This window comes from Mirounga angustirostris, unplaced genomic scaffold (assembly GCF_029215605.1).
Source record: "Mirounga angustirostris isolate CCGP_5_RB_7025 unplaced genomic scaffold, mMirAng1.0.hap1 SCAF_3, whole genome shotgun sequence".
Taxonomy (NCBI): Eukaryota; Metazoa; Chordata; class Mammalia; order Carnivora; family Phocidae; genus Mirounga; species Mirounga angustirostris.
The window spans coordinates 168,117,294-168,189,382 of NW_026991711.1; the positions used below are offsets into that span (position 1 = coordinate 168,117,294).

Here is a 72,089-nt window from a genome sequence, read left to right on the forward strand (position 1 = left end):
CTGGGAAAGGCTTCTATCCCTTGCTATAATCTAAAAGGAGTGAGGAATTCCTGATGGAGGTAAGCAGGAAAGGAGCAGGTATATATTTCTAAGATAACTCTCAAGCTGTGTGAAGATGAGCTATAAAAGGTTAAAAAGGCACAAAGACAGCAGTTAGGAGGTGGGTGCCATGGTGCAGGTGACATACGTGAGTCCAAAGTATGACAAGAGCAGCGAAGTGGGAGGGAGAAGGTACTTAAGAGGTAGAAGGCAGGCAGAGGTACTAAAGAGCAAAACTGGTAACCCCAGAGGTGGGTGTGCTGAATTCAAGAGCTCTGTAAGTCAAGGTAGCCTGAGGGTGGGAGAAGAGAAGTCAGAGGAAATTCCTCTAATGCGGAGACATTACTCTCTGTCTCCCCTCCGTAACCCCCAACCGCAAAATCTACCTCCCTGCCTGCTGAGCAAGCATTTTCCAGAGTTCTGCTGGCTATACCACCAAGACTTTCCTAAGTATTATCTATCAGCTTCCAGCTCAAAGAAAAGAGCCATAGAGCATTCTGGGGGCATTCTGGCAAAGTAGCAACCAGCTATTAGAAGCTGTAGAAATATTCATGAACAACCAAAGGACTATTAAATAACATAGCCTCTGCACTCCTTTCTGTCTTCCTTATTCTGATCAGAAATAATAGAACTGTGTAAAGCTAAATAACATCCAAATAAAAGGGATAGGTTTGAATCAAGCTATGATTGATTCCAGTTAAGGGATTAGAAGAAAGATACTGTAGAAAGTATCTTGTGTTTGGATGCCCAGCATCTGCTCTCTTTCTTTCTAGTAATAAGACCCCAAGTTTCCTTTGGGAAACTACCCCTCCCTCATTCTCAGTCTTGTGATTTGGGTGGGATTGACTCCACTTGTAACTCCCAGATGGGACCTGTTAGGCTGCAATCAAGCAATTTATTTCTTCCCTCCAGCCAGTTTTTGGGTCGGTGATGAGGGTGTAACCAGGGAGAAATAGGTTGGGCTCCCAGGAAAAGGAAGCTCTCTCCCTTCCTGGCCTGATTGTTAAGATGTGTGCCTGAAGCAGAGTTTGACAACGAAGCCAGCGCCGAAGAGGCAAATAAAGCTGATGTGTGCATCCTGGTGATGTTGTTTCAGGTAGCAATTCCTTTACCTCATATGTAATCACTTAAATGATGAAACCAATCAGTTCCTTATTTATTTTTTTGCTAGTTGAGGTTTTTCTGCCATTTTCAACCCAGAGTTATGTTGATATAGAATGTCACATTTTATTTAGAAGTTTATTTTATTCATTCAGCAAATATTTATCATGTGCCAGGTTGTGTCCAAGGACTTAGGATTAAAGCAGTGAACAAGATAGGGTCTTTATTCTCAAGAAAATTGTGTTCTTTGGGAAAAGATAGCCCAGACTGTAAATAAATGAAGTCTTGCACAGACGAGATAATTCCAGATTGAGTTAGCTGTTAGGAAGAACATTAATAGGGTGATGCGATAGAGAGTGATATTGGGGGAGATGCTTAAGATACAGTAGTCAGAGAAGGCCTTTTTCTGAGGATGTAGCTTCTGAGTTGAGACAAAAAAGCTAGCTATGGAAATATGTTTGAGGCAGATGGCACATAGCAAGGGCAAAATTCTTTAGCAGGGAAGAGTTTTCAGTATTCTAAAAACATAGGGAAATCAGTATTATTTGAAGATAATGGGCAAGAAAGAGAGAAGATGTGACTGGAGAGGTGAGCTTGGTATACCCCTCTCATGAATAAATACTACCCCCTGTTTTTAACCCAGATGGATTTCCACTTCATTCATAAGTTATGCATTTGACTAATACTTATGCCTTTGAGGTACCGAGTTCTGTGATAGACACAACAAATAAAGGAATGAATAACTCAGAATTCCTATTTCAGAGGATTTCACAGTCTTTGAAAGTTCTTTTCGCCCAAAGCCTTTATAATCTCATGCACTTCGCTGTTCTGTATTAACAGCTCTGGGTTTGAAACTTGAGGTCTGTCTCCTCACATTCATCACCAGCTCTACCAAGCACTATACTTCCTGATCCACATCCCATTACATCTTCTGTGTGACCTTCTCAGACCTAAACCTTTTTCCTTGCAGTTGAGATCCCCACTTTCTGACTTGTAAACCATTTTCTAATGCAAAGATTCATGGGCTATCAGCACAAATAGCATCAAATATGGTGTATAATTTGTTGCTGGTGGTCTTAGCAATGCATACTTGTCAATGTAATGTTTTATATGTATATGCCTTACGTTTGTAACAATAAATTCAGAAATTCTGTAAAGAATCTAAAATTATTCTAATGGTATTAATGAAGATTATATAAGATTTTCTAGAAATTTTCTTAGGAAACTTACAGCTAGATTGACAGATTATGAAAAATAACTAGAGAAATTTGCATGCACACATAAATCTGCCATCTAAATGAGGAGACTCAGAAAAAAATAGCCTTACCTTTTTACCAGTCCACTAGAAAATGCTTTATATATTAATATCAGAAAGAATATCAGAAAAGCAATGATAAAGGCAAACAAGGTAACTTTTACTGGCAAACATTTATCAGTTGTTACTTTACATAAAGCAAGATTAATTGACAGGGGGCCATTCAATGGGCATAATTTTGTAATTTTGAAAATAACATTTGAAGGTGAACTGATGAAGAATCATGAGGCAGCACCAAACATTGGAAAGGTTTGAAGGCTCTGACATACTAAATTTCATTGCATGTCGTCATTCAGAATGCTGAGACAAGTCTGTCGCACCAATCTAGCCATTGTCCAAGTGGAAAAATGAATACGAATTTAATAACTTCACCTTACTTGCCCTCATTTATTATGTAACTTTCCTTAGGTTTCTAAAAAAATGTCATAAAGCAGCAGTATGCTGTTTGCATATAGCTATATAACTATGAATGTTATATTCATGTAGATAGATGTATTTAGTGAACAGGCCTGTTATCCAAATGCTACCTCCTTTATTCTTGATTCCAGTAGAAAGCATGAGAAAATGAAGGGCACATCATGAACATTACAATGAAAAATTGTGATGTTCAAAAGAAATAATAATATGTAACTTTCCAAAAAAGCAATTAAGCTTGAAATATAGTATATAAATTCAACCATGTAAACTGTGAAACACAAGCTGAAGTTTGATAGATACTGAGTTTGTGTAAACGTCAAAACTGTGTGTCAAGATAGAAAGAAAACACAAAGATAAACACGGATATGCCATCTCCTAGCAAGACCTGTCAACAGTGTGCCAGGTATGTGGACTGAGCGGCTACAATCATCTGCTTCTGCTTGTGCCTTGACTTGGTGGGGGTGCGGAGCTGCGCTGTCAGGATGAGGGAAGAAGGTGGTGATCTGGACCCCCTCCTGCACTACTAATGAGCTATTACAAACTACTTTTCCTTCTGATCAAATTGTTTCCTTCTGATCAAATTCTCACCATATGATACCATTGTGATTGTAACAACATTTATTTATTTATATATTTTTAAAAGATTTTATTTTTAAGTAATCTCTCCACCCAATGTGGGGCTCGAACTCAAAACCCGGAGATCAAGAGTCATGCGCTCCACCAACTGAGCCAGCCAGGTGCCCCTTAACAACATTTTATTTTAAAGCATCTGTCTGCGTCTGACTGTAAACAAAAGCAGACTTTTTGAAAATTCACATTTTTCATGCTGTTTCCCAGTGACTCAGTTTCCTTAAAAAGGACTTTACTGTGTTAACCTAGAATGAAATGTACCTCTTTAAGTATGCTGCGGAGTGAGTTTGGACAAAAGGGTGTATGCCTGTGAGCTAAAAACTACACTCAGGAGGATTTTCATCACCTGGTTTAATTTGTGGCCATTCCCAGTCAATACCCTGTCCCTTATGGGACCAGACAACCACTAATCTTTTGGTCACTACAGACTGGATTTGCCTCTCTGGTATTTTATGTACACGTAATCTCACACCAGGCTGATTTCTTTCATTCAGCACCATGCTTTTTGACATTCATGCATGTTGCTGAAGTATCAATAGCTTGTTCCATCTCTTGCTGAGTACTTTTCCATCATATGGATGTATAATACATTTTTTCATTAGTTCATCTGTTGATGGACATGATAGACATCCCAGTTCTTGGCTATTACCAATAAAGCTGCTATTTGCATATGTAAACAAGTCTTTGTGTGAACATGTGTTATTTCTCTTAGGTAAATACCTAGTAATGGAGTTCTAGTCATGTGTGAAGTATTTGTTTAAATTTATAAGAAACTATTAAATTGTGTTCCAAATTTCATTGTATTATTTTGTACTCACAGTAGCCATATATGAAAGACTTTAACTTGGGCCATTGTAATGGACACAGAGTAATATCTCACTGTAGTTTTCATTAGCATTTCCATGAAGATGAGTGATGCTGAATATGTTTTCTCATATTTATTGGCCATTTATATATCTTCTTTTATGAAGTAACTGTTCATATATTATTTCTCATTTTTATTAGGCTATTTGTCTTTGAATCATCAAGTTGTAAGAGTTCTTAATATATTCTGTATACAACTCATTTCTAGATAGAAGATTTGTGGTTTTGTGAATATTTTCTGTCAGTGTTTGCCTTTATATTTCCTAAATGACATCTTTTGAAGAGTAGAAGTTTTCCATTTTGATGAAATGCAATTTGTCAAAAATATATTTTTTTAATGATTCATGGGTTTTGTGGCCTTAAGAAATCTTTGCCTACTCCAAGGTCACAGGGATTTTTTCCTACTCTTTCTTCTAGAAGTGTTAGGGTTTATGATGAGAATTATGATCCATTCTGAGTGTATATTTGTGTATGAGGTGAGGAAACATCCAATGTTTATTTTTTCCCCATGTAGATAGCCAGCTGTTACAGCCCCATTTACTGAAAAACACAATCCTATTCCTGATTGAAGTTGCTTTGGCACCATTGTCTAAAATCAATTGACCAGGGATGCCTGGCTGGCTCAGTTGGTAGTACGTGTGACTCATGATCTCAGGGTAATGAGTTCAAGCACCATGTGGGGTATGGAGCACACTTTAAAATAAATGCAATTGACCATGTAGGTGTGGGCCTATTTCTGGACTCTGTATTCTGTTCAATCACTCTATAATCTATCTACTCTTGTGCCAATAATAAGTTTTTCTATGAGCTTTATAGTAAGTCTGAAAACCAGGGAATATTAGTCCTCCAATTTTATTCTTTTTCAAAATTGTTCCAGCTATTCTAATTCCTTTACGTTGCTGTATAAATTTTAGGATCAGCTTTCAATTAATATAAAAAATCCTGCTGAAATTTTGATTGGGATTAAATGTATACATGAATTTGAATAGCACCGACACCTTAACAATGTTGTCTTCTGATCCACCAATGTATTATATGCCTTCATTTATTTACATCATCTTTTAAAAAATTTATATCACCTTTGATTTTACTCAGTAATGTTTTATAGTTTTATATGTACGGTTCTTACATATATGTTGTTAAATTAATCCTTAAGTATTCATACTTTTGTTGTGATTGTAAATGGCTATTAAAAAATTTAAATTTCCAAATGTTCATTGGTAGACTTTTTGTAGAAATGGCTTCTATTCTGACTTTGGAATATTAACTTAGTATCCTGCAACCTTATTATACATGCTTAAGAGTTTATTTTTTCATAAACTCTTAAGGATTGTCTCTACACAATCACGTGAGCTGTGAATAGTGATAGTTTTACTTCATGTTTTTTAATATGTTTGCCTTTTATTTCCTTCCCCCCCCTTAATTGTAGTAGTAAGGACTTCATGAGCAATGTTGAATTGTGGTGAGAATTGGCATCCTTGCTTTGTTACCCATCTTAAAAGGAAAGTGATCATTCTTTCACCATTGAGCATGGTGTGAACTTTAGGTTTTTCAAAGATGCCCTTTGTCAGCATGAGAAAATTTCTTCTAGTTTGCTGAGGGTTTTTATTGTGAGAGGGTATGAAATTTTTTCAAATATTTTTTATATTTTGAGTGAGATGTATATCATTATTTTTCAATATGGTCAGTTACATTAATCGATTCCCTAATGTTAAACCAATATAGCATTCCTGGGAAAAACCCTTTTTGGTCATGCTATATTATTATTTTTATAGCTTACTCTTAAGGGTGTTTGCAACTAAATTCATGAGGACTATCGTCCTGTTTTATTTTCTTGTACTATTTTTGCCTAGTTTTGGAATCCGGTCAATATTGGTCTTACCCAAAATGAGTTAAGAAGTCTTCCTTCTTTCTCCATTTTTTGGAAATAATTTGTGTCGTTTGTGTAGGCTTGGCATTATTTCTTCCTTAAATGTCTGATAGAATTTACTAATGAAGCCTCTGCATGAGGATTTTTCTTTATGGAAATGTTTTAAATTATTAATTCAATTATTTTAAAATTTGATATGGGGAAATTTGGCTTTTCTACTTCTTTTTGATTCGATTTGATCATTTGTGTTTATTAAGGTGTTTATTACTTTAAGATGTCAAATTTGTTGGCATAACTTTATTCATAATATTTCCTTAATTATCCTCTTAATGTCTGTAGTTATGCAGTTTGTCCCCTCTTTCATTCCTTGTACTGCTAGTTTGCATTTTCTCCCCCAGCTAGATGTTTATAAAAAATTTCAAGCTTTTCAAAGAACCCGTTTTTAATTTCCTTGACTTTACTCTATCCTTTCACCATTTTTATTTCATTCAATTCTCTTATCTTCATTATTTTCTTCTATTTTGGGATTAATTTGTTCCTATTTTTGTAGCTTCCTAAAATAGAAACTTGCTCATTTTAGAACTTTCTCCTTTTCTAAATAAGCACTTAAGGTCACAGATTTCTTTTTAGGCACTGCTTATTAGCACTTCATATGTTTTAATATGTTGTTTTATTTTTTTAAGATTATTTATTTATTTGAGAGAGAGAGAATGAGAGAGCACATGAGAGGGGGGAGGGTCAGAGGGAGAAGCAGACTCCCTGCCGAGCAGGGAGCCCGATGCGGGACTCGATCCTGGGACTCCAGGATCATGACCTGAGCTGAAGGCAGTCGCTTAAACAACTGAGCCGCCCAGGCGCCCTATTTTTATTCTTTTTAAAAAAGAGTTTAATTTTGGGGCACCTGGGTGGCTCAGTCGTTAAGCGTCTGCCTTCGGCTCAGGTCATGATCCCAGGGTCCTGGGATCTAGCCCCGCATCGGGCTCCCTGCTCCGTGGGAAGCCTGCTTCTCCCTCTCCTACTCCCCCTGCTTGTGTTCCCTCTCTCGCTGTGTCTCTCTCTGTCAAATAAATAAATAAAATCTTAAAAAAACAAAAAAAGAGTTTAATTTTTAGAGTAATTTTAGGTTCACAGCAAAATTGAGAGGAAGATACAGAGAGAGATATCTTATATTTCCCCTGCCCCTACACATGCATAACCTCCCTCATTATCAACATCCCCCACCAGAGTGGTACATTTCTTACAACTGATGAACCTACACTGACATAACATCATCACCTAAAACTCATAGTTTACAGTAGGGTTCACTCTTGGTGTGTTATATATTCTATGGGTTTGGACATGTATAATGAAATGTTTCCACCCTCACAGTATGATACAAGTAGTTTCACTACCCTAAATATCCTCTGCTTCTGCATACCACCCTCCACTGCCCAGATTCTAGCAACCACTGATCTTTCTACTGTCTCCGTATTTTGCCATTTCCAGAATGTCCTATAGTTGGAATCATATAGTATGTAGCCTCTTCATATTGGCTTCTTTTACCTATTAATGTGCATTTAAGGTCTTCCATCTCTTTTCATGGTTCGATAGCTCATTACTTTTTAGCACTAAATAATATTTCATTGTCTGGATACAGTAGTTTATTTATCCATTTACCTACTGAAGGACATTTTGGTTGCTTCCAAGATTTGGCAGTTATGAATAAAGCTACTATAAACATCTCTGTGTAGGTTTTGTGTGGATTTAAGTTTTCAAATCCTTTGGGCAAATACCAAAGAGCACTATTGTTGCATTGCATGGCAAGGGGATGTTTAGTTTTGTAAGAAATCACCAAATCATTTTTCAAAGTGGCTATATTGTTTTGTATTCCTACTAGCATACTCACCAGCATTTGGTATTGACCCTGTTCTGGATTTTGGTCATTCTAATAGATGCATAGTGTTATTTTATTGTTGTTTTATTTTATTTTTTTCATTGTTTTAGTTTTCGTTTCCCTGATGACATGATGTGGAGCATCTTTCGATGTACTTATTTGCTATCTGGATGTCTTCTTTGGTGAAGTGTCTGTTAAGGTTTTTGATTCATTTTTGAAGTTGGATTACTTTCTTATTGTTGAGTTTTAAGAATTCATTGTGTATTTTGGATAACAGTTCTTTATCAGATATGTCTTTTGCAAATATTTACTCCCTGCCTATGGCTTGTCTTCTAATTCTCTTGACAGTGTCTTTCATAAACAGAAATTTTTAATTTTAGTCAAGTCCAGCATATCAATTATTTCTTTCATGGGCTATGCTTTTGCTGTTGTATCTAAAAAGTTATTGTCAAACCCAAGGTCATGTGGATTTTCTCCTATGTTGTCTTTCAGGAGTTTTATAGTTTTGCATTTTACATTTAAGTCTGTGACTCATTTTCAGTTAGATTTTATGTAGCATATAAGGCCTGTATTTAGATTTATTTCTTGTATGTGGATGTCAAGTTATTCCAACACCATTTGTTGAAAAGACTATCTCTGTTCCACGGTATTGCCTTCTCTCCTTTGTCAAAGATGAGTTGACTATATTTCTGGGATCTCTATTTTGTTCCATTGATCTATTCATCTCTTCTTTCTTCAGTACCACACTGTCTTATGATTACTGTCACCTTATAGTAAGTCTTAAAGTCAGGGAGTAACATCAGTCCTCCAACTTTTTTCTTCTCTTTCAATACTGTATTGGCTATTTTGGGTCTTTTGCTTCTTCCTATAAACTTTAGAATTAGTTTGGCAATCTCTACAAAATAACTTGCTGGGATTTTGATTGAGATTGGGTTGAAGTTGAAGATCAAGTTGGGAAGAACTGACATCTTGACATTATTGAGTCTTTCTATCCATGAACATAGAACATCTCTCCATTTATTTAGTTTGATTTCTTTTATAGTTTCATAGTTTTCCTTATATAGACTGCATACTTATTTTGTTAGAGTTATGCCCAAGTATTTCATTTTTGGGGGTGCTAATACAAATGACAATGTGTTTTCAATTTCAAATTTCACTTGTTTGTTGCTGAACATGGGAATGTGACTTTTGTATATTGACCATATATTCTACAAACTTGCTATAATTGCTTATTAGTTCAAGGGGTGTTTTTTGCTGATTCTTTCAGATTTTCTACATAGATACAGCCATGTTATCTGTGACCAAAGGCAGTTTTATGTTCTCTGTCCCAATCAGTTGTCCTATGGCATTAGCTAGGACTTCCAATATAATGTTGACATGGAGTGATGAGGACCTTGCCTTGTTCCTCATCTTAGTCGGAAATTTCCTAATTTCTCACCATTAAATATTTTAGTTGTAGGTTTTTTGTTATTATTTACAGGTGGAGGAAGTTCCCCTCTATTCCTAGTTTATTGAGAGTTTTTATCATAAATGAGTGTAGGATTTTGTCAAACCTGCATCTATTGATATGATCATGTGATTTTTCTTGTCTTTAGACTGTTGATGTGACAGATTACATCAATCAATTTTCCAAAGTTGAAACAGCTGTGAATATCTGAGGTTAATTCTACTTGGTTGTTGTATATAATTCTTTTTACACATTGTTGGATTCAATTTGCTAATTTTTTGTTGAAACTTTTTCACCTACATTCATGAGAGATACTGCTTTGTAGTGTTCTTTTCCCATGTTTTTGTCTGGTTTGGTATCAGGGTGTTGCTGGCCTCTTAGAATGAATTTATTCTTTTTTGACTTTTTTATTGTTATGTTAATCACCATACATTACATCATTAGTTTTTGATGTAGTGTTCCATGATTCATTGTTTGTGCAAACACCCAGTGCTCCATGCAGAGTGTGCCCTCTTCAATACCCATCACCAGGCTAACCCATCCTCCCACCCCTCTCCCCTCTAGAACCCTCAGTTTGCTTTTCAGAGTCCATCGTCTCTCATGGTTCGTCTCCCCCTCCGATTTCCCCCCCTTCATTCTTCCCCTCCTACTACCTTCTTCTTCTTTTTTTCTTAACATATATTGCATTATTTGTTTCAGAGGTACAGATCTGTGATTCAACAGTCTTGCACAATTCACAGCACTCACCATAGCACATACCCTCCCCAATGTCTATCACCCAGCACCCCCATTCCTCCCACCCCACCCCCTGAATTTATTCTTTTAAAAATATTTTCTAAACTGGACACTACATGCAAAAGAACAGAAGTGGACCACCTTCTTATACCATACACAAACATAAGCTCCAAATGGATTAAAGGCCTAAACGTAGGACCTAAAACCATAAAAATCCTTGAAGAGAGCAAAGGTAGTAATTTCTCTGACATTGGCTGTAGCAACATTTTTCTAGATATGTCTCCTGAGGCAGGGGAAATAAAAGCAAAAATAAACTATTGAGACTTCATCAAAATAAAAAGCTCTGCACAGCAAAGGAAACAATCAACAAAACTAAAAGGCAACCCACAGAATGGGAGAATATATTTACAAATGACATAACTGATAAAGTGTTAGATCCAAAATCTGTAAAGAACTTATCAAACTCAACACCCAAAAAACAAACAATCCAATTTAAAAATGGGCAGAAGACATGAACAAACATTTCTCCAAAGAGAGAAATCTCTGATAGATGGCCAACAGACACATGAAAAGATGCTCAACAACACTGATCATCAGGGAAATGCAAATCAAAACTACAATGAGGTATCACCTCACACCTGTCAGTGTGGCTAAAATAAAAAACACAAGAAACAACAAGTGTTGGCAGAGAAAGGGGAACCCTCTTGCACTGTTGGTGGGAGTGCAAACTGGTGCAGCCACTCTGGAAAACAGCATGGAAAGTCCTCAAAAAATTAAAAATAGAACTACCCTATGATTCAGTAATTGCACTACTGGGTATTTACCCCCAAAATACAAAAACACTCATTAAAAGGGATACATGCACCCCTATGTTTATTGCAATATTATTTACAATAGCTAAACTATGGAAGTAGCCTAAGTGTCCATTGATAGATGACTAGATAAAGAAGTGGTGTATATATATATATGTATATATAATGGAATATTATTATATGTTATATAATTATAATAATGGAATATTATTATAATTATATAATTATATAATATAATGGAATATAATATATATATAATAATCAGCCATAAAAAGAATGAAATTTTGCCATTTGCAGCAACATGCATAGAGCTAGAGAGTATAATACTAAACAAAATAAGTCAGAGAAAGACAAATTCCATATGGTCTCACTCATACGTGGAATTTAAGAAACAAAACAAAGAATCAAAGGAAAAAGAGAGAGAGATTGAGAGAGAGAGGGAGAGAGAGAGGGAAATCAAGAAACAGACTTTTAACTATAGAGAACAAAGTGATGGTTACCAGAGGGGAGGTGGGTGGGGGGATGGCTGAAATGGGTGATAGGGATTAAAGAGTATACTTCTCATGATGAAAAAAAAGAACAAAAAATATTTTCTAATTTCTTTTGTGATTTCTTGTTTGACTGATAGATTGCTATTTAATTTCCAAATATTTGGAAGACTTTTCAGACATATTTTTTATTTATTCCTAATTTAATTTCATATGTGGGACTACTTCCATTCTTTTAAATTTATTGACTTATTTTATGAAACATTATTTAGCTTATTTTTGCTAATATTCCACATCCACTTGAAAACAATGTAAATTCTGCTAAAGAGTTAATTATAATGAATATGGAGTTATATCAACATTTGTATGGTTGGGCATAGAATGTTGTAATATTAGTCACTGAGGCACACATTTGATGAGAGTTTTGGAGCTCTCGCAGGAAATACTTTAAGGTACAACCATGTATTAGTTAATAATCAGTGTTATTTTCATCTGGAAATGTTTAAGGAAGCAGGTGTGGTTGAATTTTTGAAGAGCAGTATAGTCACACTCAATTTGTACCCAAATCCATCACAGCTGCTAAAAATGGTTTAGTCCTTAATTAAATTTTTATTTTGAGTGGAAGCAGTTTTTCCTACTAGCCAAGGAAAAGCTAGAGGCATATGCTTGGAAGCTGTGAGAGTGGCCTTTATGTTATGCATCAGTAAGAGATGTAATCTCAGGTGGCATATGCATATATATAAACCACATAAAATATGTTTTTAAAAACCCAGAACCAGAGCAGTGCTCTGGGGAGGGGAGAGTGACAGGAAATAAATATGAGAGAATTTTCTGGAAACATGGAAATGTTTTAGTTCATGATAAGGTATATACAGGTGTATTACATTTATTAAAATTGTACATAGATTTCTTAAAACTGTGTAAAGCAAAAAAAAATAGCTTATGAGATTTATTTCATATGTAGAATTTTACTCCATAAAGTAAGTATAAAATGATAAAAACATTTTTAAACCTTACTGAGCACATTTCCTGGATCTGTTAAATATTTAGATTACTATATTCCACAACAGGGAGTCTGATTGATTAGGCCTGGCATGAAACCTGGGAATTGGCCTGCTTATCAATCAGTCAGTGTGTTTCTTCTTTTTTTTTTTTTTTTAAGATTTTATTTATTTATTTGACAGAGAGAGACACGGCAAGAGAGAGAACACAAGGAGGGGAGTGGGAGAGGGAGAAGCAGGCTTCCCGCTGAGCAGGGAGCCTGATGTTGGGCTTGATCCCAGGACCCTGGCACCATGACCTGTGGGACCATGACCTGAGCCAGTGTCATTTATTTATTTATTTATCATTTCAAATTTTTATTTAAATTCTAGTTAACATATAATGTAATATTAGTTTCAGGAGTAGAATTTAGGGATTCATCACTTACATATAATACCCAGTGTTCATCCAAGTACCCATCCCCTATTTAGCCCTTCCCCCACCCACCTCCTTCCAACGACCCTCATTTTGTTCTCTGTAGTTAAGAGTTTCTTATGGTTTGCTTCCCTCTCTCTCTTTTTTCTTTCCTGTATGTTCATCTGTTTTGTTTCTTAAATTCAAAATATGAGTGAAATCATATGGTATTTGTCCTTCTCTGATTGACTTATTTCACTTAGTATAATATACTCTAGTCCATCCACATCATTGCAAATGGCAAGATTTCATTCTCTTTTATGGCTGGGCAATATTCCATTGTGCATATATACTACATATCCTTTCATCAGTCAATGGACATTTGGGCTGCTTACATAGTTTGGCTATTGTTGATAATGCTGCTATAAACATCCAGGTGCATGTGCCCCTTCGAATCTGTATTTTTGTAACCTTTGGGTAAATACCTACTAGTGCAATTGCTGGGTGGTAGGGTAGCTCCATTTTTAATTTTTTTGAGGAGCCTTCATACTGTTTTCCAGAGTGACTGCACCAGTTTGCATTCCCACCAAAAGTGTAAAAGGGTTCCCCTTTCTCTGCATCCTCATCAACACTTGTTGTTTCTTGCGTTGTTAATTCTAGCCATTCTGACAGGTGTGAGGTAGTATCTTATTGTAGTTTTGATTTGCTTTTCCCTGATGATCAGTCATGCTAAGCATCTTTTCATGTGTCTGTTGGCCATCTGGATGTCTTCTTTGGAGAAATGTCTGTTCATGTCTTCTGCCCATTTCTTAACTGGATTATTTGTTTTTTGGGCGTTGAGTTTGATAAGTTCTTTTTTTTTTTTTTTTTAAAGATTTTATTTATTTGACAGAGAGAAACATAGCGAGAGGGAACACAAGCAGGGGGAGTAGGAGAGGGAGAAGCAGGCCTCCCGCTGAGCAGGGAGCCCGATGCGGGGCTCGATCCCAGGACCCCGGGACCATGACCTGAGCCGAAGGCAGACGCCCAACGACTGAGCCACCCAGGCGCCCCTGATAAGTTCTTTATAGATTTTGGATACTAACACTTTATCAGATATGTAATTTGCAAATATCTTCTCCCATTCTTTATGTTGCTTTTCAGTTTTATTGATTGTTTCCTTTGCTGTGCAGAGCTTTTTATTTTGATGAAGTCTCAATAGTTTATTTTTGCTTTTATTTCCCTTGCCTCAGGAGACCTGTCTAGTAAGCAGTTGAGGTGAAAGAGGTTGCTGTCTGTGTTCTACTCTAGGAATTTGATTTCACATTTAGGTCTTATCTTCCATTTTGAATTTATTTTTCTGTATGGTGTAAGAAAGTGGTCCAGCTTCATTCTTCTGCATGTTGCTGTCCAGTTCTCCCAACACCATTTGTTGAAGAAACTACCTTTTCTTTTCCTACTTTGTTGAAGACTAGTTGACCATATAGTTGTAGGTCCATTTCTGGGTTTTCTATTCTGTTCCATTGATCTATGTGTCTGTTTTTATGTCAGTATCATACTGTCTTGATGACTATAGCTTTGTAATAGAGCTTGAAGTCTGGAATTGTGATGCCACCAGTTTTAGTTTTCTTTTTCAACATTCCTTTGGCTATTGGGGTCTTTTCTGGTTCTATACAAATTTTTAGGATTATTTGTTCCATTTCTTTGAAAAAAGTTGACGGTATTTTGATAAGGATTGCATTGAATGTGTAGATTGCTCTAGGTGGCATAGACATTTTAACAGTATTTGTTCTTCCAATCCATGAGCATGGAACATTTTTCCATTTCCTTGTGTCTTCCTCAATTTCTTTCATTAGTGTTCTATAGTTTTCTGAGTACAGATCCTTTGCCTCTTTGATTAGGGTTATTCCTAGGTATCTTATGGTTTTGGATGCAATTGTAAGTGGGATTGACTCCTTAATTTCTCTTTCTTCTGTCTCATTGTTGGTAGATAGAAATGCAACTGACTTCTGTGCATTGATTTTATATCCTGCCACTTTGCTGAATTCCTGTATGAGTTCTAGCAGTTTTGGGGTGGAGTCTTTGGGTTTTCCACATAAAGTATTATGTCATCTGCAAAGAGTGAGAGTTTGACTTCTTTGCCAATTCAGATGCCTTTTATTTCTTTTTATTGTCTGATTGCTGAGGCTAGGACTTCTAGTACTATGTTGAATAGCAGTTGTGAGAGTGGACATTCCTGCTGTGTTCCCAACCTTAGGGGACATGATCTCAGTTTTTTCCCATTGACAATGATACTCGCTGTGGGCTTTTTGTGTATGGCTTTTATGATGTTGAGGTATGTTCCCTCTATCCCTACACTGTGAAGAATTTTAATCAAGAAAGGATGCTGTACTTTGTCAAATGTTTTTTCTGCATCTATTGAGAGGATCATATGGTTCTTGTTCTTTCTTTTATTAATGTAGTGTATCACATTGATTGATTTGCAGATGTTTAAACACCCTTGCAGCCCAGGAATAAATCCCACTTGGTCGTGGTGAATAATCCTTCTAATGTACTGTTGGATCCTATTGGCTAGTAATTTGGTGAGAATTTTGGCATCCATGTTCATCAGGGATATTGGTATGTAATTCTTTTTGGTGGGGTCTTTGTCTGGTTTGGGGATCAAGGTAATGCTGTCTCATAGAAAGAGTTTGGAAGTTTTCCTTCCATTTCTATTTTTTGAAACAGCTTCAGAAGAATAGGTATTGATTCTTTAAATGTTTAGAAGAATTCCCACGGGAAGCCATCTGGCCCTGGGCTCTTGTTTTTTGGGAGATTTTTGATTACTGCTTCAATTTCCTCGCTGGTTGTGGGTCTGTTCAGCTTTTCTATTTCTTCCTATTTCAGTTTTGATCGCTTATAGTCTCTAGGGATGCATCCATTTCTTCCAGATTGCCTAATTTGTTGGCATATAGTTGCTCATAATATGTTCTTGTTCTTGTTTGTATTTCTTCATTGTTGATTGTGATCTTTCCTCTTTCATTCATGATTTCATTTATTTGGGTCCTTTCTCTTTTCTTTTTGATAAGTCTGGCCAGGGGTTTATTGATCTTATTAATTCTTTCAAAGAACCAGCTCCTAGTTTCTTGATCTGTTCTACTGTTCTTTTGGTTTCTATTTCATTGATTTCTGCTCTGATCTTTATTATTTCTCTTCTCCTGCATGATTTAGGTTTTATTTGCCATTTTTTCTCCAGCTCCTTTAGGTATAAGGTTAGGTTGTGTATTTGAGACCTTTCTTGTTTCTTGAGAAAGGCTTGTGTTGCTATATACTTCCTCCTTAGGACTGCCTTTGCTTCATCCCAAAGGTTTTGAACAGTTGTGTTTTCATTTTCATTTACTTCCATGATTTTAAAAAAATTTTTTAACTTTCTGGTTGACCCATTCATTCTTTAGTAGGATGCTCTTTAACCTCCATGTATTTGAGTTCTTTCCAAATTTTCTCTTGTGATTGATTTCCAGTTTCAAAGTATTGTGGTCCAAAAATATGCCTGGAAAGGCATCTTCTGCTTAGATGATGTGTCCATTGCAGTGAGTGGGGTTTTAAAATCCCCTACTATTATTCTATTATTATTGATGAGTTTCTTTAATTTTGTTATTAATTGGCTTATATAATTGGCTGCTCCCATGTTAGGGGAATAAATACAATCATTAGGTCTTCTTGTTGGATAGACCCTTTAATTCTGATATATCGTCCTTCCTCATCTCTTTTTACAGTCTTTGGTTTAAAATCTAATTTGTCTGAGTAAGAATTGTCATCTCAGCTTCTTTTGATGTCCATTAGCATGATAAATGGTTTTCCATCCCCTCACTTTAAATCTGGAGGTGTGTTTGGGTCTAAAATGAGTCTCTTGCAGACAGCATATGGTTGGGTCTTGTTTTTTTTATCCAATCTGATACCCTGTGTCTTTTGATTGGGGCATTTAGCCCATTTATGTTCAGGGTAACTATTGAAAGATATGAATTTAGTGCCATTGTATTACTTGTAAATTCCCTGTTTCTGTATATTGTCTCTGTTCTTTTCTGGTCTATGTTACTTTTGGGCTCTCTCTTCGCTTATAGTATCTTGTAGGGCTGGTTTGGTGATCACAAATTCCTTAAGTTTCTGTTTGTTCTGGAAGCTTTTTATCACTCCTTCTACTTTGAATGACATCTGAGCTGGATAAAGTATTGTTGGCTGCATATTTTTCTCATTTAGCACCCTGAATATATCATGTCAGTCCTTTCTGGCCTGCCAGATCTCTGTGGATATGTCTGCTGCCAGTCTAATATTTCTACCCTTGTAGGTCACAGACCTCTTGTCCTGAGCTGCTTTCAGGATTTTCTCTTTGTCTCCGAGATTTGCAAGTGTCACTATTATATGTCAGGGTTTTGGCCAGTTCTTATTGATTTTGAGGAGGGTTCTCTGTGCCTCCTGGACTTGGATGCCTGTTTCCTTCCCAGATAAGGGAAGTTCTCCACTATAATTTGCTCCAATATACTTTCTGCCCCTCTCCCTTTTTCTTCTTCTTCTGGGATCCAAATTATTTTAGTATTGTTTTGCTTTATGGTATCACTTATCTCTTGAATTCTCCCCTCATGATCCAGTAGTTGTTTATCTCTCTTTTTCTCAGCTTCTTTATTCTCCATCATTTTGTCTTCTTTATCATGAATTCTCTCTTCTGCCTCATTTATCATAGCAGTTAGGGCCTCCATTTTTTATTGCACTCATTAATAACCTCTTTGATTTCAACTTGGGTAGATTTTTGTTCTCTTATTTCACCAGAAAGGGATTCTCTAGTGTCTTCTATGCTTTTTTCAAGCCTAGCTATTATCTTTATAATTGTTATTCTGAACTCTAGTTCCAACATCTTACTTATTCCATTCTGATTAGGTCCCTGGCAGTCAGTACTGCCTCTTGTTCTCTTTTTTGAGGTGAGTTTTTCCATCTTGTCATTCTATCCAGAGAAGAATATATGAATGAGAGAAAAAAATACTAAAATGCAACAATGACCCCAGAGAAATATACACTAAACAAATCAGAAGAGACCTGAAATCAGGGGGGAAAAAAAAAGAAAAGAAAGAGAAAAAGAAAAAGCAATTAAAAAAAAAAAAAAAAGAAAGAGAATATAATCAGACAGGTGAACAGAACAGAGTAATACACTGGATCCTGTGTGTGTTTTGGTCTGTTTGTTAGAAAACTAGATCCCAAAATTGTAAAGAAAGAAAAACTTACATATGTACAAAAATAAAATTAAATACAATGAAAGGATAGAATGTAACTGCAAAAATAAAAATTAAAAGATAAGAAAAAACCAAAAGAGAAAAACAACAACCATAGCAAAAAAGGGAAGGGATATACACAGATAGGTGAGCAGAACAGAGCAATACACTATATCCCAAGTGTATTTTGGTCAATTAGAGGAAATTACATCTCAAAATTGTGAAGAAAGAAAAATGTATATATACAAAAATAAAATTAAATACATTGAAAGGATAGAATGTAACTGTAAAGATGAAAATTAAAAAAGACTAACAAAACAAAGAAACAAGAAAAACAAACAAACAAAAAACAAAAAAAAAAGGAAGAAGAAAAAGAAAAAAGAGAGAATATGATCAGACAGGTGAATACAACAGAACCATAAAGTAGATTTTTGGTGTATACTGGTCTGTTAGAAGAAGCTGTATCCCAAAATTGTAAAGAAAAAAAACCTTACATATATATATATATATATGTATACATATATATATATATATACACACAAAAATAAAATTAAATACAATGAAGGGATAGAATGTAACTGTAAAAATGAAAATTAAAAAAGATTTTTAAAAAGTTGATAAAATAAGAAACTGGTTGAAAACGGAAAGAGAAAAAATAAAAAGAAATTAAAATTGAAAGACTAAAGAATCATGGGGAAAAACCCATGAATTCTATGTGTTGTAATCTCCTAGGGCTAGAGTTTTGCAATTCTCATTGAGTGGTAAACTTGGTCTTGGCTGGATGTTCTTTCTGATCTTTTGGTGGAGGGGCCTGTTGCTTTGATTCTCAAGTGTCTTTGCCCCAGGCAGAATTACACAGCCCTTGCCAGGGGCAGACTGAGTAATATGCTCTGGTTGCTCTCTGTGGCTTTTGTTCCCTGAAGGCTTTCCACACAACTTAAGAATAGGTATTTATTCTTCTTTAAATATTTGGTAGAATTTGCCTGGGAAGCCATCTGGCCATGGACTTTTGTTTTTTGGGGAGATTTTTGATTACTGATTTAATTTGCTGTTATGGGTCTGTTCAAATTTTCTATTTCTTCCTGTTTCAGTTTTGGTAGTTTGTATGTTTCTCGGAATTTATCCAGATTCTTTTGTAGTTCATAAGTGTGATGATTGGGTGTTCACGCCATTGTGTGACATGTGCCTCCCTCTCGGAATTTATCCCTTTCTTCCAGATTGCCTAGTTTGTTAGCATATAATTTGTCATAATATTCTCTTATAATTATTTGTATTTCTGTGGTGTTGGATGTGTTCTCTCCTCTTTCATTTGTGATTTTGTTTATTTGGGTCCTTTCTCTTTTCTTTTTGAAAAGTCTGGCTGGGGATTTATCAATTTTATTAATTCTTTCAAAGAACCAGCTCTTAGTTTTTGTTGAACAAAACCAGATTTGTTTGTTTGTTTGTTTCTATATCATTTATTTCCGCTCTAATCATTATTGTTTCCCTTCTTCTGCTGGTGTTAGGCTTTATTTGCTGTTCCTTTTCTAGCTCTTTTAGGTGTAAGTTTTGGTTGTGTATTCAAGACTTTTCTTGCTTCTTGAGGTGGACTTGTATCGTAATATATTTCCCTCTTAGGACCACCTTTGCTGCATCCCAAAGGTTTTAGGCCATTGTGTTTTCATTTTCATTTCTTTCCATGTATTTTTTCTTTAATTTCCTGGTTGTCCCATTCATTCTTTCTTTAACCTCCATGTATTTATGGTCTTTCCAAGTTTTTCCTTGTGGTTGACTTCAAGTTTCATAGTGTTGTGGTCTGAAAATATGCATGGAATGATCCCAATCTTTTTGTACTAGCTGAGGGCTGATTTGTGACCCAGTATGTGATCTATTCTGGAGAATATTCCAAGTGCACTCAAAAAGAATGTGGATTCTGCTTCTTTAGGATGAAATGTTCTGAATATATCTGTTAAGTCCATCTGGTCCAGGGTGTCATTCAAAGCCATTGTTTCCTTGTTGATTTTCTGCTTAGATAATTTGTCCATTGCTATAAGTGGGGTGTTAAAGTCCCCTCCTGTTATTATATCATAATCAATGAGTTTCTTCATGTTTGCTATTAATTGATGTATACATTTGGGTGCTTCCAAGTTGGGGGCATAAGTATTTACAACTGTTAGATCGTCTGGATGGATAGACCCCTTAGTTATGATAATGTGCTCTTCTTCATCTCTTGGTATGGTCTTTGGTTTAAAATCTAGTTTGTCTGGTATAAGTTTGGCTACTTTGGCTTTCTTTTGATGTCCATTAACATGAGAGAGTTTTCTCCATCCCCTCACTTCCAATCTGGAGGTGTCTATGGGTCTAAAATGAGTCTCTTGTGGGCAGCATATACATGGGTCTTGTTTTTTTAATCCATTCTGATACTCTATGTCTTTTGATTGGAGCATTTAGTCCACTTACATTCAGAGTGATTATTGATAGATATGAATTTAGTGCTATTGTGTTACCTGTAAAGGTGGTGATTCTGGTGATGTTCTGTTCCTTTCTAGTCTTTGTTATTTTTGATCTTTCCTTTCCACTCAAAGAGTCCCTTTAATATCTTGCAGGGTTGGTTTAGTGGTCACAAACTCCTTTAGTTTTTGTTTGTCTGGGAAGCCAGTTATCTCTCCTTCTATTCTGAATGACAGCCTTTCTGGATAAAATGTTCTGGACTGCAAATTTTTCCCATACCCAGCACATTGAATATATCATGCCACTTTCTTCTGGCCTACCAAGTTTCTGTGGACGGATCTGCTGCAAAACTGAGTTTTCTTCCCTTGTAGTAAAGACTTTTTTCCCTTGCTGCTTTCAGAATTCTTTCTTTGTGTATTTTGTGAATTTGACTATGATATGTCTTGGTGTTGGCTGGCTTTTGTTGAACGTAATGGGAGTTCTTTTGCTTCTTGGATTTCAATATCTGTTTCCTTCCCCAGATTAGGGAAGTTTTCAGGTATCATTTGCTCAAATAAACCTTCTGCCCCCTTTCCCCTCTCTTCTTCTGGGACTCCTGATACAAATGTTATTATGCTTTAAAGAGTTACTGAGTTCCCTAAGTCTATATTTGTGATCCAATACTTTTCTTCCTCTCTTCTTTTCAGCTTCATTATTTTCCACAATTTTACCTTCTGTATCATTGATTCATTCCTCTGATTCATCCATCCTCAGTGTCATTGTATCCAGTTGGTTTTGCATCTCAGTTGTAGCATTTTTTTATTTCAGCCTGACTAGTTTTTAGTTCTTTTACCCCTGCAGAAAGGGATTCTCTAGTGTCCTCTATGCTCATCTCAAGCCCAGCTAGGATCCCTATGATTGTTGTTTTAAATTCTGGTTCAGTCATCTTACTTATATCTGTTTCAATTAAATCCCTGGCCATGATTTCTCCTGTTCTTTCTTTTGGGGTGAATTCCTCCATCTTGTCATTTTGTCTAGGTCACTATTGTTTGTTTGTGTGTGTGTGTGTGTGTGTCTGTGTGTTCTAGGAAAGCCTGTTATATTCCTGATCCTGAGAAAAATGGCTATATTAAGAAGAGGTCCTATACTGTCTTGGGTCTGGTGCTTCAGAAAGTGTTTCAGAGTATGCACTCTGCTGTTGTATTTTTGCTGCTCCTTCCCTCAGGTCTGTCCTCTGCAGAGTTTCTTCTTGCCTGCAGTGGGGAGTGTTTGGACCTTATCCACTGTGTGGCAAGTTTTAACTAGGTGTGTTTTGGTCTGCTTGTTAAAAGAAGCTAGATCCTATTTCCCCTAGAACTGAAGCTTTCCAGCACTCTATGATCAGTAGACTTGGTGTGTGTGGGGGGATTTGTGCTGGTCTTCTGGAGAAGGGGCCTGCTGTGCTCGTTCTCAGGCAGACTTGCCATAGTAAAGATGTACCTGCAGGGTGCAGGGGGGCAGGGCTTGGTGTAAGCAGCTCCAGCCTCCACTAGGGGGGTGCTGTGCTGCTCATCGAAGTTGGTCATTGCTAATGAGCTGGGGAAAAATGGCTTTGCTCTGCTCTCTCCTCTGGGAGTGGGGAGTTTGGGCCTGCCACTCTTCAGGAAGCCCTCTCAGAAGAGTGAACAGTTTCCTCTCTTGTGTCCCTAGCTTCTGTCACATACCTGCCTTCACCCTGTCTGTGCCCTAGCGGTCTGCTTGCCAGGTGGTACAGTTCTCCTGTGTTTTATCTCCGGCTCACAGCTGGGTTTCAAAACTCCAAATTTTAGGGACACAGCACAGCATGGACACGTACTTATCCTCTGGGAGAGGGTCTTGCTGCACTGTGGCTGGTGCCAGTTTGTCCCAGAAAAGCGGTCCCATGACCACACAGCAGTTTGGAGTTTATGGTAAAGTGCAGCAAAAAGCCGGCACCAAGGTTTGCTGCCCTCAGCAGGTGTCTCTGTTCCTATGCTAATGAGTATGTTGGTGCCCACCAGGTCTTTTCTCCCTGGAGAGGCCATACCACCACTCCCAAATGCACTCCAAGAGGGAGAACTGTTTCTCCCCATGCACCCCAGGGGATCCTCAGACCACACTACCTTCTCCCAGGTCTCTGCCCTCCTTCCCCATAGGAGCACCACTAAGGCTGCCAGGCATGACTCCAGTGATAGTGCAGACTTCTAAAACTTCAGACTTTGAGCTCCACTGCTTATAAAAACTTGTGGTGATCAGACATTCTCCTTTTCCCAGTCAATGGTTTTGGGGAAGTGTTTTTCTTGTGTAATCCCCTGCATGCTGCTTTCATTCTTTGTCTCTCTCTCTTTCTCTCTTGTTCCTCTCTCCATGATCAGGGCTCTCTCCCCTCCACAACATGTACAGTTCTTTTCTCCCCCAAATCAACTCTCTGCAGCTCCTACCTTCCATAATGTGGCTGTTTTTCTCCCTCTAATTGTGCAATTTGTTTTCTCAGTCTTCAGATCAATTACTTGGGTGTTCAGAATGATTTGATATTTATCTGGCTATGTTGGAGGGATGAGGTGAGCATAGGGTCCCCTACTACTCCTGCAGTGTCATTTAGATAAACATGGTAAATATATAGTGATTTTATTAAAAATTGAAAATTAAAAAAATTGAAAATTAAAAAACCAAAGAAAGCTTAATTAACACAGAAATACATTTGAATTTTTAAAAAGCTGTCACATTTACTGAAAATATTTCCACAGTAACTCTGATTAGTTTTAAAATTTCTGCATAGATTTAAATATTTGAAGCACAAGGAGCATGTTGCAATGACACTATATTGGAAAAGGATGTGTCCTTATCAGATGATGTACATAATGCTAAATTAATGGCCTGTTGAAAGATACTGTTAAAATTTAGAAAGGGTATTAAAACAGAATACTTGAATAATTGTGCCCATTCACACACAGTGATATTAAGAATCTATAAAAATCAGGAGTCATTATCCTTGAATAAAAGTGAGAGGAATTAAGTCATTTCAGAATGATGAGAATACAATGAGAACTGGTTACTTACTTCTTTTCATGAGGTCCTTTCATTCAAGAAAATGATGAAATCTCATGGGAAATAAGGGCTTGAACATGAATGGGGGAACAAAACATGAAATGTATTTAAATACAAGAGATATGACCAATGACTGTCCAGTGCAGAAAGTCCCTAAGTCAGACAGCTTGTCTATAGCTTGTCTACAAAAAACAATATTTTTATCATATTGTTTTAATTACTGGATTCTCACTGGGTTTAGAGTTCTATGCTAGACATAAAAGCTCAAGGTTTCAAGGAATTGCTGCAGAGACATAAAATACTGCCTTCTTTTCCATCACTGTTTATATGATTATCATTGGATCCTATATATACTTTGAATACAATAACTCTTTCATAAGCAAAAAATAACACCATTTCTTGAGAAACTACCTTGTGCTAGCTGCTCAGTGCTTCAGTGTATTAATCCTCACTACAACCCTCCTTTACATAATGAAATTGATGCCCACAGTGTGACCAGGCAGGATTCAAAGTTCATTACCCATTAGTAACCCATAGGTTATTAATAAATAATGTTCACAATGATAATTGATTTGCTATAATTGCTAATTCCTTGTTCAACAAGAATTAAACCAGAAAATGAGGGAATTGACCTCATTTAAGTGGGAGCTGTACAGGGCTGGGAGCCATAGAACTTGTTCAAACTCAGCCCTGTAGCAAGCTGGCCATTTGACCTGCATAAGCTTGCAAGGTATTCTATTTTAAAATATTAGGCCAGTTTTCAAACTTTCTATCTGAAATCTTCATGTCTGAAAATATTCTATCTGGATAATACCTGATCTTACCATTTAGAAAACAATTTGGTAAAATAGCAAACCTAGCACTATATTTTTACTTAAGCTTTGTTATGTCCACTCCTTGCCCTGATTTTCACTACTGGTTACCATGCTGGTGGACTGCTGGGTGGAATGTGGGTCCTCCAGAAGCTCAGAGCAGGAATCCCCATGCATCACAGTCTGTGTTTTTTAAAGGGGACTCTGCCAGGCTGTGGGTGATAGCACACTAGCACTAGAGGTTTTAAATATTTAGTTAATTCTCATGTATGTAGGCATTTATCTATTTTTTAGATTACCCTGGTGCTCCATAGATGAGTAATAATTAAACACTTTGTCAGAAATAGTTGGTTGCCTTAAATTAAGAATTAATAAAATAGGGTGCCTGGGTGGCTCAGTTGGTTAAACGACTGCCTTCGGCTCAGGTCATGATCCTGGAGTCCCAGGATCGAGTCCCGCATCGGGCTCCCTGCTCAGCAGGGGGTCTGCTTCCCCCTCTGCCCTCTTCCCTCTCGTGCTCTCTGTCTCTCATTCTCTCTCTCTCAAATAAATAAATAAAATCTTAAAAAAAAAAAAAAAAAAAAAACCTTTAAAAAAAAAAAAAAGAATTAATAAAATAGAATTTAATTAGAACATTTCTTGATAAAAGGATCAATGATAACTTTAAGGTGTCAATGTGGTATTATTAGTATATGTAATTGATGCATTTTTTATTGAAGCAGTGAATCTATTCTTTTGATACTAATATGCAGAAAAAATGATTTCCTTTTGAAAATTCACTGATAAAACCTTTGATACCACTTCCTGGAATATGGGACCAACAAGATTCTATTTTGAGACAAAGTGGTCATGTTTAATTTTAGGTTCAAGGGAGTGGAGATAAGCTTCGTTTCCCTTATCTTTGTTGTCAATTTGAATATTACTCCAATCAAGACTTTATTTGGTCCTTGGTAAATAAAAGCTTAATATTTTGTAGATAGATTAATAAGACAACTTGTGTGTGTAATTATATGCAGTCTCTGTTTTAAATAAAACCAACTGGTATTTTGGTGTTGCTCTCCTTAGTAATATTTTATTATAAAAATGAAAGAAGACTAAATGTATTCTCCATCTTTTAAAAGCCTCACATTTAAAAATGAAGTAGATATTTAAAATGTTTGTTAGATCAGGGATGAAAGTGATTTTAAAGTGCAGGGAAAATGGAAAGTCTCATGAAATTAGGGCACATGGATGTAGGCTTTCAATGCTCATTTTTCTAAGCATATGGCAAAATTTCATTTGTGTTTTCTTACTATGAATTAGCTAAAGAATTCTTAGGGATGATGTTGTTCATTATATCACTTTGAGCAGAAACTGCATCATAAAGAGGAAATTGTGGGGGTGACTGGGTGGTTCACTTGGTTGAGTGTCAGACTCTTGGTTTTGGCTTGGATCACGATCTCAGTGTTGTGAGATTGAGCCCCGTGTTAGACTCTGTGCTCAGCAGGGGGTCTGCTTGGGATTCTCTTCCTCTCCCTCTGTTCCTCCCCTGCCTTTATTAAAAAAAAAAAAAGTTAAGGGGGAAATTGTGATATTATGAAGGCTGGAAATATCTATCTATCATTCTGTATACACCTACTACAATATTTTATCATGCTCCTAAATGCACTTTCCCTAAAAGTATAATTGTCCAATAACTCAATTTATAGATTTTATTTTCTGTTTCTGTGAGTTGTTTTGTTTGTTCTGTGTACTTTTCCTCATCAATTTCTACTCATACAGGTGCAAACACACTGCTTCCCATTCCTGTGAAAGTGAATGAAACTAGAAAGATGTGTTTTAGTCAGGGATTCCACTCTTCCAGCAAGCATTATACTAAAAGGGTGGGAATTATACAAAAAATATTCCCAACTAACACTACAACTTGGGCAAAAACAGGGCCTTCTAATGTTGCTGTCTGTAACACAGTTTGCTCCTCAAGCATGAATTTTAAGTGCTTAGTCAGAACTATAGGTACAGAAAATACTCTCTTATTTTGTGTAACTAGGGTAGCTCCTCAATTTCAGCTGGTCTGCTTTAGAGTGGCTATTCTCAAGGTGTGCTCCCAGGACCACTGGAATCTCCCTCAAGACCTTTATTCAGGTTCCATGAGGTTCTTCTTTTTCTAACTACATATCTGGGTGATGGTGGATTTTCTTCATATAGGTCGCCCAAAAACAACACATCACAATAAATTAGATGCAAAAGCAGGTATGAAAACCCAAATGTCTTCATTAAATCAGACATTAAACAGATTTTACAAAAAACGTAAGAACAATTCTCACTATTTTTTCTCCAAATTTTTATTTAAATTCCAGTTAGTTAACGTACAGTGTAATATTAGTTTCAGGTGTAGAATTTAGTGATTCATCACTTACATACAACATCTGGTGCTCATCACAACAGTGTACTCCTTAATTCCCATCACCTATTTAGCCCATCCACCCAACCACCTCCCCTCTGGTAACCATCAGTTTGTCTCTATAGTTGAGTCTGTTTCCTGGTTTGCCTCTCTTTCCACCCCACCCCCCATGTTCATTTGTTTTGTTTCTTAAATTCAACATATGAGGAAATCCTTTGGTATGGCTTAGCATGATACTCTCTAGCTCCATCCATGTCATTGCAAATAGCAAGATTTCATTTTTTATGACTGAGTAATATTCCATTATCTATCTATCATCTATCTATCTATCTATCTATCTATCTATCTATCTATCATCTATCATCATCATCATCATCATCGATCATCTGTCTATCATCTATCATCTATCTATCATCTATCTATGTATCTACCTATCTATCATCTCTCATCTATTATCTATCATCAATCATCTATTATCTATCTATCTCACATCTTTATCCATTCATAGTTGATGTATACTTGGGCTGTTTCCATAATTTGGCTGTTGTAAATAATGCTGCTATAAACATCAGTGTGCATGTAACCCATTGAATCAATATTTTTGTATTCTTTGGGTAAATACCTAGTAGTGCAATTGCTGGGTCATTGGGTAGTTCTATTTTTAACTTTTTGAGGAACCTCTATACTGTTCTCTAGAGTGTCTGCACCAGTTTGCATTCCCACTAACAGTGTAAGAGGATTCTCCTTTCTCTGCATCCTCGCCAACACCTGTTGTTTCTTGTGTTATTAATTTTAGCCATTCTGACTGGTGTAAGGTGATATTCACTGTAGATTTGTATTTCCCTGGTGATGCTGATGTTGGACATCTTTTCATGTGTTTGTTAGCCATCTGTAGGTCTTCTTTGGAAAAATATCTGTTCATGTCTTCTGCCCATTTCTCAACTGGATTATTTGTTTTTTTGGGTGTTGAGTTTGATAAGTTCTTTATAGATTTTGAATACTAACCCTTTTTCATATATTTTATTTGCAAATATATTCTCCCATTCTGTAGGTTGCCTTTTTAGTTTTGTTGTTTGTTTCCTTCACTGTGAAGAAGCTTTTTAAATTTTTTTTAAAGATTTATTTATTTATTTTAGAGATTGGGAGAAAGAGAGAGAGATAGAGAGAGATAGAGAGTGTGTGAATGGGAGGAGGGGGAGAGGGAGAGAATCCTCAAGCAGACTTCCTGTTGAGCACAAAGCTGGACACGGGGCTTGATCCAAGCACCCTGAGATCATGACCTGAGCTGAAATCAAGAGGCAGATGCTTAACTGACTGAGCCACCCAGTAAAGAAGCTTTTCATCTTGATGAAGTCCCGATAGTTTATTTTTGCTTTTGTTTCCCTTGCCTCAGGAGACATACCTAGAAAGTTGCTATAGCTGATGCCAAAGAGGTTATTGCCTGTGTTCTCCTCTAGAATTTTTATGATTTCAGGTCTCACATTTAGGTCTTTCTTCCATTTTGAATTTATTTTTGTGTTTGATGTAAGAAAGTTGTCCAGTTTCATTCTTCTGCATATGGCTGTCCAATTTTCCCAACACCATTTGTTGAAGAGACTGTCTTTTTCCTTTCAATATTCTTCCCTGCTTTGTCGAAGATTAATTGACAGTATAGTTGTGGGTCCATTTCTGAGTTTTCTATTTTGTTCTATTGATCTATGTAGCTGTTTTTGTGCCAGTACCATAATGTCTTAATGACTACAGCTTTGTAATATAACTTGAAGTCCAGAATTGTGATACCTCCAGCTTTGCTTTTCTTGTTCAAGGTTGCTTTGGCTATTTGGGATCTTTTGTGGTTCTATACAAATTTTAGGATCGTTATAGCTCTGTGAAAAATGCTGTTTGTATTTTGATAGGGATTGCATTGAACATGTACATTGCTTTGGGTAGTATAGACATTTTAACAATATTTGATCTTCAAATCCCTGAGCATGGAATGTTTTTCCATTTCTTTGTGTCATCTTCAATTTCTTTCTGTTTCTATTTTTTGTTTGTTTTATAAATCAAAACAACATTTCATAAAAATGTTTACTATTATTTTATAATAACTTTATAAATAAATATCTTTAAATGCCAGAATATTAATTTCTAATATGGTAAATATTGATGGATATAACTAACACAAACAAAAGCCCTTTTGGGCTCCTTTGAGTATGTGTTCTGCCGGTTGAAGCAAATGGAGAATATATTTTTCTCTTTAAAATAAATCTGAATAAATGTAAGTTCTGGTTTATTGTCTCAAGCATATATTTTAAGGTAGTCTTCATGACACTAAATGGTATGAGATTTTGAGAATATCATTGCTCAAATCAACCAATGAAAATATTTTGAACCCAATGTATGTATTTTTTATCCTAGTTGTCTAACTTAAGCTTCTATGTAAGTCAAGTTACAAGGACATTTTCTAGAGAATTCTCTTGGTGTTGTGTGAATTGTTAGTGAAATGTCAGAGTATTAGAAATTATGTCCTTGAATGTACTTTGACATTCTTATTTACACACCACCTTCATTCCTCAGTTGCAGGTGCTGTTATTTCTTTACTGCATTTGGTCATCTAATTTCTTTCCCGAATCAGTTACCTTCTTTTTATTTATTGCATACTAGTCTGGATTTGTTCCTTCCACAGATTATAAGTATCCTGTAGAAAGAGTTATGCTCAAATTCATTGCCCCTAAAATACAAAATATGGAAATGCATATTAGGTCCAAAATAAATGCTTATTAAATGAGCTGGCAGGTGTTAAAAAACTTGTTTGGTACAATTAGGATTTAATTTAATAAAGTACTCAATCTTTTCTTTTGGGGGAGTTGCATAAACATTGCTAAGACTTATGTGATTAGACCATTCCCTCAGTTTTCTTTTTACAATTGTTTCTTATTATTTCCCCCAAATCAAGAGTTACAATTTCAAATTATATTTGTGTATGTTTGTATGTGTGTATGTGTATATTTTGCTTACTGTGTTCCTTCTTTCTCATGATATAATAAAAATATAAAATCTCTGTGAAATATTTATTCATGAATTTTAAATAAGGCTATGATACTAAAGAGATCAGATGGGTGACTCAGTAAAATCAAGGAGTTAGCAAAACCATTCTTTGCTTAAAATGTTGGTAAAACTGGCCAAGTCTAGACTGTTATACAATCACCCTTATTTTAAAGTCTTCTCCAAGGGAATAATTAGTCTTCTAAGAGAAGCTGATTTTTTTTCTTTCAGAAGTATCTTCCCCAAAATAATTTCATTAAAAATTTTTAACTTGACACGTAAAACAGATTCAACAGTAGATACAGCCTACACAGAATTAGGAATAAAATGACTAGGAGTAAAACCTCAACCAGCAGCTGTTGGAGGGGTTGGTCTAAGTATGACAGAGAAGGCATCACAATATCCATAACTCTGCCTGGTGGGGGGGCACTTTGAATATTGAATAGAAGTTGGAAGCTGCCACATGCACCATAACTGTGTGGTTCAAAAAGCAAAGATAGTAGTTAAAAGGGGGGGATGGGCAGAGACAGGGAGGGAGGAAGGAAGGGATGATAAGCTACAGGGATACACAAAGAAAAAAGCCATTCCTATTTCTTTAAATTTATGTAAATCAGAACTTAAGTAGTTGCATAAGCAGAACCTGAGACTTTTCCTGCCAGTAATAAGTTCTCTGATTAAAAAGTAGCAATGATTTTAGCACAGATGATCAAGGAACATGAGAGATTAAAAAGAAGACCAGCAAAATTATCTGATTTAAAAAGAGAATCAGGACAAAGTCTTTAGCCTGGTAATCCTTACTGATGCAGGATTTAAAGACAATATCATTTGTAAGTGTTCATATATAGTTAACTGATATTGTATATAAATCAATTATATTGTATTTTGTGAATTACCATTCTGTACTAGTATTTTTCATTATTAGCATCATAAGGAGAAAAATTAATTTAACTTTAATTTCTCCCTAGTGAGAGAAATTGAATACTAAGGAACAAGATTTTTTTTGGTAAAATTTAGCTTTGGAGGATTTCAAACCATTGTAATATATAAGATAACCTGCCTCCTCCCACCCTTTCACTCCACTGGGGGCAATATTGCTTCACTTGAAAGGACATGTTCTATATGTTATTTCTGGCATCAATCATTTCAAATTCCCTCCAATTACAGATAAAAGAAATGAGAAAATCGGTGGGAAAAATGACTTATCCTCTACAAACTTATTTGTCATTCATTACATGGAGTTAAATGGCCTGAACTTGCTTTTGTCTAGATAGGAGCTGCGCAAAGGGGGGCTATGTCTGGTGGGAAACCCAGGAAAGAAGTGGACCTCTTTGCATGGATGTCCTCTGTAGGGAAGCTAACCAGTGGATTCCAAGTGTTTAAATTGGGAGATAGTAATTAAAAATTAAGTGATTGCATCCAAATGGTCAACTGAGATGTGGCACCAAGGGTAGCAAATCCTTGATCATTTTAGAGACATTTAACTATGTGGGAAGTTGGAAGTCCTTCAATACTTCAATATATAATATATTTAAACACACAAGTATGAATATCCACTCTTTCAGGTCTTGTAGCTTCTTGAATCCTGAGATAAAGTCATATTTTGGTCCCACTCCCTGTTGGAAACCCATGTTAGGACTCTTCTCATTTCCCTCCTTTCTTGCTTTCCTTAAGTGTTTACCTTGAAGTCTAATCTAGAGGGCTCAGAAGAATTGCTGGTCCATAGTAGAATCTGCATTGGAAACCTGCTCTCAAGGCTGCAATTCTCAAAATTGTCAAAGGTTATGCTTGTGAAGCCTGAGTTTGTTTCTAATGTTCTCTGCCATCTGAGATTTGGCTGTTATCTCCTTAGCAACAGAAAAATGTCATTCTTCCATGTGAGGGTAATTTCTTGTCAGACTCATCCACAGTTTATGTCAAAAAAATGTAAGTTGAGGGCGCCTGGGTGGCTTAGTTGGTTAAGCGACTGCCTTCGGCTCAGGTCATGATCCTGGAGTCCCTGGATCGAGTCCCACATCGGGCTCCCTGCTCAGCAGAGAGTCTGCTTCTCCCTTTGACCCTCCCCCTCTCATGCTCTATCTCATTCTCTCTCTCAAATAAATAAATAAAATCTTTAAAAAAAAAAAGTAAGTTGAAGCAATGCTGTTATCACCAAAAAACAAACTCCTGTCCCTACACTAATTCTAAGTAGTTTTTTTTTTTTTTAAAGATTTTATTTATTTATTTGAGAGAGAGAGTGAGAGAGAGAAAGAGCACAAGAGGGGGGAGCGGGAGAGGGAGAAGCAGACTCCCTGCCAAGCAGGGAGCCCGATGCGGGACTCAATCCCGGGACTCCAGGATCATGACCTGACCCCAAGGCAGACGCTTAACCAACTGAGCCACCCAGGCGCCCTACCTCCATCTGTATTTTTTTTTCTTTCTTTTTTTTTTTTTTATTTGAGAGAGAGAGAATGAGAGAGAGAGAGCATGAGAGGGGGGAGGGTCAGAGGGAGAAGCAGACTCCCTGCCGAGCAGGGAGCCCAATGCGGGACTCGATCCCGGGACTCCAGGATCATGACCTGAGCCGAAAGCAGTCGCTTAACCAATTGAGCCACCCAGGCACCCCTAATTCTAAGTAGTTTTAATCCCCTTGTATAGGAAGCAGAGGGACATTTTCTGATATGTTAACTGAAGTTTTGCTATTAATGCAGAACACTTTGGACAGTTTACTTCTCCAGAGTAAATGTCTAAACTACATTAATAATTTCTGGATTACTAAAGATCTAATTAAATTCCATAGGAGGAGGTTATTCAGGAAAAGAACTTGGGAAAAAATGAATTTTCAAGAAAAAGTGAAATCAACATGAGGATTTCAGTAGAGAAACCAATTCCACCTGCACTGGAAGATAAAAGTGAGAAGGACTAAGACTCTCTCCCTCTCCCCTCCCTTGCTCTCCTCTCCCCACTCTCCTTGCTCCCTCTCCCCCTCCCTCACTCTCATTTTCACTCCCTCTCTCTGGTCTGGCAAGGCTATTTAGGGATTTGACATGTGTAACTAAAATGTTTTCATTTCTTCAGAAGTCTTCTTCTATAGCTTAAGAAAAGAAATGGTTTCAAAGTGGAATTAAAGACATGTGGATCATCCCAGAATTTCAAACCCTGCACTTCCATGGATACTGTCTCAGAAACAGTGCTCTGGGAATCAATAGAGGTAATAGCTAGATGTGTGGGAGACAGTATTACTGGAGGAAGTAGTAATGAAGTGCTCCCCTTAGTAGGAGACAAATGATAACCTAAGAGGTGCCTTCATTCAACCATTAGATATACTTGAGATATGCTGACTTTGGAGAAATGGGAGACTCCATTCTATCTGATATAGAGGAATAGTTATATCTGACACAATTCCAGGAGGTAGTTTTTTTTTTTTTTAAATTGTGTTGACAGTCAATTTTAAATAGTGTCTGTTGTGCTTTTAAACTGTTATGAAAAATCATAAATCATGTTATAAATCATATATATTATCTTACATAGATAACAGTTTGTTCTTGACAAGTTTTGTGTGACTCTAATTTCAAACATTATGTAATAGTACCCTTGAACTATCTTTGTCCAAGTGACATTTCATCCTTCATGAATAAACATTTCAAACTATAACTGTGGGAGCAAGTCTGCCAGGGAACAATTCAGTGGTGGCAGCATTGCCATACCAGTATAACATTGTTCAAACAATCTTTTTGAATATTTTATTTCATTTTTTCCTTAGTGTTCAGTGAAAATGAATGATTGAAAATGTAAAAAAAAAAAAAATGACTAGTGATATTAATGGTTGGTTGCAGAGACCTCATAACACTTTTGAAACAAAGATGGGGGTCACTGAAGTTTTGAAAATAGTATATCTTTCATCCTATTATTTTTAGGATGAGCACTTGTGTATTAAACTGTGAAATACAGAATCAAAATTTAAAACTATAAATTTGGAAAATGATAAGAACATAGGATTTCTACCTCATATGAGTTCCTACCTCCTATGTTACAACAGTATAACTTCAAAATTGATAAAAATATATTTAAAAAATTAAAAAAATAGTAGGAGAAATCATGGAAAATTCTTTTATTACTCCAGAGTGAGAAAGGCCTTTCTAACAAAAGCCAGAATGCCTCAAAGAAAAGATCAACTATTACAAAAGAATCTGCATTGCAAAATCTATCAACAAAGTAAAAAAATGAGTATTTTTAATTCCTATCTAAGGAAAGTAACTAATTTGTCTAATTAGTTTATATATTCCCTAGTGTGTGAAAAAAACCTCACTTCAACTAATTTATAAGAAAAAGATAAAAGAAGCAATACAAAATGGGCAAAGGACAAGAGCAACTATCTTTTCTATTTCCTGAGAGTGAGGAAATATTTTTCAGAAGTTTCCTGCAGACTTTGTTTCACCTCAGCCCTAACTGAATCATGTGCTTATAGCATCAGTAGCAAGGAAAAAGGTTTACTATTACGTGTTTAGAATGACCATGTAATGGATGTTGGCCAGTCAATCATAATGATCACTGTGGTGGCTCATGCTTAAAGTTAGAGATGAAAAAGCAAACAATGATTTATATTCTGTCTCCTTATTTGTTTAACTAAAGAAAAAAATCTATTTTGGTGGAAAAGAAGCTAAGATTACCATAATTAAATGCTCATTCTCAGGTGGCATGCGTTGAGGCAAGGATTCTAAAATCATAAATGAATTTAAAATTTCAGAATCCTATGGGGCGCCTGGGTGGCTCAGTCGTTAAGTGTCTGCCTTCGGCTCAGGTCATGATCCCAGGGTCCTGGGATCAAGCCCTGCATCGGGCTCCCCACTCAGTGGGGAGCCTACTTCTCCCTCTCCCACTCCCCCTGCTTGTGTTCCTGCTCTCGCTATCTCTCTCTCTGTCAAATAAATAAATAAAATCTTTAAAAAAAATAAAAATAAAATTTCAGAATCCTAAAATCATAAAATGATAAAGTGCCTCCTTCCTCAGGTACTGACACCAAAGGTGTATTGCAAAGTAGATTATTTTATGGTTTGCATCTAAAATGCTGAGACTGCAAAGAGCTATGGCAGAGACTGAAGTTTTCTGATTAGGAATAACATTCTTCCAACTAAAGACTAAATGTAAGAGGTACATAAGCAATAGAAATTCAACTCAAGATTCTAATCACTGTATACAGAATTTTGCCTTAATTTGGTGTAAAATTATAGGGTAAATGCCTGCTAATGCAGTTGCTGGGTTGTAGGGTAGTTCTACTTTAACTTTTTTTTTTTTTAAGATTTTATTTATTTATTTGACAGAGAAAGAGAACAAGCAGAGGGAGTGGCGGGCAGAGGGAGAAAGAGTCTGATACAGGGTTTGATACCAGGACCCTGGGATCATGACCTGAGCCAAAGGCAGATGCTTAACCGACTGAGCTATCCAGATGCCCCTTAACTTTTTGAGGAACTTCCATACTGTTTTCCAGAGTGGCTGCACCAGTTTGCATTCCCACCAACAGTGCAACAGGGTTCCCCTTTTTCTATACCCTCACCAACCCCTGTTGTTTCTTGTGTTGCTGATTTTAGCCATCTGACAATTGTGAAGTGATATCTCGTAGCTTTGCTTTGATTTTCCCTGATGATCAGTGATGTTGAGCATCTTTTCATGTATCTTTTGGCCATCTGTATGTCTTCTTTAGAAAAATGTCTATTCATATCTTCTGCTCATTTTTAAATTAGATTATTATTTTTTTTTAGGTGTTGAGTTTGATAAGTTCTTTATAGATTTTGGATACTAATACTTTATCGGGTATGTCATTTGCAAATATCTTCTCCCATTCTCTGCCTTTTAGTTTTGTTGATTGTTTCCTTCACTGTGCAGAAGCTTTTTATTTTGATGAAATTCCAATTATTTATTTTTCTGGAGACCTATCTAGAAAGAAGTTGCTACAGCTGGTGTCAGGGAGATAACTACCTGTGTTCTCCTCTAGAATTTTTATGGTTTCAGGTTTCACATTTAGGTCTTTAATTCATTTTGAGTTTATTTTTGTGTTACAGTATAAGAAAGTGGTCCAGTTTCATTCCTTTGCATGTAGCTGTCTAATTTTCCCAACACCATTTGTTGAAGAGACTGTCTTTTTTCCATTGGACATTCTTTCCTGCTTTGTCAAAGATTAGTTGACCATAGAGTTGAGGGTCCATTTCTGGGCTCTCTATTCTGTTCTACTGATCTATGTAGCTGTTTTTGTTCCAGTACCATACTGTCTTGTTGATGACAGCTTTGTAATATAGCTTGAAGTCCAGAATTGTGATACCTCCAGCTTTGCTTTTCTTTTTCAAGATTGCTTTGGCGATTCCAGGGCTTTTGTGGTTCTGTACAAATTTTAGAATTGTTAGTTCTAGTTCTATGGAAAAATGCTGTTGGTATTTTAATAGGGATTGCATTGAATGTGTAGATTGCTTTGGGTAGTATAGACATTTTAAGAATATTTGTTCTTCCTATCCATGAGCATGGCATGTCTTTCTATTTGTTTGTGTCATCTTCAATTTCTTTCATCAGTGTTTTATAGTTTTCAGAGTACAGGTCTTTCACCTCTTTAGTTAAGTTTATAATATCCTCCTTACTTCTTCAGCATTTGATGTCTACAAGACCAGTACATTTTTATGCCAAAGGGATGATTTCTCATTAATTGATTCCACTGTTCCACTTGAAATTTGATTCAAAGTTTTCTGTGCTTTTTTTCTTTTGGGGAAAATAAAAAGACAAAGTAATGGGTCATTCTAAGTGCTCAGGGAAAGCTTCACATTGTGTAACATAATAGATTCTTGAAGTTGAGGTCTTTGTGTTTTTTATTTATGTAAATAGCCCAAATCTAGGATAACTTATTGACTCAATATTTAGAGTTATGAGTATAGTCAAATATGAGTTGACAAAGTCACTCTCTTAAATTATATTGTCAACATCTTTACCATTATTTAGAGAATAAAGTCCTTTCTGTTATATTCTATTGGTAGCAAGCCCAGACCAGATGCAAGGAGCAGGGAATACATCCTATTTAATAAGAGGAACTGCAAAATCATGTGGCAAAAGGAATGGAAATGAAGATTGGGGCCATTATTGCCATATACTTGAGTCCCTCTGAATGTTTGTCATTTTGCTGTTGAGAAAACAAGGCCCATCACGGTTAAACAAGCTGACCAGGGTGATGCAGTGAGTAAGTGGCAAACAGGAATGGACTCTGCATCCAGGCCAGGGATCATGTCATTTCACCATGCTGTCCCTCCAAAGGAGCAGTAACTTTTTAACTAATGTATTTGGTGTCTAAGCTCTGGAAAGGAAGAGCTAGGAACATTTTAGGGCTTATGATAAGCAAACCTGACTACTCATTTTTGAAAGATGGTGATCTTAGACAACAGTTAAATTTCTTATACCATTAGTTAATTTTTTCCTACATCAGGCATATTCTGTTTTTGCATGGATAGTAAATTGGAATCCAGGCTAATAAAGAGATATTAGCACCTTTCTTTCCCCCTTTTCTTGTCATTATTATCTAGGATACTATAAGATTATGCTAATAATGTTGATTCAAATATCTTCAAACAAGATTAATCAGGGTGGACTTGAAACTGATGGCTTGTTTCATTTATAAGCAGTTCTGAACCAAATGTTATCTCAGTGTGGCATGGCTAACATGTAAGAGGGAAAGTCTGGGAACAAGTTCAAAAGGATCTCTTCTCTACTGCATGTAATTATAATGCCATTCTCAGTTTTCTTGGAGAGACACTGCATCTACTTGTTTTTTGCCTACTATAATAAATTATCTTCATAATGAGTAAAATAGGTCACACTATGATTTTTTCCATTTTCTTCTTTCACTGGACAATAATGAAATTCATATTAATCATAATGCCTGATCTCATGTTTCTGAACTGTTCTTACTCCATTTCAGCCTCTCTAAAGTTACGTCTCTTTCATGGCATATTATCCTTTTCTCATGGTGGATGGTTCTGAGTTTGAGCCTCTTATTAGTGTACTGTGAATAAAACACTCCAAAATCCTAGGTCAGTGGCAAGTTCTCTATACTGATGTGCGCAGACTTTAAAATAAAACCTGTCCTCAGTATCTTCTCTAAAGTTAGCCAGTGATTTCCATTTCAAGCAAGAAGCAGCAGTGATTAAACATAAACCAATTTCTGGCCCTAACTGGCAACGTCACCAGAACCTCAGTCATCTGACTCATAGCTTGCCCCTTACCACTACTCTTTGCCATTTAGAGCCCTTGGAGTTCTCTCTTGTGGTGTTGAGCAGCACCTCCCTCCTGACCATGTTGGGGCATCCTTTCCTTTCCAATAATGATAGAATGAATGGCTAGTGTGTGCTTCCTGATACTGCTTCAGTGCCTTCCTCTCACTGTTGTGGTGTCCCTCCTCCTTATGCTGTGTTTCCCCCAGTCACCGCATCGATGAAGGAACTAAGAACAAGGCACTCAGTTCTTCTGTACCTCGATCTCAGATAGTGCTTTGCTATGATAAACAAAAATGTTAGAAAACATTTTTTAGTCCTTACAAAGATGCAGAATAGATGGCTTAAATGGAACAGGAGTAGGAAACTTGCAGTGGAAAATATGGAAAGTTACCTGCCCCATGTAGGAAAAAAATGCAATGGCTTCTTTCTGTGACAGTAATGTATATTTAAGGCTCCAGAAGTGCTGAAAAAAATCCAGCTAACATCCTTTAAATACCTGAATTCATGCGAGAGTAAGGGAAGTCTCAGGAGAAAAATTATTAGGAAATCATACTACAGCCTTTGCCTAATTTTATTCTAAACACTTGTTGGCTTGTACAATGACTTATTTTTATAGAATAAGTAATTGAAGAGATAATTTGGGAAATAGAAGATAACAGAAAGGTGAAAGAAATTGGAAACAGTTTGCGATTAATCACACTAATGTTTTAACTTTTAATTGAATGTGTCAATTCTGTATTTGATAGAAATGATATATTTTAGTATTTTTCAGCTCATTACATGCTTGATAAAATGGTAATCTATTGTTGGAATAATTAGAGTGTCTGTATAAAAAATATTTCATTCTTGATAGAAAATATATGGTGATTTGTATTCTTCATCCCCTTCAGATATGTTTCTTTAAAGTTCTTCAAGGAAAATGCTTATTTTCTAGCTAATACAACAGTTAGCTTTATTGTATGATACATCATCAGTGTGGTAGACTTTTGTCAGCTTCATAGCTGCTGACCATTTTGTGAACACCTTTCACAAAATATTTCCCATAGAGTTAGTATTGCTTTCTGAAGTTAGAAGCCAACTCAGTCTCTCCAAACCACTTTAGTATGAGCAAAGACATGTGATCTGAGGTCCATCAATTAGACAAACTCACAAGGCTTTCTTTAGGCTGTGAATACTCTGAAGAAGCCGTTTCTTCACAGGACAGAGCTTATATGTTCCTGTCAAGATGGTGCTTTTGGCTGGCATGGGTTTCTGACTCCTCTGCCCCAAAATCAACCCTGAAAAAACTATAAGTAAAAGAGATGTATAAATGCTAGGAACTAATAGTAACAAAATCAACAATACCTGAGGAATCCCTAGGGGGAGCTAGAGATGAGTGAGAGGTAGATGACTATAGCTGTGTGCAGATGCTTCTGGAAGGACAGTCAAGGGATAGGTTGGAGACAAGCTGAGTTCTGCTCTTGCCTCTCCCTGACTTTGCTTTGGTGCAGTCATTCATTGCCTGCTTCTTCACTATGCTGCCAGCAGGGAAAAATCAGGGCAGTGCAAAACCTTGCTAGGCTGTAATTAATCCTTAAGGGAACCTATTAAACAATGTCCCATAATGACGTGGAGAGGACATGCCACCCACTCTTTTTGCCTTATTTCCCAATTGGATATTTTTCTTCCTATAAGGTCTTGGATATAGAGTTAACAGATAGATTTCAAGCAGATAGATTTTCCAAGCTGTCATTCTTTGTATTGACCTCTTTCGATCATCCTTACATAAATCTGCCTTTTGTCCTTACTTCTGTTTTTATCATGTCACTTTGGATAAGGTGTTGCCCTGTATTGGCCTGATTTTAGAAATTGTAATTCTTTATGAAAGAGAGTAGCAATAGCTGACAATTTTCCTGAGTACTGTGAACTCAGCAAATTGAAACTTAATTTTTTTCACTGTACCATTTAATAATATAGGAATTAAAGCACTTTAGTGTGCACCAGACTCCACTAAGAGACCTATTTTTAAATTCATATTTAATAGATGTGGGGTGGTGGTTAGTACCTTGTATTTTTAACAAAAAAACCCGAGAAATTTGGAAGACTATCTACTGATATTTGAGAAATACCAATTTAGAGTCTTTCAGTAATTTATGAAGCAGGTTCTATGTTCAGTGTGCCCTAGGATCTTTGTGTTAAGATCCATTCCTGTTTATTCAGGTCAGGGTGGGACATAAAGAATGTAGAGGTCACTGATTCTCAGATTTTAATATCCTTTGGAATTAGCTGAGAACATGTAAAAAATGCAAGTTCCTAGGGCTCAGCTCCTAAAAATATATGATTTAGGAAGGATGACATGGGCTATAAAATTGTATTTTTAACAAACAGCTCAAATATGATTCTTCTGAAAGTGAAGGCCAAACTTTGGAAATGCTAGTGAAGATCAATAAAATTTGTTAGTAGTACTACTAGCCTTCTTTCTCTCTCCTCCCCCCAAAGAATGTATTATAACAAACAAAAGAAAAAGTTTTTATTTCCCCTCTAGAGGAAGTGCTAGTGAGATACAAAAAAAAGGGCTGGCTAATGAAAGTAAGAGAAGCAGTAGTTATATATGACTTGGGTTAGATAGGCTCTAATGACTTATACATTCATTATAAATGTTTTCACTGTGTCCATTAAGTTGATTGGGAATTATTAATATTTTTCAAAGTCTGATTATTCTAATTTTTCATGTTAACATAAGCTAATATTCAAATATATCCCAGTTCTTTTTTTTAATAAAGATTTTATTTATTTGACAGAGAGAGACACAGCGAGAGAGGGAACACAAGCAGGGGGAGTGGGTGAGGGAGAAGCAGGGTCCCCGCTCTGCAGGGAGCCCGATGTGGGGCTCGATCTCAGGACCCTGGGATCATGACCTGGGCGGAAGGCAGATGCTTAATGACTGAGCCACCCAGGCACCCCACCCCAGTTCTAATAGAGAGGTTTCTTCTTCTGGAAGGAGAACGTATGGAGACTAAGGATGCTAAGGGTGGCAAGATGGCACTTTGCTAGGAAGACTGGAACCATGGGGCAGCCCCAGAAAGTCCACTCTTCCAAGGTGGCAAGAACACAGACCTGAAGTGGGGAATCTGACAAATGATGCTGCATGGAGAAAAACGAAGTGCTGAGGAGGTATAATTCATCTGACCAAGAAGGACACCCGTTGCTGAGAGAAGTTTGGGATGTATAGCTCTAAAATCTCTTGGTTATTATGCATTTAGCAAGTCTGAATTTTTTTTCAGAGTGAAACAAAGACTGCTTTCTGTTCCCCACTATTTCATATTTCTTTACCCCTTTTCTATCATTATAGACTTGAAAAGCTTCTTTATTATCTAGGATCTTCAGTGCCCTGATATTGCCCATTACTCAAAGACTCTTAAGCCCTTTAACAGAGCAGATGTCTTCTCCCATTTTGTAATTGTCAAAGTCAGATGGTATGATGTTCTACATAGAGGGGCTGTTCATAAATGTTGCTCATAAGTATTTCCTAACAATATTTTCCACATTCCTGTTAGCTTTTTCCAACTTTTAATAAAAATCAATTCTTTTGAAATAGAATTTCAATGAAATCAGTGACTTGTCATTGATGAGTTTGTGTTATGATGAGTATGTCACATGTTTGCATTTAACGACAGCCTTATATACCTCCTTGACAAGCAAAATGATTCACATTATTCATGATTAGCTTTTGCAGTTCCATGAAGTTTAAACTCTTGTCCTGGATCCAGGAGAGGATCTGTTACTGTTTTTGGAGGAAAACAAGATCCTGACATACATGACTAATCACTCACCAGCGAATTTGGTTTCAGTAAAGAAATCCATCCCTACCTTACCTGACAAAAGGAATGGAATGCATTTCAACTAGCAAAACATTAAAAAAAAATTTGGTTTCTGAATACAGCTAAACAGCTATGCCAGAACCTAACCTTATGTTTCAGGCTTTCATTAGATGTAGTTACTTCTGCAGGGAAGTCATGGTTTCCCTTGTAGCATAGCCAAATAAACGTAATTATAGCATATTATTTCAAGATTGAACTGGATTATGATTTTTTTTGGACTTGATTATGATTATGTCAAATTTTATCTCAGCAGATTCTAAACACTGATCTTGAGTTTTATGACAATGGCAGACACTTATGAAATCTGTCTCTACTGCAAGTAGGTACACAATTCCTGTCCACAGATGCAGATTAATTCCCTTTAGGTCCCATGCCTGCAATTCCAGTATAGTCTTTGGACAGAGATGTTTTCTATTATTGGGGCATGGTCTATCCTATGAGGTTGGTTCTTTCTCTTCAGGGATAACACAGAAACAAAGCATAATTTTTCTGGAAAAATATCTTGATTAAAAGAGAGAGGTTTGGGAAGTGGGAGATACAGACCTCCAGTTAAAGAATGAGTAAATCACAGTAATAAAAATTACAGCACAGGGAATAGAGACAGTGGTATTGTAATAGTGTTGTATAGAGGCAGATGGTAGCTATACTTGTGACAAGCACAGCATAACATATAGACTCATGGAATCACTATGTAGTATACCTGAAATTAATGTGACATTTTGTGTCGACTGTACTTCAATTAAAAAAAAGACAAAAAAGAGGTTTAAATTGCTTCTTTAATATGAAAAGTGAATACAAAAGATAAAGAGAATAGAATACCTTCAACACACTGTTTATCAATCCACTATAGTTATTGACCACCTAACCAAACCTTCACCTTCCTTTCTTTCAAAAACAATCTTCTACCTTTCTACCTAAAGTGGTTTAGACAAGCTCATTGCTCTGCTTACCATTCTGGCTGATCTTCATGAAAAACTTTGATATTGGCTTCAGCCATTCCCTATATCACAGTATGTAGAAATCTATAGTGGTTTCCTTAGTGATTCTCAGGAAGAATAAAGGAGGCCTTTATTAACCTGCTGCTTATTCTCTCTACTTACTTGGTGCCTATGAAGAAAAGTTGAGTGGGGTTTCTGCTTTTCAGAGTGACTCTCTTTAGGGGGGCATTTTGATCCCATTGTAAAAATTTAAAAAACTTAAGTTCTCAGATTCTGTCCACAGTACATGTACCAGGTATTTATTATCATAATGATGCTATATAACAAATAACTACAAAATGTCAGTGGTCTAAACAATAAGCACATTTATTTAGGGTGGACAGACAAGTGGTTCTGCTGATTTTAGCTGGGCTGGCTCACATGTCTAGGGGAAGGCTGGCTATTGACTGATCTAGGCTGGTTGTTGTGGGTTGAATTGTGCCCCTCCCCAAATTTCATCTATAGAAGTCCTAACTCCTAGTACCTCAGAATGTGACCTTATTTGGAAAAACTGTTGTTTATAATTGCTTTATGCAATTGTCTTTCAAATCCGATAGAAGAAAATAGTTTCAAACCTCCAATCTGACAAAGGATTTATATTCAAAATATACAAAAACTATTAAACTTGACCATAAAAAAATAAAGAACCCAATTTTTAAAATGGGCAAGAGATCTGAACAGGCACTTCACCACAAAAGATACACAGATGGCAAATAAGCATATGAAAAGATGTTCAACAGCCTTTGTTACTAGAGAAATGCAAATTAATACAAGATATCATCACACCCCCATTAGAATGGCCAAAATCTAAAACACCTGACAATACCAATTTCATGTGAGAATGGAGGACAAAAGGAACTGTTATTCATCGCTGGTGGGAATCCAAAATGTCACAATCACTTTACAAGAGTTTGGCAGTCTCTCGAAAAGCTGAAGTTTGTCTTACCAAAGGATCCATCAACTGCACTGCTAGGTATTTACCCAACTGATTTGAGAACTTACCTCCACACAAAAACCTGCATGTGAACGTTTATAACATCTTTATCATAGTTCCCCCAAATTGGAAACAATTAAGATGTTATTCAATAGGTGAGTTGGATAAACATACTGTGGTATATCTATACAATGGAATACTATTCCAAAAAGGACTGAGCTATCAAGCCATATAAAAATATGGATAAATATTAAATGCCTATTTCTAAGTGAAAAAAGTCAGTTTGACAAGGATTCCACTTAAGACATTCTGGAAAAGGCAAAACTGTAAAGATAATAGTGGGGTCAGTGATTGCCAAGGATGTGGGGAGTGAGGAGGGTTGGATAGGTAAAGCACATAGGATTTGTTAGGATGGTGAAATTATTCTGTATTGTATTCTAATGGTAGATATGACATTTTGCATTTGTCAGAATCTATAGAATTTTAACAACACAAAGAATGACCTTAATGTATACAAATTAAGAGAGGCCTATGGGCCCTCAGATGACAAGAAGCAGAATCAGAAACCTACAGAGCTGAAAATATGGATCATTTCTTACGGAAAAGGAAGCCTAACTCAGAGTTCAGATCCAGGAGCCTAGTAGGCCAACCAAAAGCCATGAAAAAGTACTCTTAGGAAGCAGAACTGGGTTGCATTAGAGGAATTGGTCACAGGACCATCTGAATTTCAGAATTGCTATAGAATAGTGATTGTTATATGCCTCCTCCTCCATTTTTGGGGAAAATGACTAGCTACTCCTCTGTTAATTGGGCCCTTTTGTAACCCACTGCCCTCAAATCTGAGTTGGCCCTGTGCTCTGCTTTTGACCAATAGAATGCAGCAGCAGTGGCAAGTAATGTTTTACAGTTGCTCCCTGTCCCATAGCACCAGCTGCCCATCAATTGACAGTGAATAGAGCTTTGATTATCTCCATTTAATTGCTGTAAGGACTTTTGATGAAAGACTATGTACTACTGCTTTAGAGAATAGTAATTTATAGGTGAATCACTGATATTTAAATTGTTCTGTAAAAAATAATAATTCAACTGAGTAAATTGTAAGGATCTAATTGGCTGTATTGAATGATTCATGAATCGGACCATAGCCTATCTAGTAATAGAAAGGAGTTCCTGAGGGCTGTAGGAAGAGAAAAGTTTTTAAAGGCAGAGAAGGGTTGGGACAAGGAAGTCATAAATTTAAAAAAGGATTATTTCAGGCAAGGTCACCTTTCTTTGAGGGAATGATAAGGTCTATAAGGAGGATTATCTCATTGATGCTGACCAGAAAATTTCTAACTGGTTAGTTAGGATACATTTCTGGGAAAGGTTGAAACTGCAATTGGGTCAGGTAATAAATCTTGGTTTAATATGGTGGGCTTAGGGGTGCCTGGGTGGCTCAGTCGTTAAGCGTCTGCCTTCGGCTCAGGTCATGATCCCAGGGTCCTGGGATCTAGCCCCGCATCGGGCTCCCTGCTCCGTGGGAAGCCTGCTTCTCCCTCTCCCACTCTCCCTGCTTGTGTTCCCTCTCACTGCATCTCTCTCTGTCAAATAAATAAATAAAATCTTAAAAAAAATATGGTGAGTTTAACCCAAGTGACACCATTTTGGGCCCTTTTTTTTTTTTTAACAGTTCCATTTATTTTTTGTTTTTAAAAGCATCTTAAAAATTATTTTATGTTTTTTTATTTTTCTGAGTCTTAAATGAGATATTGTCAATATAAAAGTACAATTCACAATAAGATATCATTGAGTGACATTTGATAAGAAGAAAATGACCTTCAAAAATTGTTGGACTCTGGGTTTGAATTGAAGAAAAAAGAACTTGAGGGAAGTGAGGTATTGCCGGGCAACATGATTTCGTCTCAGAGAAGTCATACATTCCTTGAATTTAATCTAAGGATTGTATTTACTTTTTGCTTTTCATTTGTTTTACCCTTTTATTGAAACAGAAGGACTAGATTTGTTAGTGAATGAGGATATAACTTTCTAGAATGTTAGGCTTGTGACCCCAGAATTTCATCTTGAGGGTCTTACAGTAGAAATTCCATTATGAATGGCATCATTGTTGGAGTCCACTTGTGGTTCTTCTGTGTCAAGTAGAGAGAAATAAGCCTCTTGCCAAATGCAACAAAACTACATGTTAGTGGTCAAGATAAAAAAAAGTATCTCCATCCCCTATCCACCCAAGAAAACTAGTCAAAACAACAACAAAACAACAATAAAATACCATAAACTCTAAAGCCTAAAAAGTGACAAAGAAATAAAAATTCAGAGCAGCCCAGTACCTCCACCATGTAGTAAAGTCCCAGGGATTGGGTTGAAATCATTAATCATTATTAACCAACAGTCCTTCACAAATCCTATATCTAAAATGTTGTTTGCAATATTTTAAAAAGCTGGCTAAATTATGCATCTTTCTTCTGAATATTCCTATAGGTAGGAGGATCTTATCCATAATTATTTTAAAATGTTATCCTGGAGTTCCACAAAATAGAATCACCTAGTGTGCTAACTCCTAGTGCATATTACTGTGAAACTCTAAAATTTGGCTTTTCCAGCAAGATTTTCTCCTTCTACTAACAGCACCCAGATTTTTTTTTTTTCAGAACAAGCTCTCCACCACTCTCAGTCCATGTGACTGTTTTGAATAATGCCACTGCAGTTTAAGAAATAATCATGAGACCCTAGCCTAGGCAATCAGAATTATTGTAATTGGTTCAGAATTGGCAGGAGATTCAATTAGGACAAAGAAAATGATAACATTTGGACTTCTCTTGACACTATTTTTTTTTATTAACATATAATGTATTATTTGTTTCAGGGATACAGGTCTGTGATTCATCAGTCTTACACGATTCACAGTGCTCACCATAGCACATACCTTCCCCACTGTCCATCACCCGTTTGAAAGAGGTGTTTCCCCTAGCAGAGAGCAGCTCATAGAATGCAAACCTGGAACTGCTGGTGACTATCTCTTCTGTCACTTGCAGAGACCCTCTCGGGGAATGAAGCTAACACAGAGAGACAAATTTCTGACAATACCACTTAAATACTTGGATTCTGTCATTGCTGAAGCTATGTTGATTCCTGCACTGTTCCCTTTTAAGCCAGAAAATTATTTTATTTTTAAATGAGTTTGTGTTAGCTTTTGATCATTTGTAAACATAGGAATTATGACCAAAGTAGACACCAAATCAGATTTTTTTGTGTAGATTATATCAGTTATCTATTGCTACATTATGAACAAACACAAAAACTCAATAAGTATTTTTGCTCCCATATCTGTGGGTTGACGGGAGTCAGCTGATCTAGGGTAAGATTGCCTGGCAGCTCTGCTAATCTTGTCTGGGCTTTCACCTTCATCTGGGAGTCAGCTGGATTAACTTGGCTCTGTTCCACTTGTCTCTCATCCTCCTCCTGAGACTGCCCAGCTGGGCAGAGCATATTTTCCCTGTGGCAGTGGAAGAAGTGCCATGTGCAGGCTGGATCACACAGGTGCTTTTCAAGGCTCTGTCTGTGTTGTATCTGGTAACATTGCCAAAGCGAGATACATGGCTCAGCAGAAACCAAGGGGTGGGAAACTATGGCCCATCCATAGTGGGAAGGCATTGCATAGTTAAGTGCCAAAGCATGGAGGGAGATGATTTGAAACAATTGTCTAGACTATCACACTGAGACTGAGATATACAACTTCTTTACAGCCACTCCAGCTGATTCTATGTACCCTAAAATTTGGGAACTTCAGGCTTAGTGCTGTGATTCTTAGTGCTAACTGAATCATCTGGGGGTTTAAAAATTTCTGATGCTTCAACCCCAACCACCAGAGATTTTAATTTAATGGGACATAGGCATTGGAATTTTAGGGGAAAAAATGATTCCTGGTTAAGAACTACTCTCCTAGAAGAATTTGAGTTTCAGAGGAAATCACTGTTATGTTTTCCCCCTCTGTTGGAATTTTTAATAGAGATGAAATCGGGGGGAAGTATGAATGGAGAACCAAATCTCAGAAAAGCAGCTCTTAAAAACTAGTCATAAGCAAGTCTTTACTGAATATCTCCTCTATGCTGGTTGTTTGTTGGCCCCCAGGGAAATTGTGGCAGATACTAGATGTGCAGACTTGTCTACATGAAGCTCAGAGAATCCTCAAGAAGGTGTAGGATAAGTAAATATTTATAAATTATTGAATAGTAACAAGTATGCAAAGTACTGCAAAACACAGGAATAAGCTGCTATGAGAACAAGTAACAGTCACCTGTTTTCACATGCAAATGAATCAATCACCAGAAGGAAGACAGAAAAACTACAGAGGTAAGAAGGAAAATAGCTTAAAAAGTCAGTTACAGCTTTATTTTATAACTAGTCTTTCCTCTCAAACTGTTTTTGTGCCATTACTACTTAGACAGCCTGTCTTAAGTTGCATGGATTCAGCAAGAGTCACTTAGAATCTCTAAGAAGTGTGAGAGCTGGACCATGATAACACCTTTGATTAGGTGATGAACTGGAATCTGGCAGTCTGTCAAATTTAACTTCCTTGTTGATCTTGATTGACTCCAGCCCTCTAAAGAGTAAAAGGTTTTATATGATGTAATGTCTGTCACATGAACTGCATTGTGCCTAATTATGTGATTCTAAAGCTGACTTTAAGTGAGACATGCTAAAAGTTATCATCTTTAAAAATTTTTTTATTTAAATTCATTTTAGTTAACATATACTGTATTATTAGTTTCAGGAGTAGAATTTAGTGATTGTTGCATATAATACCCAGTGCTCATTTCATCACATGCCCTCCTTAATGTCCATCACCCAGTTACCCCATCCACTCCACCTCCCCTCCAGCAACCCTGTTTGTTTCTTATAGTTCAGCATCTCTTATGGTTTGCCTCCCTGTTTTCATCTTATTTTTCCTTCCCTTCCCCTATGTTCATCTGCTTTGTTTCTTAAATTCCACATATGAGTGAAATCATATGGTACTTATCTTTCTCTGACTTATTTCGCTTAGCATAATACCCTCTAGTTCCCTCCATATCATTGCAAATGGCAAGATTTCATTCTTTTTGATGGCTCTGTAATATTTCATTATATATATATACAACATCTTCTTTATCCATTCATCTGTTGATCCTGATTGACTGTAGCCCTCTAAAGAGTTTTTATATGAGGGGTACCTGGCTGGCTCAGTCGTTAAGCGTCCGCCTTCGGCTCCGGTCATGATCCCAGGGTTCTGGGATCGAGCCTCGCGTTGGGCTCCCTGCTCGGCGGAGAGGCTGCTTCTCCCTCTCTATCTCCCTCTCCCACTCCCCCTGCTTGAGTTCCCTCTCTTGCTGTGTCTCTCTCTGTCAAATAAAGAAGTTTTTATATGATGTAATGTCTGTCACTTGAATTGCATTGTGCTTAATTCTGTGATTCTAAAGCTGACTTTGTTTAACAAGTGAGACTTGCTAAAAGTTATCATCTTTAAATCAGGGGTAGGATTATAATTCATTCAATTGGGCAAGCTTGCCATTTTGGATGATATTCTACCACGTGAGAATCCTAACTTAAATTCAGCCAAAAGAGAATTATTGCCAGCAAAAATAGATGTTATTTTTAGTCCTAGAATAACACATCTTCCCTGCCACCCTATTTCACAAAGTTATTATGACTTATTTACTCAATATTTAATCAAACCTATAATGTTTTTTATTTCATTAGAAATGAGTTCATTGCCATGCTTATTATTAGAGGCATTAAGTGTGATACTCTAAAAGATTTTTTTTGGCTCTGTTACCTGCCGTGAGCATTTAAAAAATTATTTAAACATTTAAAATCAAAAGATGCCAATGGGTTTCAATTTTGCCTAACCAAAGGTCAGAAAATATATACAGTGCCAGTCAATAGTTGAAGTAAACTTTAAATTAGTATTGCCACAATAATAATTGTTTTTCCCTCATGGAATATAACCTTTAAGAAATTTTAACTATATTTTTAGGCTGCTGCACTTATCAAATTTAACATTTAAATTTGACATGTATATTAGATTCTTATTGCTGTGTAATAAAGTACCGTAAACTTAGAGACTTAACACAACACACATTAATTATATCATAGTTTCAGTGCATCAGGGATCCAGTTAAGGTTTAGCTGGGCCCTCTGTGCCCAGGCTTCTCAGAAGGCTGTAATCAAAGTGTTGCCTGGGGGTTGGGTTCTTATCTGGGGGCCGTGTCCTCTTCTATGCTCAGGTGGCAAAATATATTTCTTGCAGCTATAGAGCTCAGGGAAGTTTACTTCTTCAAGGCCAGCAGGGGCACATCTGTCTGAGGCTTCACCTTTGAAAGTCTCCTCTGATTTAGATCAGACTGACTCAGGATGGTGTCCCAATTGATTAATGGATTAGTAACCTGATCACAGGAGTGAAATGCCATTATGTTTACAGATTCCACCCACATTTTAAGGGAGAGGATTAGGGTGAGTACAATGGTGGGTGGGAATCTTGGGGCCTTCTAGGATCTAAATGTGTCCCACAAATTCATATGTTGAAATTCTAACCCACAAAGATGATGGTATTAGGAGGTGGGGACTTTGGGATGTGCTTAAGTCATGAAGGCAAAGCTCACATAAATGGGATTAGTGTCTTTATAAACGAGGCTCCAGGGAGATATCTTGCTCCTTCCATCAAGTGAGAATTGGAGAGAAGTACTTTCGACCCAGAAGAGGGCCCTCATTCAACCATGCTGGCATCCTAATCTTGGCCTTCCAGCTTCCAAAACCATGAGGAATACATTTCTGTTTATAAGCTACCCAGTCTATGGTATTTAGTTACAGCAGCCTGAATGGACTAAGACAGGGGTCATCTTAAAATTCTACCTACCCCAGAGTGAAACTAAGATCTAACATAGTTATAAAATATCTTTGAAAGAAAAAAATTTAATTTGGAGTTTTATTTAAAAATTTTATTAAAAAATTCACATACAACATGTACCTTATGTATTTATTATGTTTTACTTTGCAATGCACACACACATACTCATCAGGAGTGTACTTGTATACTATTGTGCAGTCAGTGATCATTCAGAAGAGAATATTTGGAGAATAATTTTTCTTTGGACTGTCCTTCAGCCCACATTTTCAATGTACTTCAAATCAAAGGCCACTTTCAAGGGTTTATAAGGAAGGAATTTATAGTTGTTCATTAGCTTGTTCAAGGGTGGAGGGAATACTAAATCAAGTCAATAACCAGTTGTTTGATGGGTGAAATGTTCTTTTCATTCAAAAGTAATATGTGGCTAAATCTGAATCATTTTCTTTTGCAAATATGTTTACTTTGTGGAAAAAAAATCTCTTCAAGAAATGAACACCAAACCCAGGTGGAAATCAATAGAGTCTGATTAGGAATTATTTCCTAATGTGTAAGTGTGTATACATCTTTTCTGGGGGGGGGTGGAGACTTGCCTATTTTTCTGACATCATTATTAAAATATATTACAAATAAGAAAATACTGTTTGAAAACCACTGAAAATTATTCCAGCTCATGAAAAAAGATCATATTGGAATTTCATATTCCTATAGGGTTTAACTATTTTCCTAAAATTGATCTTCCCATGCTCTTTGCAGAAATAAACCCCAAATAATAAGTTAATTTTAATTTACTTATTTGACTAGTACAAAACTATTTTAGGAAGACTCTTGAGGCATCTTTATGAGTGATCTGAAGAGTTCTCTTAAAATTCTTTGTATCACAAAATAAAAATTGATATTTTAATAGTTTTTTTTTAAAGATTTTATTTATTTGACAGAGAGAGACACAGCGAGAGAGGGAACACAAGCAGGGGGAGTGGGAGAGGGAGAAGCAGCTTCTCGCTGAGCAGGAAGCCCGATGTAGGACTTGATCCCAGGACCGTGGGATCATGACCTGAGCTGAAGGCAGACACCCAATGACTGAGCCATCCAGGTGCCCATGAATTAGGTTTTATCAAGATAATTCTGACCAGAAGGGATGGTAGTGTAGATTAAGGAGGTAGTAGCAGTAAAGGTTGGGAAGAGTGGTTGGATTCTGAATATACTTTGAAAAGAGAGGCAATTAGTGGCAATTGTGGAGTACTAGAGAAAGGGAAGCATCCGGGAGGGATTTTGGTTTGGGATGATAAGTATGAAATGCTGATTAGACATGTGAGTGGACATACAAAGGAGATATATGACTATCCAATTTTGAAGGTTGGGAGAGAGATCAAAGCTAGAGATATAAATTTGGGAATCATCAATATGTGCATTCTACTTAAGGTATGGGACCAAATGATTAAGTGGTATGAATAATGAGAAGGAAGAGTCCTAAGATTGAGGGCCTATGGCAATTTAACATTTGGAGGAAGTGATCAATTGTTGAGCAAGTTGAGAACGAAGAACCAATCGCTGTATTTGTTAAGTAGAGGTCCTAGTTATTGGTGACATTGATGAGAACACTTGCATTGGAATTGTGTGTGGATACAGTCCTGATGGGGGTGAGTCCAAGACAGAACAGAGGGAGAGAAAATAGGGATGGCAAGTAGAGAAAATTTGCTTAAGGATTTTTGCTTCAAAAAGAGTGGAGAAATAAGGCAGTGTTTGGTAGGAGGGGGTGGACAAAAGAGAGTTTTCTTTTAAGACGAGAGATGTTACAGCATGTTGTGTACTGAAAGGAATAACCCAGTAGAAGGAAAAAAATAATGGAAGAGCCAAAGAGAAGGGCAGACAATGCTCAGAAGAGCTTGCACTGATGTGCTGCATGAACCTAAGTGGAGGGGAGGTTGGCTTGATCCTCAATGAATGTGCCTGTTCTCTACAGTACCCACAAAAGTGAGCAGAACTGATGGGTGAAACCTTCCTTTTCTGGAGAATGGAAAAGGAACCTCCTTCCTTCTCTGGTGCTTCAGAGAGTTTTGGCTGCCTGCCAGCTGGCCTACAACTGACCCACAGCACTCATAGTCAAGCCTTATTCTCTATCTTTTCCATATTCTGCATCATAAAAACTGAAGCCAGAGGAGAACATAGGATTGTCCTTATAGGATGAGGCATTGTAAGAAATGGAACAAAGGCAAAATTCTCACAGTTGTCACTGCTTCGCACAGATAATTGCCCTTGTCTCTGTCAAGCGTAATGTAGAAACTTACCCTAGAATAAGCATAATACATCAGCATCAAGAATGAAATCATAACTCCACAGGGTGGCTCTGGTGAAAGGGAAGTTTGAGGAGTCTTTTTCCCTAGCATCTCACAGAGATTTTAGACCTCAGGCTATTATTAGTCTGTTAGGAAGAGCTCTTGACAGCTCCTAATAATATGAATGAGTTAGCAGCACTGCCCAAACAAGTCTTTGCTCTTCAAGAAAAGAACACTGAAGTGCTTTCAAGTCTTGCTTACTAGGTTCTGAGCCTTTTGTTGGCTCCTCTCTTGGCAGTGCCCTGGAGTGCCTTGTAAAATCCCATGTGGTGGCAGAGAGCTCCAGGCATGCAGACAACTGTCCCCAGGTGCATTATGATTCACACCTTAATTGGATCCTCCTTGCTAGGTAAATGCTATAATCAAAAGCTAAATGGAATAAATTAGCTATAAACTCTTGGTGCCTTCTGGTTTCTGGGCTACCCCCTGTAGTTTTATGATCACAGGGAGTTTTGTATTTATCCCTAAGTACTAATTTTCCATACCCATGATTTCAGGTTGTAAAGATCAGACTTGATTGTGGCATTATTTCTCCCTTCTTCCTCAAATTCTTTTCCTTTTAGCAATGCAACTCTTTTCAAAAGAAAGATTACTAATATAAAACTAATATAAAACAGGTAAGAGCAAATGAACATGACTTCACAGTTAAATTAATCCTAATTTGGATGGAAATGTATCACTGTTTAAAGAACTTTAGGAGAGAAGAAGCATATCCTGAAACCTCTGTTTTTCATATATGTATGCATGTCTATAATATTTTTATGATTTGAATTCTATTTTCTACATATTTTTGCACAGTTCTTATATTTATGCAACAAATAAGAAACACACAAGGATTTTCATTTTGAGTCATAGTAGATATGTAGTCAAAAGACCTGGGGTCTAAGTACCAGGTCTGCCACTTACGGGTTTTGTGACTTTGGTGATTCACTTGATGACTCGAGACCAGGCTCTCTTTATCCACCACCCTAGAAGTGATGACTTTTGATCTTGCCCCACTTCTTGATTTTTTTTTCTCATAGAGAGAGGGGAGAAGAGATAAAAGAGGTAAGAAAGATAGTAAATGATGATTAAAAGAGAACTAAGTTACACTGTTTGAAAAAAATATGCAGTTGTCCCCTCTCATCTTTCTTCTTCTTCTTTTTTTTTTTTTAGAGGGGGAGAGAGTGAGAGGGGGGAGGGGCAGAGGGAGAGAGAATCTTAAGCAGGCTCCATGCCCATTCGGAGCCTGACATGGGCCAATGAAGGGCTTGATCTCACCACCCTGAGATCATGACCTGAGCCAAAATCAAGAGTCAGATTCTTAACCAACTGAGTCACTCAGACGTCCCATCATCTTTCTTATTTTTAGGCAGCAGTTCCTCTTTCTTTCCCAGAACCACTCCCTCATCATAGAATAGAAATAAAGTTCTTCAAAATCGTATGTACTGTTGTCAAGTGAATACAAATCTAAAGAGGAAAAAAATGGAGTTTTTAAAGAGGCTTCCCCCCTTACTTTTTCTTAGAGCTTATTTGCCTTAGAAAACTTTTATTTTTGCATTCCTTCTTTGTTCTTTTGATATGTATGTAGAAATCTTTCTAAAAGCTAAAAAGCCTTTTGCCACCTTTTCTATCCAAGAATGTCTTTTTCAAGCACCTGGGCACCATCTCTTTGAATGTAAATCTCAAGAAAGAGAAAACCTCAATTTCCCATCTTCATGTGTATTTAACATAGAAGGCTGGCTCTAAATTGTAATTGCCTATCATAGAGATATGAGAACTTTTATTACTCTTTTGGATGAAGGAAATTAGTGACCACTCCAATTAGCATGTGAATTTAAGATGAGTTATGTGTAACAGGGGGTGCTGTCAAGGAAAACTTTAAACTTCAAAGAAAAGTGAGATTGAAAATAAAAAACACTTTACTGTTCTGTGTTGCATATGTGTAATAATATGTGTGTGTATTGATTAATACCAGTAATTCTTCAGTTACAATGCTTTTGTGACTTTCTTGTTTATAGAATGAACTGTTTTAAAGTAATACGAAAGCATTTCTAGAAAATGCTCCTTGTTAAGAACTTGATATGCTTATATACATCACAGCACAAATCAATTCCTCTCAATCCAGACCTGGTCATTGAATATTCTCTATGTCTCTGAAACCATTAAGTTTTCTGGTGGGGGAATGAGTTGTTATAAATTTAACATTTGACTTCAAGAGTTTAAAGAAACCACACTAACATCACTGAAACAAATAGAAGCCAATTGGATTGTGCTGACCACACATTACTCAGAACTTAATTAATTAGAGCTAGAGATTGGGAGGATCCCAGGAATCTAATGGGATTCATGGGAAGCTCCTCGCTGTTTTGGTCAATTTACCTGCTATTCCTTATCTTCTTCCTCTTTCCACATTTCCATCACCACAGTGAAAGGAAATAGATTTTCATTTCCATCCTGAGTATCAGAGACACATTATCCTTGTATACATGTTTTCCTTTACATTGCCTCCTCACTGCCTCACCTCCCAATTAGAAATATTCTATTCTATTTTTTTTTTATTAAGTAGGCTCCACACTGGTTTTTTTAAGTAGGCTCCACACCACACTGGGTGTGGAGCTTGACATGGGGCTTAAACTCACAACCCTGAGATCAAGACCTGAGCTGAAATCAAGAGTTGGTTGCTTAACTGACTGAGATACCCAGGCACCCAGAAATAGTCTATTTTAAATAATTAAAGCTCTAACTGCAAATGGGGTACACGGGGCACATGTTTAAAGGAAGCTCCTCACTGTTTTGGTCAATTTATCTGCTGTTCCTTATCTTCTCGCTCTTTCTACATTTCCATCACCACAGTGAAAGGAAATAGATTTCCATTTCCATCCTAAGTATCAGAGACCCATCATCCTCTTATACATGTTTTCCTTTATGTCATGGGCATTGCCTCTCTGAGAAGCAGCTGTGAGTCATTGCTGGACTGTTCTGCTTATGACAAATGCTTCCAAGCCTGTGAACATACGGCAAAAGCAGATACTCGTCCTTTCGGACAGAATTTTAATGTACTCACTCCACATCATTTTTGCTTATGATAATGTGTTGTTTGGAGACTGAATTGTAGCATAATGCTTGAGTTGGCATAGTAAAACTCAGCTAATTTTCTAATCTTGTGCCTCATCCTTGACTGCTGCTTTTTACCAGTTGAGATACATGACTATAGTTTTCAGTGGGCCAATGACCCATTATGAAAAATAACCTTTTCTCTAGTTATTCTGGATGTAGACAAGCTTAGTTCTGCTATATTTGAAATTTTTTATTTTTAAAATTCAGTCTACTTAATCATTACTGCAGACTTTTATGTAATTTGCAAAAAAAAAATTAAAAACTATTCAGAACACAGATTCTTGTTTTATTTCCAAAGTGAAAATTAGGACAGCAACATCTAGAGAAAGAATTCAAAAATTGTACCTTTTGAACTATGCATCTTAAAAAAAAAAAACCATCCTTTTCTTTTCCTGAAATTTATTTATCAATTTATTTCTTTATTGTCTCATTAGCAGTGATTGAGACTAGTTTTTTACTCACACTGAATCTTCATGAAACTACATTTCTCCAGATAATATTTTGTAAATATTATTTATGAATCTTATAAGGGAACTATTTATATCATCTGTGTAAATATTGCATTGCAAGATGTAAATATATGCAGTCTAACCATAAAAACTTTTAATATTTAACACTTTTTTTCTAGACTTGTATTCTCAACAGTCATAAGTAAAAGCAGCTTTTGTTGTTGGATACATTATCTTTATTAGGAAATATAAATACAGCCTCTTTCTGAATTTTAGAAGACTGATATGTTTTACATACATAAACCCTAGTCATTAATTATATTCCTCTTGAGGAAGAGGAGCACCTCCACCTTCAACACGTTAGAAACTGTGTGACTTCCCACTGCCCAGCTACAACCCCCTGAAGGAGCAGGAACTTCTCATCTGAGTCAGGCTGCGCTTAGTCTTGGTTTACAGCAAGCTGGGTCACTGTGTTTCTCTGGGCCTTTCTGCTTGTCACGTTCTTAGGCGGTACTGATTCCTCAGGGAAGGATGCCATTTTGTTGTGCTATGTCTTCCACTTATTACAGCAGAATCATCAACACAAATCAGCCCCAAATATCTTGGAGGCTGGGATATCTTTCTCTGTCTGCATGAGAACTTCTCCATGGGAATACCATGTGCACTTCAGAATTTTCCATTTCCATAATTTATAGTTTGAGACAAACAGGGGATTTAAAAGTGTAAATTATAACCTATTTGGCCCTGCTTCAGGAGGTTGACTTCTACAAATGATGTCACTTGGGCTTCTGGTTGGATTCAGCCAATGGGAGTCACCGATAGGAGATTGGGAGGGTGGGAGCCAAGAGAGTTTGAGGTAACTTTCCCCTTTCCCCCACCTTGGTGAAAGTTGGGGCATTGGTACATTTCTGCCGATGGTAGCTCCTGTTAGCCTTGTTTCTAAGGTTCTAATTCTCACTGGATTCTAGTTTTTCCCCTTGACCTGTCAGGCCTGGAATGGTAAAAGATTCCTGCTGCTGCTAGTCCCCGGGTACCTCATCTTCCCTTGTTTCCTTAATCCTGTCCAACCTTCTCTAAATAGTCTCTTCATTAGACTCTCTTTTGTTCAACCCTTTGCGTGTATACTGGTTTCCTGCCAGAACCATGGCTGATATTGCGTAAGTTGGTTTTATTACTTTGAGTATAAGCTCAGATATTCCAATGTAATTTTAACTGAGAGTTCATCTCCATAGCTCTTGTACTTACGTTAGTAATTGGTACTTCGATTTCCCAGGAAAAGAGGAATGATTGGCAGGGCTGGATTCTGGCATTCCTGGGTCCCTGGCCGAAGTCACATCCTAGTACTGACCAAACATCACCCTTGACTTCCTATCTTTGTTGTTTCTGAACTTTGCACATTTCCTGGTAGGTACCAGTCATTGAGTAAATAATTGTTAAGTAAATTAATGTTTGCATATAGTTTTACATTGTCATGCTCATATTGCATTTGTATTTTTTCACTTGGCATTAGAGCACAATAATATCTTGTTATTAAAGAAAATTTGATAAATATTTAATAGAAATATAACAGTTCAATATACATATTCAGATGGCACAATAGATCAGCCCTCTACATTCTTTTGCCAAAAGGAGAAACGCTTGTCTTATCACTCTTGAGAGAAAGAAACTTCCAATTTTCTTTGATAGTTGATTAATTCAGAGACCGAATGGTTCATATAGAAATCATGCCATTTCAGTTCTATTTTCCAAAATCAATATGCCAGCTTTCCCCATTAAATAGCCAATGCAGGAAGCCACATTGCTAGTATCAAACTAAAAAACAAAATAGCCAGTTATTTTAGTAGCAAAAAAATGAGTTTATTCAGGAATAGTAGAGGGTTGCAATTCAGGACATGCAAGCAATGGCAAAACCCTAGGCAAGTATGAAGAAACAAAGGGAAGGTGAGGTTTTATTAGGTTTTGGGAGGAAAGTGGGAAGGGTTGTTTTGAACAGAAATTCATTAGAGAAGAAAAAGAGTTCAGGGTTGTGGTGGTTTCTCAGTGGTTGCAAGTGGTACTTAGTATGCTGTTGCTGGGGAGAGATCTTCCTTCTTTTTCGTGGAATGTGGAAGTTCAGAGTCAGTTTGGTAGGAGATGGTAGGAAGTCAGAGGAAGGATCTAGTCTTGAAGTGGGAAGAGGCCTAATGAAGTGGTAAAGAGTAGGCTTTCAGGGAAGCAAATGCCTCAGTTTATTTTATTTACTTCACAGAGAAAGCAGCCGAAAAAAAGTACTTGACGATTATAGTGAGTTTAAAATTGTCCTTTTCTTGGCAAGAAATGAAAAATGAGATAGGGAGGGTGAATAGGTCCCAGAGGGGAAGATGTTAATTGACCCGTGTGTATCCATCTAGCATCCAGCACTGTGACGTCCATCCTTCCAAGGGAGGGAGGTTTGTGTGTCACCCCATCCTTTCCAGGCTCTCCAGACCCAGCCCAGCCGAGTTGTCTCAAGGCTGCTTTTCCTCCCCAAGCTACTTCTGAAACGCCATGAGGTCTTGGGAGTGCAGGAACCCATTCCTCAATGCTGTAGGACCTACATCAATGCAAGATATTATGTGAACAGAGATCACTGTAGTAAGATTTATAGAAAACCCACTCCTTTTTCTACCTTGGGTGGTAGAGTGTGCCCTTCCTATAAGGTATATATCTATCTCATAATAAGAGTACCATATTATTAATAAATATAATAGTAATAATTACAATTTTTAAAATCATCATTACTATAATCAGAGCTGGTTGATAGCCTCCTGAGTCTATTGAGCACTGCTTCTCAGTCATTAATGCTCACAAAAGTTACCTGGATCTAGTTACAGTGCAGATTCTAATTTAGTACATCTGGATCGTGACCCAAATTGGTGCCAATAATGTTGAGTCCCTGGATCACATTGTAACAAAGATATGAAGAATGAGTACTACGCCAAGTTCTTTTCCCAGTAGAAAAAAACAGAGTGTCAATCTCATTAGTTCCTACAACTACCAAAACCTATTATTTCTGTTCATCAGTTTCTCTGGCAAAAGAAATTTATAGTGAGTATTATGGGATGTGCAGGCTAATTTGTACCAATTTTGCATGGCAACCAAAGAATAAGTGGACACGTCAGACCTGTTTCAGATTCAAAATCAGAAATCACTCATGATTAATGGTAGAATAATTAAGCTTCTACCGTAAATTGTGAAAGCTTAAGTTCTAAAGACAACTTTTATCCTGTAGAACTCTTGCAGAAGCAGGCTGCTCTTTAGAGCAGTGGGACAGCAATGAGAGGGGCCATTGCAGCCCGTGTGTCCTAGAAAGCATCAAGACCATGATACTTTCTAAATGCCTGGGAAATTAGGTCAGTACTTTCAGATTTAATTCAACAAGCCTGCCCTACCAGAAGTCCTGATTGCCAATTAAGATCTAATGCTGATGCTTACTAGCTACTGAGGTTAGTGATGAAGTTGAAGGTGCACGTAGTGTCATGATATAGATGAAGGACTTCTAAAAACTGAGGGGTTAACACTGTTCTTGCATGCTGATGGGATATTATCCAATTGCCTTTTAGTGGCTATGACAAATTTTTCTCCTTTTGAATTTTACTTAAGACTTCATTTATGATGCAAATCAGATGATTGTAGAGTTACACAAATAGAATAAATATCAATTAATTTCCTTTTTACTGTTTCATACTTAACTCATGATTATAATACATATATTTGCCAGACAGATGAGTAAATATTGACCTTCTTTTAAAGTATCACGGATGACTTCTGCTATAGACTAAATGAATTGTGCCCAGGAAAAACTGCATTGTGGAAACAAAAAATAGAGCTGGGATTGGGGGGACAAGGCCGTATTTTTCTGGGTGGTGTGGGCTTGCCCTGGTGATGAACATGTATCGTAAAATCACTGTTTAGATTATGAATCTTATGCCAAGTATTAGTGAAACTGAGCTGGTATTAAAAGTAGAGATAGTAAGCTTGGAATGTAGGGGGTATGGTTTGTATAAAAGTGGTCCCGATGTCTACCAGTAGAACCAAACTTTCTTGGAGGAAAGTTTTTGTAACCCATGTGAAGTAATTAAACAAAAATAAATGATCATTAAGCAATGAAGAAGGTAACCCATCAAGTGTGGGTGTCAGGAGAAGCAACAGACTACAAGACCTATTTATCTACCTATTTATTGTTATTTATTTATAATAAAGTAATAGATAATAAAAGCACACTGTGAATATTTTTGTGCTAATAAATTTAAACTTAGAACAGATAAACAACTACACAAATATTTGCAGTTAGCTGACTCAACTGACTCAAAAGTAAAGAGGGAGACAGTATCTTAGAATATTTTCAGAACTCCAAGAGTGAAGAATTTTCCTACAATGAGTTTCCAGCCCCAGTTGGTTTTTAGAGGCCTATTCTAACACACTTTTAAGAAATAGATCTGTCTGGGGCCCCTGGGTGGCTCAGTTGGTTAAGCGTCTGCCTTCAGCTCAGGTCATGATCCCAGGGTCCTGGGATCGAGCCCCACATCGGGCTTCCTGCTCAGCGGAGAGCCTGCTTCTCCCTCTCCCTCTGCCTGCCTCTCTGCCTACCTGTACTCTCTGTCAAATAAATAAAATATTAAAAAAAAAAAAAAAGAAATAGATCTGTCTAATCTTAAACAAATCCTTTCAGATAATTGACAAAGAATTCACTAGTTCATTCTGTTATTTGTATCACATTGGTTCCAAAGTAGAAAAGTACAGAATAAAAGAAATTTAAAAAGAAAACAAGCCGGAGCGCCTGGGTGGCTCAGTCAGTTAAGCATCTGCCTTCGGCTCAGGTCATGATCCCAGGGTCCTGGGATCGAGCCCCGCATTGGGCTCCTTGCTCGGCAGGGAGCCTGCTTCTCCCTCTCTGTCTGCGTGTCACTCCCCCCTGCTTGTGCTCTCTCACTCTCTCTGTCAAATAAATAAATCTTTAAAAAAAAAAAAAAAGAAAACAAGCCAATCTTAATCCAGTGAGCTATGAGGAAGATAATATTTCACAATCAATTTGTATTTATTCTTGAAACGCAAGGGTACTTTAATGTTAACAAAATCTATAAATATTATTCAACACATAAACTAGTTAAAGGAGAAAAATACAATCATCACTTTAGAGCATAAAGGAATATGATAAAAATCAAACACAATTATAATAAAATGATAATAATAACAAACTAGGAATAGTAAAAAATATCCTCAAACTGATAAATTATATTTACCACCAATGAATGAAAGAGCATCATTCTCAAAGGAAAAACACTGAAAGCATTTACTATAGAATCAAAAATACAAGGATGCCTACACTTACTGTTTCTATTATCATTAAACTGGATGTTTTAGACAGGTAGTATAACATAAAAAGGAACTTCAAATATAAGGATTGAAAAGAAAGAAAATGTATTTTAAAGAGAAGATTATCTACTAAAGAAACCCCAAAATAATCGAAGACATTGTTAGAAATAAGAGAGTATATTATAAAAGAGTATACCAAGAGTATGAGTATAGTAAGATGGCAAGCCTTAAGATCAATACAAACTTTATAAGGAGTACTGTCTAATAATGACAATCTCAGTCATATGGTTGGTCCATAGGACATAGTTTCATTTTTTAGGGAGATCAATCTCCCTAAGCCAGTTGGCAAGATCATCTTTAAAATCCTAGATTTTTGTAATTTTTTTCCTTCCAATCTCTCATCTTCAGACCAGTGGTAAGGTTCTGGATACCAATGTTTCTTTTGGTTTTCTAGTCTTTACCCACTAACAGCTTCCTTCTTTTTTTCCACCTATTGGAACACTTAGAAAAGGGCTCTCTATTCTAACAAGAGTTGATTTTCCTGATGTTATTTTCATAGGAGGCATGTTTTCCCTTCTCCGATATCCCCTTCTTGTGACTGGGAGATCAGTGTTTCCCAACTTTGTGGATTTGTTTCAAAGAAAGTTCACAGATCAGTGACACCTCAGCAGAATATGAGGGTGAACACATTGAACTGGAAGTCAGGATCAGGGCGAAGTGTGTCACCACTCTTCATCCAATGCTCTAGGGCTCAAAAGGCCCGAGTTCTAGATTTGTGCAAAGTCAATTCATCCTGTTGATCCTCTGTTTCTTCAACTGTAGAAAATGTTTGCTTGTCTCATGGAGGTTAGACACAAATAAATTATGTTATAAATGTGATTGAATTTTGTGCACTAAAATTCTGAATGAAATGGAAGTTGATGGCTTTATGCATGTGCTGTTTGTTGAGTTATTCCTTTAAACTCTTTTCTGTGCAGTGCCATCCACTAGTGAGATAGACATAATAATCATAAAGAATAAATGTAGCCTGCCTTCAACTACCATGTGATGGAATTAAAAGACTAAATGTCTATAATCCTGAGACACAGATATGCATCATTAAACTCACTTAAGAATCTTTTATTTATTAATTTTATTTAAATTCAATTAATTAACATATAGTTTCAGAGGTAGAGTTCAGTGATTCATCAGTCTTATATGACACCCAGTGCTCATTACATCACGTGCCCTCCTTAATGTCAATTACCCAGCTACTCCATCCCCCTGCCCCCTCCCCTCCAGCATCCCTCAGTTTGTTTCCTATGATTAAGAGTCTCTTATGGTTTGTCTCCTTCTCTGAGTTCATCTTCTTTTTTTTCCCTTCCTTTCCCCTATGATCCTGTTTTGTTTCTTAAATTCTACATATGAGTGAGATCATGTGATAATTGTCTTTCTCTGATTGACTTATTTCACTTAGCATAATACTCTCTAGTTCCATTCATATTGTTGCAAATAGCAAGATTTCATTTTTTTTTGATGGCTGAGTAGTATTCCATTGTGTGTGTGTGTGTGTGTGTATGTGTGTATATATATATATATACACACACATATATATCACATCTTCTTTATCCATTCATCTGTCAATGGACATCTGGGCTCTTCCATAGTTTGACTACTGAGGACATTGCTGCTATAAACATTGGGGTGCAGGTGTCCCTTTGGATCACTACATTTGTATTTTTGGGGTAAATAACTAGTAGTGCAATTGCTGGATTGCAGGGTAGCCCTATTCAACTTTTTGAGGAAACTGCATGCTGTTTTCCAGAGTGGCTGCACCATCTTGCATTCCCACCAACAGCATCCGAGGGTTCCCCTTTCTCCACATCCTAGTCAACGTTTGTCATTGCCTGACTTGTTAATTTTAGGCATTCTGACCGGTGTAAACTCACTTAGAATCTTAATCTCAACTTTGCATCTCAAGGAAATTGTGTTAAGGTTGCCAATAAAATGCTTCTCCCTATTTTACAGATGTGGAAAAGAGTAAAATAATTTGCCTAGAGTTTTGGATATTGACTGTGTAGGAGATGTGTAATCCTATTTTGGCAAAATTCCTCTTGAGCATATTTTCTTCAGAGAAAAATTGCCTCATTCCCAATTTGTTTTTAAAGCACAATTACTCCCAATAACTGCTTTGACTGCTCTAAAGGTGATGAAGCTAAATTATTCAGTGTTGTGTTTCACCAACAAAAAAAGCAACTAACCAAATAAACAGACAGAAATGCTTGGTTCTCTCTGTATAATGATGAATTTCTACCAGTTTCCATGGAAGACTTGAAAATACCTTATCACTAACATAGCTATAACTGTCAGTCATTTGACTCTTTTCTTCTTGTGAAGGCAGAAAATTTAAATTGCTGAGCAGACCTCTAGCCTTCCAATGTAGACTTTGTTGAACAATTCCTGTTCTCTGGGGAATATATGTAGATGTTTCATATCATTCAGAGTCCATTCCTTATTTGAATGTGAGACACTATGTTACCTTCATTATTAGTTTATATTCTTATACTTTACTTCAGCTTATAAATTAGATACCATTTAAATATCTGAAATTGAAGAAAGACAGTATTACAAGAATGTCAACATGAACAACTGACTCAGGTTTGTTACAATTGTTTTTTCTTGTTTCTTAACTGAATATTTTTGGTTCATTGTGGTAGTTAAACTGACTGAACTCATGAACGGTGTTTCTCAAAGTGCCTGGGAGTTTGGAAAGAAGAGTGTCAGTTTTACACAAGGTAGAATAAAAGAAAATATTTGTAAAATAAAATTACACTTTTATCTTTTAAGATTTTACAAGAGTGTAATTTTATTTTTATACTTATTTTGTAATTATAAAATTGCATTTAAATTTTTTAAATTGTATCATTGTAAGCTTTATTTTTTTTATTTTTTTTTTATTTTTATTCTTATGTTAATCCCCATACATTACATCATTAGTTTTAGTCATTGTAAGCTTTAAATTATAAAATTATACCTTTACTTTTATAATTATTACTTTATAAAATTATAATTTAAATATTGAGTTAGTGGCAAAACCATACACAGTAATTATTTCAAGTCACTTCAAGCATGCAATTTAATTGTTCATCTCAGTAAGGTATATCCCAGGGACCAAAAAATCCTATAAAAACACCATAAACTGTTTTCTATAATTTTAATGTTTAGGATAGTTTTAGTTTTGTTATTTTGAGTCCATTGCATGTGAATTACAGGATAAACCAAATGAGTAATTATGAGAACCAGAATTTTCAGTTTGGGTGAAAGGCTACACAGTGGATGGCTCAGTTGGTTGAGCTTCTGACTCTTGATTTCAGCTCAGGTCATGATCTCAGGGTCCTGACATCAAGCCCCACATGAGGCTCTGCACTCAGCAGGCAGTCTGCTTGAGATTTGCTCTTGCCCTCTGCCCCTTCCCACCGTGTGCACTCTCTCTAAAATAAATAAATAAATCTTAAAAAAAATGAAACCAAACAAAAGCTTAAAAAAAAAAACACCCTTTTTATTTCTAGCCAACGAAAAGCCCTGAAAACAATGGCCAACACAGTAGCAATGATCACCCCCACTGCATGAGTTGTGGTATCTAAATACCATCACTCAGGCGCCTGGGTGGCTCAGTTGGTTAAGTGACTGCCTTCGGCTCAGGTCATGATCCTGGAGTCCCAGGATCGAGTCCCGCGTCTGGCTCCCTGCTCGGCAGGGAGTCTGCTTCTCCCTCTGACCCTCCTCCCTCTCATGCTCTCTGTCTCTCATTCTCTCTGTCTCAAATAAATAAATAAAATCTTAAATACCATCACTCATTAAAGAAATTAGGAGTCCTTTGAAGAAAGGACTGGACCCAAGTTTGGAGAAAAAATATAACAGATGAGCTTTCAACGTCTTGTCAAACCAGAAAGTGAGAAATTCATCAAAGGACTCAGAAGCCATCATTAAGAGATTTCCATTGGCAAAATCCGGAACACTTTGAACATCACTGAGACAAAGACCATCAATTCATTATTATAGTAAAAATCACTGGTTACATTTGGAGGATTTAGGGAGTAAGTCATTAATCTGAAAAATAATAATTAAAGAGAAAGAATTGAATATTTATCTTGCTTTTTCTTTATGGATTGATACACCAGGGAGAAAGGTTCTCTGTATAAAGGTTTCCAGTTAACAAATGAAAAAGGAACAATAAATTCAGAGAATTACCATTTTGGAAACCTTAATGAAATGATGAGTGCTATCAAGAATTTTCAATAGCTGCTAATATACAAAACAAGAGACGACTAGGTTTTTTCTGCCTGCTGATGGATGTACCCAACACAACTTAGGAAGTCTTCTTGCCAAAATTCAACTCTGAATCTGATCATTTATTCAGATCTAACTACTAATTTATGGGAAGCACAGGAGATAAACATTAAACAATGTGGGTGAAATCACTAAAATCCACACTCTGGGAAATTGTAGGAAAAACAACTCAGTTTTTTTTTTTTTTTAACAAATTAATTGCAAGTGACAAAGAAAAGGGTAAATTATGGATTAAAAGAGATTTATGAAAAAAGTCAGCTGGATTTGAAATGTGTACCTTCTCTGGATCCTGATTTACAAACAGACTGTAACCTATTTGCCTGTGTGTTGTTTTACTGGGAAACCTTAGCGGATGGTCCTTCCTTACTCACATTTGTATAAGAGGGGAATGTTATTTATGTCTTTTGTTGTTATGAATGGCTCATTCTATATCATCTGGTAGATGGTCATTTTTACCACGAAGGTGAACTTTTGTGGGTCCAGATTCCTGCACATGACTCAAGGTTCTCCAAGGGAATATAATCACAGTGCGGTGCCAGCTACTGGTGCCAGGCTGAAGCTTTTAGTGATCAAATTCACTGTCTGTGACATTACAGATATAGAAACACTCCTACAGGTTCACCATTAGGGGCCAAGCCAGTTTTCTTCTGGATCCCTCAGTACGTTAAGACAGATGACACCACTGAAATGCAGTCATTGAGGAGGTTTTATAGACTGTGAAGAAAGTTATGGTCAGGGTTTAGAAAAACCAACAAGGGATGGTGTGGGATGTGGAAGCAAGGAATAGCGAGGAAGTAGCCAAAATCCACACTGGCCTTACTGACGGCCTCCAGTAGAAGGCAAAGGATAAATCCATCAGTAATCACTATAAGACGATTTCTTTCAATGTGGAGAAGTAGAACCACTCAGAAAGAGTTCTTGGGAAGGAAAATTACTTCTCAGTCATTAAGAATGTTGTATGAGATACTTTTCCTGTAACCTCTGAGTTGACTCTCTGGCTTTCTTTTGTCTCATTCCAGAGATGTCCAACCAAGATGTAGAGTGGCTGCTCTGACAATTATTGCACATTTTGCAATCAGAGCATTATTTTGAAATATTTGATTTGAAAAAGTCTGGATTTTAAGTCCATTTATGTGATCACAATAATGCTCAACATTACAGTTGGCAATGGATGAAAAGAACAATTGCATTTAAGTCCAATTGTAACTGTTAATATTGAATTGCAGTTTAAAAGGGTGTTATTTTTTGGTCACTGTCTTAGAAAACAGCATTTTTTATTTATAGAGGGCATCCAGAAGATGAAGAGAATATAATGAAAAAAGACTGTGTAAAGCCACTTTAAACCTCCAACATGTATTTGCAGAATCAAACTAAAAGATTTTAAAGTTTTTAAAATATTTATTTGGAAGTTTTATACATATTTAATATTAAGCATCTTCCCTAATAGTCTTTCATCTTATAATGGTATAACATAAAGAAATAGAAAGTGAACACTTAAGATTTACTCCCTGCAAATTTCAAGTACTCAGTATTATTAACTATAATCAACATGCTGCACATGAGATCCCCAGAACTTATTCTTCTTGTAACTGAAAATGTCTACCATCTAACCAACATCTTCTCATTTCCCCCACCCCCCAGCTGCTGGCAACCACCATTTTATTCTTTGCTAACTATGTGAGGTGATGAATGTGTTAATTAACTTGAGATAATCATTTCACAATGTGTATGTATATCAAATCATCATGTTATACACCTTAAAACATCACATTGTACAACCTAAATATATATAATTTTTGTCAATCATACCTCAATAAGACCAAAAAACCCCCTGGTTTTGGGGGGTGGAGGGGTGGAGGGAGAAGGAGAGAGAGAATCTTAAGCAGGCTCCACGGCCAGCATGGAGCCTGATGTGGGGCTTGATCTCACGACCCTGAGATCATGACCTGAGCTGAAACCAAGACTCAGATGCTTAACCGACTGACTTAACTCAACATGACGGGTGTTATTTTTAAAAATTATTTATTTATTTAATTTAAATTTTAGGTAGTTAATGTATAGTGCAATATTGGTTTTTGGAGTAGAATTCAGTGATTCATCACTTACATACAACACCCAGTGCTCATCACAACAAGTGCCCTCTTTAATACCCATCACCCATCTAGCCCATCCACTACCCCATCCCTCTATCCACCCTCACTCAATTTGCTCTCTACTGTTAAGAGTCTCATATGGCTTGTCCTTTTTCTTTTCCCCCTTCTCATATGTACATCTGTTTTTCTTTTTTAAATTCTACATCTGACTGAGATCATATGGTATTTGTCTTTCTCTGATTGACTTATTTCACTTAGCATAATACAGTCTAGCTCCATCTATGTTGTTGCAAATGGCAAGATTTCATTCTTTTTGATGGCTGAGTAATAGTCCATTGTGTGTGTGTGTGTATGCGTCTGTATATATATATATATATATACCACATCTTCTCTATCCATTCATTAGTCAATGGACACTTGGGCTCTTTCTATAGTTTTGCTATTATTAATAATACTGCCAATAAACATTGGGGTGCGTGTATCCCTTTAATCAATATTTTTGTATCCTTTGGGTAAATACCTAGTAGTGTAACTATTGGGTTGTAGGGCAGTTCTATTTTTAACATTTTGAGGAATCTCCATACTGTTCTCCAGAATGGCTGCACCAGGGGGTATAGCTCAGGGGTAGAGCATTTGACTGCAGAATGGCTGCACCAGTTTTGATTCCCACCAACAATGCAAGAGGGTTCGGCTTTCTCTGAATCCTCACCAACACCTGCTTGTGTTATTAATTTTAGCCATCCTGACATGTGTGAGGTGGTATCTCATCATGGTTTTGATTTATATTTTCCTGATGATGAAGAATGTTAAGCACCTTTTCATGTGTCTTTTAGCCATTTGGATGTCTTTTTTGGAAAGTGTCTATTCATATCTTCTGCCTATTTCTTAACTGGGTTATTTGTTTCTTGGGTGTTGAATTTGATATGTTCTTTGTAGATTTTGGATATTAACCCTATATCAGATATGTCATTTGTAAATATCTTCTCCCATTCCATAGGCTGTCTTTTAGTTTTGTTGATTGTTTCCTTTGCCATGCAGGAGCTTTTTATCTTAATGAAGTCCCAATAGTTCATTTTTGCTTTTGTTTTCCCTGCCTGTGATTATGTGTCTAGTAAGAAGTTGCTACGGCTGAGGTCAAAGAGGTTTCTGGCTATGTTGTCCTCAAGGATTTTGATGGTTTCCTGTCTCACATTAAGGTCTTTCATCCATTTTGAATTTATTTTTGTGTGTGGTGTAAGAAAGTGGTCTAGTTTTATTATTCTGCATGTTGCTGTCCAGTTTTCCCAACACAATTTGTTGAAGAGACTATTTTTTCCCATTGGATATTCTTTCCTGCTTTGTCGAAGATTAGTTGACCTATACTTTTTTAATTTTAATTTTTTTTTGAGATAGAATGTGGGAGGGAGGGGCAAGGGGAGAGGGAGAGAGAGAGAATCTTAAGCAAGCTCCGTGCCCAGCATGGAACCTGACATGGGGCTCAATCTCATGACCCTGGGATCACAACTGGAGCCAAAATCAAGAGTCGGGTGTTTAACTGGCTGAGCCACCCAGGCACCCCTACTGGCATCTATAAAACAGAGAAATTTGAATGCAGATGTACAGAGATAACATGTGAAGATGAGGGCAGGGATCAGAGTGATGCTTCTAAATGCCAAAGAATGGCAAAAATTACCAGCAAATCATCATAAACTAGGGAGAGGCATGGGACAGTTTCTTCTTCATGGTCTCCAGAAGGAACCAACCTGGTCGACACCTCTCTCTGATTGGTAGCTTTCAGAACTCTGAGATAATCAATTTCTGTTGTCGAAACCACTCAATTTGCTGTACTTTATCATAGGAGCCATAGCACGCTAGTACACAACCTTAACTGAGTGATCATATTTAACATCACCAGTCATGGAATAAATAGACGTTATGTTTTCCCGATAGAATGTGCCCAAAAAGACACAACTTTATTTCTGTTGGATTTTGCCAAAAATGCATAACCTGAATGTCATAACAATGACATGGCAGATAAATCCACATTGAGGGACATTCTATAAAATAACTGGCCAGTATCCTTCATAAGTGTATTGGTCATGAATGACAAAGACTAAGGAATTACTCCAGATTAAAGAAGACAGAAAGGTGACACATAAATGCAATGCTGGTTCTAGATTGGATACTAGAACAGAAATAAGTCATTTAGTGGAGCTGTTGGAAACTTTGAATGAAGTCTCTAGATCAGCTGATATTAATATCAATATTAATTTCCTCATTTTGATAATTATACTATAGTTATATAAGATATTAATATTTAGAGAATCTTGAAGGAGGGTATATAGAAATTCTTGTACTATTTCACAACTTTTTTGACTCTAATTTTTTTTCAAAGTGAAAGTTATAAGAACATTAAAACAAAAACAAAAAATCATGCTTTAGATGCAAACCAGCAGAGAAAGGTTTTTTTCCCTTACCAATCTGCAGATGAAACCCTTACAGTCCTTGGAGTGGATTAGAAGCAATTCTGGAAAATTATGTGTTACCCCCAAGGCCTTAAGCAGTATTTTTTTCATGTGACGTTTTTATACAAGTAGCACATTAATAATTCTCTTTGTAGAGACAGTCAAACTATATAAATACATACAGTCAAAATGAAAGTGCCTAGATTAGTCAAGATTTTCAGTTCCAAGTGAAATATGTCAAATCAAATTAAGAAAAGTAAATTTATGGTTCATTTAACTGGGAGATTCAGAGATGGGCTGACTTTAATGCATGACCAGTCAATAGACAACTAGATGCAAAGACCGAAATGATTGGCCTCTCTCCTTCCTCCCCTCTCCTCTCCCCTCTTCTTTCAGTTCCTCCTAGTCCAAGTAGGCAAGGATTGGTAGCATGTCTTCAGACAGCTGGAGATTAATCATACTCATATTGGTAGTGGCCCTAGAAAAAAGAGAGTGCTTTCTTTTCCCAGCGTCCATATATAAAATCTCAGGGAAGGACCCTGATTGGGCTTTTTTAAGTCATATGAACATCCTTATCAATTCCTGTGGAAGAGAATGTGTATTGTGTTTGGCATCCACATAAGAACCTTAAAGAAGGGGGGAAGAATATTTACCTAAAGGAAAGTGGAGGAAATGATTACTAATCAGGTAATATCTATAGCTGTCCCTCCCTCTAACCCCACTTTCTCTACAGGGGTCACTACTGTAAAAGTTAGTGTCTGTGTTTTCAAGCCTATGTCCACACATTTCTAATGTGCATACATATATACATATATCTGTGCATACACATGGTGCATATTTATGGGCATATGCATATGTACATGTGCACACACATATATCCATCTATGTATATGTGTGTAAGTGTATAGCTTCCCTTTTAAAAAACATAAATTGGATTATATTGTATGTATTATATTGTAATTTTCTTAAGCAGTATTATATCCAAGCCATTATAGCCCAGTAATTTGGCAATAAGATTCAAATATTCCTTCTTTTATGTCATTTTAAAATTCTTCCTCCAAGACTTCTCTGATTTTTAAATTATTTTAAACTATTTCAAAGATAAAAATCAACTCTTTGATTGCATTTAAACATGGAAAAATTGAAGGCACATCTCATTATCTTGGGAAGGACTTCACTACACCGCCTTGATGGTCACAGAAATGTTTGTTGACCTTTCAGATAATTAGGAAACACTGCTGACAGACAGAATAGTCTTTCGAT

At 36.7% G+C, this 72,089-nt stretch overlaps 1 pseudogene; it reads left to right on the top strand.

Moving 5' to 3' along the window:
- Nucleotides 1–19,332: 19,332 nt before the first annotated feature.
- On the top strand, nucleotides 19,333–19,425 carry LOC123840120 (small nucleolar RNA U13; annotated as a pseudogene).
- The last annotated feature ends 52,664 nt before the right edge of the window (nucleotides 19,426–72,089 follow it).